Raw genomic sequence first — 60,134 nt, 5'->3', positions numbered from 1 at the left:
TTTTCTATTTACAACACTACTCATTAGTAATCATATTTTAACTGAATAATATATTTATTTATATTTTGATTAATTGTAAATCCCATTTTCGCATTTACAAGTTGAATAATTACAAGGTTTGCCACTCTGACGTCATACCGAAACATAGTTCCGTCATTGGATATAAATTTTCTTAATTTCAGACCAATGTAGATTTTGGCCAGGTACCTAAACCTTCCCTCACCCCCTCTCACTAGTTTATAGTCACTTTTGATCCGGTTATATCTGGATTTGACAAATTTCTATTTGTTTTGTAATTTCCGCGGCTAAAGGTTTCGCCCTGCTTGGAGGAACTCTCTAACCCCTATCGTTTTCGGCGCAATGTTTTCATTCTCAACACAGAATTCTACAAGCACAGCCGGGGACATCAACCACTCTATATCTGTTGGAAATACTGAGTTTTCGAGTGAAAAACAAGGTAAACGTTAGATTACATTTTATAATGAACGCCATATGATTATATAGGAGCCTGTAAACCCATACTTTAATTGAAAGAACTGTAAAACCAAGGGGAAATATCAAATTCAGGATTTCGGTTTGCAAGACGCCATGTTGCTGCAAGATAGAATAGACAGTTTATAAAAGTGATTTTGCTTTCCTTTTCTTTCAAACAGTAAAAATCAGTTAGGGATTAGGGAAATACGACCTGGTTTTGTGAAATTTGTTCGTGTATTCGGTGGATGTGATTTTTGTTTTTTAAGTGGATGTACGTAGTAGGTTTGATACTGTAATACTAATCAGCAGAATGGCAGCTTAAGCTAACAGAAAGAGGCTCCTATTTCTCTCTCCAAATTGAACCAGTTCTAGCGGGGGAATGGGTTAGTTATTGTTTGATTTAGGGCCTTTTCCCCTTTAGGGGGAAGGGTCCCTCAATAAACCATGGTTAAGGTGCCCCCAGGGCATCAGTCTCTAGTAATCATTTTGTAAACAATTGGTCAGGTCAATTGGACCTAGGGTTAACTCTTCTCATTTTGCCCTTAAAGTTCAATAGAGCCAACTCTATATACCAACAAGGAGTAATATGTTTAAAGGTGCTTGCCTTTAATATGCATGTAATTAAATGGTGCTTGTTTAGTTAGTAGTTTTTTGTGTAGTATTTATAGTGGTGTGTGTAGTTAGTAGTTCTGTGTGAGTGCGTGATTTCTACTGTTAGGACAGTGTAGTTCACATGCGTTAGTTTAATACCATTTGTCTAACTCAAAGCACACTAAACGAGAGTAAATATTACATTTCTGATTAGTAAGTACAAGTATATATTTCAGTACACGGTAAATTATGTCTCCACTACACCGCCTTCGTGTCCGTTTTCGCTAATCAATTGTTTGTTGACATTACGTTATCTCCCAAGTTAGTGATCTAGATTTTTTGATTTTGGCCCTTATTTCTAAATTACATCCCGTGGACATCGTTTTCGGTTCCACCCATGGATTTTGGCCCTTATTTCTAAATTACATCCCGTGGACATCGTTTTCGGTTCCACCCATGTGGAAGGTGTTCATGACCTTGATGAGGTTTAACACATTCTGTGAATATATGGTAGTGTACACGGATTCATTTCCTTTTATAGGACATGTATACTTTTAATGCTCTTTTTAAAATTTGTTGTGGTACTCCTTAAGTTTTGGAGTTAACAAATAACAAAATTCGGTAAACGTATCTACACCACAGCTGGTTCTGCTTATTTTTTTAACTTAAACAAGTGCAGAAAGTTATTGACCTAATTGAGACCTAACCAAATCATACGCGTATAATTACGTGGTTAAGTACATGGTTAATTCTAAGACTTAGGTTTATTGATGCACTTTGAGAGAGGTACGTAGCACCATTCTTTAAATTTTTTAAGTGGAAAGTTATCTTTACTGAAATCTGATTTGTTGATTTTTACCTCGAGCTTTCAATTATGGACTTGAAATATGATAGGTAACCTTTTTTGAACCATAGAGTTGTAGTTATGAATCATAGTCTGAATTAAATATTTCAACACATGATACCTGATATGCAACATCACTTTGAAACTTAGTCACAATACACTATCTAAGGTAGTGCAATCTTTTTAATCACTAACAAAGTTATTATTGATGCAATCTCATTGGCTGATCCCTATCTTTCATGCAATGTGATTGGTTGATGACTTTCAAATCTTTGGAATTGGCTAATCACTATCTTTAATGCAAACTGATTGGTTGATGACTTTCAAACCTCTGCTGCGGACAGTTTTAAGTGTTGCTTAACATTTATCGCTTACTGTTTAAATATTTTTTTAAATATTAGTTTGAAAACGTTTCGAAGTTTTTGTTTGAAATTTATGTTTGAAATTTTTTCTATTTTTTGAGTTTTCGTTTCAAAATTTGGTTTGAAAATTTTTGTTTGCAAATTTTGTTAGAGAAATAAATTTTCTTAAAATTTTGTTTGAAAAATTGTTTCAGAATTTTCTTTGAAAACTTTTTCAAAATTTTTATTTGAATTTTTTTCAAAATTTTTGTCCTTTTAAATTTTTCTTTGAAAATTTTTAGTTTCAAAATTTTGTTTGAAATATTTTTGTTTGAAAATTTTTGTTCGAAACGTTTGTTTGTAAATTCTTGGATTCATCGGTAAAGAACCATTTCGAGAAGAATCAGATTTGTTTAGAACAAAAATGTCTGGCAACACTGTTTTATCATAATGCAATAGTATACGTCAGAATATGTTAATGCAACGATATCAGTTTTTCATCATATTCTCTTACATATAAGTAGCGTTCGAGATAGTATTCGTAGTATCGTCATCATGGCTAATTGTCTGCAGTTCTAAACACAAGTGATGAAATCATTTACCAAGATTCCCGATTTCCAACAGAATATACCTTATAGAATCTTAGCTAGCCAAATGATCCCTACTTAGTTTGGATTAAGAATCATAGTGGAGCTTGAATACCATAGGGACACGTCAGCAAATTCCATTCCGATGACGTGTCAGCATGTAAGCAATAATCCTATGATCAGTAGTGAAATTATTCAAGCAAGTGCGTTCTAGGCTGATAGATGGGTACTTCTATCGATAATGAATTTCTGTTTGCAACCTATTATTCAATAAATATATTTGAAACAGAACATGTGATGATTGGTATCAGTGTTACAACGCTTGAACCTGTTATTCGATTGGGCAAAGCAGAACAATTTCATGCACAACTGAACTTTTAAGAATGGCAAATATTATGTACACGAATCGACCAAGTGAATGATTGTTTTCATGATGAGCTAAATGTGACCACAGTCAAATCATTAGACTCAAATCATGAAGTGGTAGTATGTACAGTCCTCGAAATGGCGCTGTTACGTAAGAAAAGTACATTGCATGTACCCCGCAATATATCTAACGCAAACGGAATGGAACAAATTCATCAATGTATTTCAGTGCGTAAAACGCTCAGTGGAAGCGTGTAACAAACAAGTGTATTCCTGAAAAGTACTATTTTGAAAATTGTGTTATGCATATTGTACAGCATGTATATAGATTGTGTAATGGTTGTCAACACCGTTCATGAGTGCATACCTGTATTGATAAAGAGTATACTTGTGATAATATGGACATTGAGTTTCCACCTATCAATATAACGATAGACTTTAGAAGACTTCAATTGCAATTAAAATTATACGCTAAAGACAAACTGATGGAAGAAGTACAAAATAAATTTAATAAACAATATCCAAATCCTTCATAGGGTAAGAATATATGTGATTAACGAGTGCAATGTAATAAAATTACCAATTTCAAGGAATTGTGTTTTCATTTCAAGTACAACCACAAGAAAACAAAGTGTTGTGGCGTGTACTATTGCACGATGATGAAACAGTATTGCCAGATGATCTTATTCTAAACAGATCCGTTTCTTTCCGAAACGGTTCTTTACCAATCAGTACAAGAATTTACGACGAAAATTTTGAAAAAACTTCAATCAAAATTTTGAAACTAAAAATTTCAAACAAAAATTTAAAAAGACAAAAATTAACAAAACAAAATTTTAAGACCATTAATTTTTCAAACAAAATTTTTAAAAAGTCAAATTTTTGAAACGAAAAAATTCAAAAAAAATTAGAATAAATTTCTTGAACTAAATCTTGAAACAAAATTTTCAAACAAAAATTTGAAACTAAATATCTCGAAATTGAAAAATCTAAAAAAAAAATTTAAAACAAAAGTTCAAATCAAATTTTCAACTAAAATGCACCAAAAATGACTTCGTGTTTCCCGGTTAACCATCAAACTTTATCCGGTTTTTAACTATTTGAATAAAGAATAAACGGTTTTGATCATATTTATCAGTGACTGCAAAGCGTTGAACGAAAATGTTCAAACTAAATTTTCGAACTAAAACTTCTGAAACCAAGATTTTTATAAAAAAATATTTAAACGGTAATCGAAAAATGTTAAGCAAAACTTATAGAAAAATTTATGTTAAGCAAACTATTCTGCCATTTGATAATTCCGAAAGTTAAGGAATACCACAACGAATTTCGAAAGAAGCATTAAAGATATACATGTCCTATAAAAGGAAATAAATCCCTGTACACTCTCATATATTCACAGAACGTGTTAAACCTCATCAAGGTCATTAACACCTTCCACATAGTACAACGTATTGCTTACGTTTATATTTTGGTCTTTGTTCTACTCATAGGCGGGAATAATAAAGACCAATAAAATGTACAGAATACGTAATTTCATTTTGACAATTCTGAAATTTAAGCAGAGTGATCCTAAGTACTCTTCCCAAAGTTTAAGAGGAACGCATCAATGTACCAATGTCGCGGACAAATAAGATAACAGAGTCCCATAATAGACCAATAACTGACCACGTGACCATAGTAATATTTGACATTATTTACCCAAAGAATGGAATATGCTAAACCACCAAAATTACGTATTCATATTCTAAGAATAATTACCATGATTTGACGATTCCCAAAACTTAATAGTGAAGGACTGTACCCTTCCCAAAATTTAAGATTGGAGCAAATATACCTGTGTCTTACGAAAAGTAATAACCCGTATTTATTCAGTTAATCGTATAAGATAATAAAGCCACATCAAAGAAGATAAAATAGGTCAATAACCTATGAAATTTCAATATTTGGCCATTTTTATACCCATAAGAGGGAACAAGATAGACACCAAAATTTACAATGGATCCTAGAGAACGTTTAGCGAATTCTGTTATTTGGTAATTCCCGAATTTAACAAATGGTCCTCTGTATCCCAACAAAATTAAAAACGAAGTATCAAAGTTTACATGTAGTATAAAGGAAATGGACAGTTGTACACACCTATATAACGTCTTAAATCCTTGTCAAAGGGAATAAACTGGGTCAATCCCTTTCGAAATTTACATTTTTGACAATTGTTTACCCATGAAAGGAAAATAGATAAACCACCAAAATTTATAACGGTATTTATTAGGGTGCTATACTATTATAGCATTTTGAATTGGGTAATTCCTAAAATTTAAGGGTTGAGTTAATGTACCCCTCCTAAATTTTCAATGTACCTACATCTTAAAAAAGAGAATAGACCTCTGTGTACGTCTATATAACCATGTAAGTTAATAAGACATCATCAAAGGAAATAAAATGGATCAATAACCGAGCACGTGGTCGTATTAAATTTGTCAATTTTAATCGTAAAGGGAAAGGAGATAGATCAGCAAAATTTATGGTGGCATACATTAAGATCATATACTATTATACTGAATTATCCAAATTTCCAAAGGGTACACCATTGTATTTACATCTTAAGAAATAGAATAGACCCCTGTATACGTCCATATAACCAGATAAGGTAATAAGACCGCATCAAAGGAATCAAATGTGTAAATAACCGAACACATGCTACGTGTTGCTTACGTTTATATTTTGGCATTTTTTTTACCCATGAAAGGGAAAGTGATGAACCAGCCAAATTTATAGAAATGCATATTGGGGTCGTATACTACTATATCAAGCTTTTAAATTTAGCAATTTCAAAAATTTAATTGTGAACCAATGTCCCTCCCAAATTTTAAGAAAGGTGCAGCAATGTTTCCACGTCTTGTAAAAGAGAATACACACCTGTACACACTTATAGAACCACATAAGCTAATAGGACCTAATAAAAAGGTATAAATTAGATCAAAAACCGAACACGTGTTATAGCGCATTGCTTATCGGTATGTTTATATTTTGGCAATTTTTACCCACGAAAAAAAGCGAGATGGACCAACCAAATTTATAGTGATACATACTAGGATCCTATACTATTATACCAAATTTTTAAATTTGGGATTTTCCAAAATTTAAGTGGTATGCCCCTCCCAAATTTTTAAAGGGATGCACGAATGTAAATAGAGAACAGAGAAATGAAAGAGAACAGACTCCAGTATATAACCATATAACCATATAAGATAACAAAATCTCATCAAAGGGGATTAATTAAGTCAAAACCTCCGAAATTTGAATTTTTGACATTTTTTTATCGGAAGTAACGAGAAGGACTCCCAAAACCTATGAAGGTACATACCCTGATCCTAGGCTACCAGAACAATTTTTTTAATTTGCCAATTTCGAAATTTTAAGGGTATGGTCCTATGTACCCCTTCAAAAATTATGGGGTGGAGCAAGGTAGCCCTGCCGAAATATTGATTGGTTTGCCTTAAGTAGCCCCAGGTCATTGACCTGGGTGCCCGGTCGCCACAATCCGGAGGTTGAAAAAGGAAGGACAGCTGCCCCCTTACTACTGGGGAAACAGCGGAACGTCACTGCGAGGCATCAAATTTTGGCTGAATGGTCGCTAGTTGCCCATCGCTTGTCCATCAACGCTTTCGGCAAGGGATAGCTTGAGTTTTAGGTTGTTTAAATTATAAATTTTCTTTTTCTACATTTCACAAAAACAAAACTTCTATATAAAATAAAGTAACAAACAAAAAATATGTATAAAAAGTGTGTTAGGGTGCGCGGGCTACACATTACGTCTTCGCGGGCAAAGAGTGAGAGATTTTTATTTCCCCAATATCGAGTAAACTGGATAAAATATTCATCTCAACACTCTGCAATACATATTAATGGCTCGTAAAAAAATATAATTATAAAGAAATACCGGAAGAGATATATTTAAACTGTAGTCTCACATAACATTAGCCTCGATGCTCAAGCAGGTTGTTAAACTTCCTCACATATAAATGTAGCAACAACATTCACTAATACTACCTTTATAAATCATTTTCAACAGTTTACTTCGACAATTTAGATTTGAATTCTCTTTACTGTTTCTATATAACACTTTATATTTTACTGTGAGCTAAACAAGTTTTATAACATTCATATCGTAGAAGTGTGCAATTTGGTGAAGACACTTCACACCAAGTTTTTCCATTAAATAACAACGATAATTTAAAGTAGTGGGATAAGCGTTATTTCACACCCTGGTGGTCTTGGGTTCGATTCTCGGTCCTGGGTTCGATTCAATTTTTATAATTTGTTTATGTTGATACTTCCAATGTAAGATATCATGGAAAATATTCGACTTCTCTCCGTCTTATTGTTGAGACAACTTTCTTTAGTGCACTCGCAACAGAAGAGTAACCTACGATACACGACTACAAGATGACGTCAGCCGTATCAACCTTGATACGTATTCTCTGAGAACGTAACTTGTTTAGCGAACAATTGATGAATACGTAAAGCATATCGTTAGTATGGGTCAAAAGTACGACTAGACAATAACAAGGGTTATTTTAATCAGCAATCGCTTATAAGTTTCTACTAGTTTTCTTACTACTGCTATTGCTAGAAATATTAATGTTTTAAGCAATTCACAATTTCAGACACGTTTCATATCAACATAAACTTGAAATTGAACCAAAAACTTTAAAAAATATAAATCACGTAGCGAAGTCTCGACTTTCCGATATTATTATTATTATTATTATTATTATTATTATTATTATTATTATTAATAATAATTCAAATAAAGGAATAACAGAATTAGAATAGCAATTACGTAAACAATACCTTCTAATCAACATAAATAATTGCCATGACGGGATTCGAACAGGGGTCTCGGAAATACGAATTTCATGCTTTGCCAATCGACCACAAATTCCTCAGAGATAAGAAAATAACCTAGTACTTTCGAAAGATACAAATAGAACTTTCTATTTTTACACGTGTGGATACACTTCACAATATGAAGCTCCCTCGTGGCTAAGCGGTTAGCGTACTCGGCTTTGGTGTGATAGAACTCTTTTCGGCAGAATTTCATGTTGTTCGGATCCCATGTTAAGCTGTAAGTTCACGTCTCATGTAGCCTCGCTGTTGAAAGAGACGGTAAACTAAAATCAATTCAATTCTATGAATGCGAAAATAATGTTTGCCGTCTTTTCTTCTTTGGAAATTAGAAGTTAAGGTGACGAAGAATAATAATATAAATCGGGACCGTCGTTAAAATCGATGAGGTATCCTCAACTTGAAGAACGTTTCCTGATATTTTCCTCATTGACGAAGGTCTATATAACTTGTTTTTGAGTTAAAGAAGGAAATCTCAGCTAAGTCATTGTGACACTCAAATAAGGAATGTCTCCTTATACGTTCCTCGTATCTTGTGTATATTCTTACATGCAACGATTTCACTAGCTCATAATTTGAGGGGCAGCTGAAGTGAGGCGGTAAGTAAATGGTTAGCTTACTGAACTTCTATACGGTGGACCCGGGTTCAAATCCCGACCAGGTTCAAACTTTTTCAAATATTTGAATTTCAATTTCAATACATACTAAGTGTGGCAAGCAAGAACTCCTGTCCAGAAGGAAAAATATGTTGGAATAAGGAGAATTGTAAAAGGTCTGTCAAGGAAGGCAATGATTTACAAACTTATTTCCAGCAGTTGTTCTAGATATATTCACTGCCGGATTTACGTATAAGATAAACAAGCTATAGTTTAGGGTCCCATTCTTCTGTGAGCCCCCAAAAATAAAGGAAAAACTGAAACTACATTTCCAAAATATAAGAGAAACCGTGAATAAGATAAAATCTCCAAATAGCAACAGTGCTTCGTGTTGCATAAGTCCTAAGATGTAAGTAATGGGCCCCCTTTTGCTAGCCTTATTTCTAAAATATCACTAGTTTCTTCCTTTCTAAATATATAGGATACCTACGTTCATCAAGATACATAAAGGACCCCATTCCCTTCAACAGCATAGTGCCCCACTAAACCTAAATCCAGCTCTGGATATATTTACCTACTTTCAAGCATTTTCTGATTCATGTATGATCAATATTTTTATTTTTCTAAACATCCAGATATAAACAAATAATACATTAGATACACAGCAATATTGAGAATAATACATGGTGTTCATTGGGCAACACGATCTGAACCATAGAGATTCATCTTAGAATGTAAAACACTTTCGTTAGTCACCTATTTACAAATTTATCTGCATAAACACCTTTCTCAAGGCTACTAACTGCTGTCAGTGCCGAGAAAAGTTTCGTATAACTTGGGTTGCATCTCTCCAGGCGTTCTCACACCTGCAAATTATCTGGACCTCTAGTAATGGAATTGGAACACTTAGGTGGGAGATACTTTTGCTGGTGGTTGTACATAAATTGATTAACTATAACTTTAATTTCACAATTGCTACATAAGGCTCTCTCTAATAGTCTATCAAGTTTAACGAGCTGGTAAAACAGAATTGAATAAATCTAGATTAGAAAATGTATGCACCAAGCTGTAAGAAACCCCTTGCTTTCCAGTGACATCTAAGGGTATGCCATAAAATACTCAGTTGCAAAATACCAGTGGCATCCGTGGCGATGTGAAGAAATCGTATCCTTTAAAAACTGTCGTATTAAACCTGGTGATGATTTATTTTTAGAGGATGCAACACACGAGTTGGTTCTACTGTCTCTTCTTAGGTGAGACCACCTTACTGACAGAAAATAACATGTTTTGTCTGAGTAATTGTTAATCTAAGGCAGCATTTAGTTACGTTGCTCACTATTTATTTTGACGATAAACAATTGGCAACTTCGAATTTGAAAGAAGAGAGTAGGGAGGGGTCACTTGGGCTAATTTTTTTCCTACTACGCATGCGCAAAAATTTGATGCTGATTGGCTGGCGCCGGACCCCGCCCCTTAACGCTGATTGGCTGGCCACTCCCCCCGGTCACGCCCACGGTCTTTTACGACCTCCATTTTAGGAGTATCTACTGCGCAGATTGGCTGGCGCCGGACCCCGCCCCTTAACGCTGATTGGCTACCGCCGGACCCTGGTCCTCGGGATATGCCGCGCTGATTGGCTGGCGCCGGACCCCCGCCCGCGCACCTCGGGATATGGGGGTTTCGAACAGGCCACATACCATAGCAGATAATACGTAAGATTCGTTTCCTTTTATGAGCACTTTGAACATAGCAGATCGATAACACATTCTCCATCCACCTATTTAACACAGCACATATAAGATAGCAGAGCTAATAAAAGAGTATGTCTTATTTTTCAACCCCTGTTTGCGCATAGCAAAAATATAAGGGCGTGTACTCGTTCCCTCTTATCAACCCCCTGTGTAACATAGCATTCGTCAATTACTGCATGTCCCAAAAGTACTGACCAACGTGATAAAAGGTCAAACATGTCAACTAAGCAACATATTGAGGTGCCGTTTCCACATTCAGTAATTGGTCATCAACAGCTACATAACCCAAAAGTACTGACCATTGTGGTCAAAAACCACGAGGTACTGTTTCCACCCTCGGAGCAGACGACGTGCAACGAGTAGGTCGTAAAAGACTATGACCTATTTTTCATTCCCTAAATAACACAGTATACACACTTGTTACCCCGACTTCCGGTTCTGATTAAACACACACACTTGGTGCCGTATCCCAAATCCAATTACTAGAAATAACACACATGAGCAGAAACTATTACATTTCCGATTTGGATGAAACTCGGCATATAGTTTTTTTCGGACATGCTGATCACGAATACCATTTCTATTTCTACCTGGGTCTTATAGTTTATGTGGGATACGCCCTTTCTATGACAATTTAAACCCATTTGGATGAAACTCGGCATATGGGGGTTTTCGGACATGCTGATCACGAATATCATTTTATTTCTACCTGGGTCTTATAGTTTATGTGGGGTACGCCCTTTGTATGACACTTAAAACCCAATCACTCGTAAACGGAGATGGTGTTTCCACATTTAGTAATTGTTCATCAACTACTACAAGTTCCAAAATAATGACCATCGAGGTCAAAGGTCAAAATACTTAAAACCTAATAACTCGAAAACAGATCCACATATTGAGGTGCTGTTTCCAAGTCTAGTAATAGGTCATCAACTAGTACATATTAAAAAAGTACTAACAATCGAGGTCAAAGGTCAAATAATTAAACGCGAATGACTCTTAAACAGAGCAACGTTTTGAGGTGCTTTTTCGAAATCTACTAATACGTCATCAACTACTACATGTTCCAAAAGTACTGACTATTGAGATCAAAAGTCAAATATTTAAGCTTTAATAATTTAAACAAAGTCTGTGTGACCTATTCAGTTTTGTACCAAGCAGATAGAAGTGAAAAATGAATAAATATGACTGGCTTACTTCGAGAAAGAAAGCAAAGATATGCAATTTTAACTAGCTGAGAATTTTAAATCATCTTGTACTATTTAAACAGACGAAAGGATAAATTTGAATGACTTATTCAATTTTGTACCAACGAGAAATGCCATTTTATCTAGCTCAGAATTTTATATTATTTTGTACTACTCAAATAAAAAAAACCGAAGAAGGATCATTTAACTAACTCAGACTTTTATACCATTTTGTACTACTCCAATAAACGAAGGAATAGAATATTTAGTTTTGTACAAACTAAGAAAGAAGTGAAGAATGAATAAAATTTAGGTTGATTATCTTCTTTTGTACCAACTGGAAAAGAGAAGAAGAGCTACTTTAACTAGCTCATTATGTACTGTTTAAAGAAACGAAAATCGACTATTTTAACTAGCTCAGAATTTATGTAACTTTTGAACTACTGAAATGTTCTATTTTTGTATCAATCAGAAAAAAACGAAGAAGAGCCATTTTAACAAGTTCAAAATTTCTGTAACGAAAGAATAATTTCGATGTTCTAAATTTTTAAACCAACGAGAAAAAAAGAACTAGCTGAATATTTTATATCATCTTGTACTATTTAAGTATACGAAAAATAAATTTAAGTGACCTATTCAATTTTATACCAATGAGAAATGCCATTTTAACTGGCTCAGAATTGTATATCTATGGTGATATTTAAACAAACGACCGGATAAATTTGAGTGGTCTAAAAAAGGCGAAGAAGAACTATTTTATATCATTTTACTACTCAAATAAACAATGGAATATTTAGTTTTGTACCACCGACAAAAACAGAAATTTCACCATTTTGGAGTATTCAAATAAACAAAGGATTTAAAATTTGTTTCAACTCAATATCAATTAAACGAAGTAATTCATTTGAGTGAGCTATTTAATTTTGTAACAACCAGAGAAAAAACGAAGCTGAGTATTTTAGACCATTTTGTATTTTTTCAACAAACAAAGGAACAAATTTATTTTAACCAGAAAAAAGCAAAAAAGACCATTTTAACTAGCTCCGAATTTTATATAATTTTAAACTAGTCTAATAAATGAAGGCATAAATATGAGTGAGTTATTTAATTTTGTAGCACCCAGAGAAAAAGCCGAAGAAGGCCCATTTTAACTAGTTCAACACTTCTGTACAATTTTGTACTACCCAAATTTTATTTTTGTACCAATCAGAAGAAAATCAAAGGGGAATTTTATACTATTTGTACCATTAAAAAACTGAGAATAACTTGAGTAGTCTAAGTTTTGTACTCATTCGAAGAAAAGCAAAGAAGAACCATTTCATACCTAATGTTGCCAACACTATAAGGAAAGGTATAAATAAATATGGGTGTCCTGTTCATTTATATCAGGCTTAGATTTTTATGCCTTTTTTGTAATATTTGTACCAAACAAAAACTGCACAAATAAAAAAGAATAAATTTGTAATAACCACAAAAAGCGAAGCTCAGCTTGATATACCATTTGAGTGGCCTATTGAATTTTGTACCAACGAGAAATCTAATTTCCAGGTCATGTTTTACTATTTAAACAAATGAAGGGCTAAATTTCAGAAAGCGAACATGGACTCAGAATTTTATATCATTTTGTAATACTCAAATAAACGAAGAAATATATTTGGATGGATTATTTAGTTTTGTACCAAGCAGAAAAAGGAAACAAAGGTATAAATTTGTACTGACCAGAAAAGCGAAGAAGGATCAGCATTCTATACTTATTGTGCCATTTAAAAAATAATAAATTTATTGGGGTGTCCTATTTCCTTTTGTACCAACGAGAAAAAAACCAAGAAGGACCATTTTAACTGGCTTAGAATTTTATATCTTTTTGTAAAATTTGTTCCAAGCAGAAAAAAGCAAAGAAATACCATTTAACTAACTAATAATTTTGTGCTAACCTAGAAAACAAAGAAAGACCATTTTAACTAGCTCAGCATGTTATAACCTTTTGTGCTACACATTTGAATGGTCTACCCAATTTCCTGACCATATTGTACTATTTAAACAAACAAAGGAATAAATTTGTAAAAAGCGGAGAACGTCTATTTTTAAATACTTCAGTGTTTATGTACATTTTGTACTACTCAAATAAACGAAAGAATAAATTTTGATGTTTTACTTTCTGTACCAACCAGAGAAAAACAAAGAAAGACCATATTCTGCTACTCAAAAAACGAAGGAATAAGCTCAGAATTTCTATACCTTTTTGTGCTATTCAAATAAACGAAGGAAAAAACCTATTCACTTTTATAGCAAGCAGAAAACCCCTTTTATTTTTGTACCAACCACAAAAAAGGGAAGAAGGCCCATTATAACAAGCTCGGTATTATTATGCCATTTTGTATTACTCTAATAAATTTGGGTGGTCTATTTCATTTTTGTAACAATCAGAAGAAAAGTAAAGGTGATACATTTTAACTAGCTCAGAATGTTATACTTTGTGAAGGATTAAAATAAACCAGTGGTTCATTTAGTTGTGGTGCTAAATTTTGTATATTTTTATGTCATCCAGATCAGTTTATTTATTTCTTTTAAAGAAAACAATACATAACTCTCACTGACAATTCAGGTGCCAGTAATTCAGTATTTTAGCTCTAACTATTATTTACATGTGTTAGTCCAATGTTTGTAATCTATTAAATTCTTAATATTACAATACTACAAATTGATCCATTTATAAAATAATATAGTTAACAGTTCAATTCTGTGTAACCCTTTGTAATTTCTCAACTTACATCAAAGTATTTAGCCCTAATATGTTCTTCTATTCATACACAATCAAATGCATATGCTACAGTGTCTCAGTGTTCATTTACAGAATTAAATAATTGTTTATCTTTCTCTAAAAACCTTTCTACTATTTCTTTGATATAACAATCACACTCTGTAATGTATTCATATATCAGATTAAATTTTTTCTCCAAAGTATAAGTGTTCGTAATATTACAACCTTTAAAATGCTTCTTTAAATAGACTTTATCGATTTTCTCTCTCATTTCACGTTTAATTAAGATCGTCCACCTTTTGTAATAATTCGTACTCATACTGCAGCAAACAGTTGTGATCTTTTTAATTTTCATTATGTTCAGAACATGCTTCACATAATAATACTGAATTTGGCGTGTACTCATTAAATAATTGTATAACACATGTATCACTATTACACTCGCACTCATTAGCTTCCACTTCAAAACAGTTAATATTTGAAACACTGTCATCATCACTTTCCGGGAGTATTTCATCATTATATCTATTATAGCGTCTAAAATAATACACTTCTTCTATTTCTTGTGACGGATATATGATTCTCACTTTATCACGTAATTCATCTGGCAAAACGGGGTCAGACGGGTGAATTAACAGTATAGGTTTTTCGTTTTCACGCCGAATTCATTTTTCTCTAGGAAAAAATAAACAATCTCCGTGGTAGTCATTTTTCTGCTCTTCAACAAAAACAAATCAAATAAATAATTTTTTCAAGTGTGATACATCTATTTATATATCTACAATAAAAGTATTCTATGCATTCTCCGTGTTTAATAATATGTTTCAAGGCAATACAAAATAATACGTTAATATAACATCATGATGTATGTTCTATTATTTTCCAAATATACTCCATAAACTTATATTCCATTATAATAAAATACATAAATGCAAAAATATATATTTGTCTCTTTGACTTAATACGTTACATATAATTTACCTTAGACGAGGAAATAAAGTTTAAAAAATAATTCCATTAATCAAATATAATTGATTCGTTGAGCAATAGGCAGTACCTTAGGACCCTTACTAAACTGGCAATACAAATGTTAGGTAACGCATTCGTAACGTTGCTTTAAATATCTGCAGCAACAGAATGAATTATTCCGCACTCTTTATAGATGGTATGGAACATGGAACTTTCAAAACTGTTCTTTTCCTTGATGAGCTGATTCTTACTTTGATATGATTTCTTCTTCTGGCTTTCCTTCTGCTGTGATCAAAAATGGCCAATCAGCTGTTTCTTCTTTTCTATTACTGTCATGATTTGTCGTCCTTCATCAGTTTTCTTTAGTACGCTAATTGCTATGGATTAGGTTATAATTGGATTATGAGGCAACTCTGGTTTGTTAAATCTCACGTTCAAATATTTAGTTACTGACCGGGAAACTTTGGACTTTAGAGTCGCCGTTAGTATTTTGTCAACCTAATTCGCTAAACACACGTCAATACCCATATAGTGACCGGAGAGGCAATTTAAAATATCTGGATGATAAAAAATATACAAAATGTAGCAACACAACTAAATGAACCACTGGTTTATTTTAATCCTTCACAAAGTATAACATTCTGAGCTAGTTAAAATGTATCATCTTTTCTTTTCTTCTGATTGTTACAATAGACCACCCAAATTTGTTAGACTAATACAAAATGGTATAAAAATACCGAGCTTGTTTTAATGGTCCTTCTGTCCTTTTTTTGTGGTTGGTACAAAAATAAAAGGGGTTTTCTCTGCTTGCTATAAAAGTGAATAGGTTTATTCCTTCGTTTATTTGAATAGCACAAAAAGGTATAGAAATTCTGAGCTTATTCCTTCGTTTGTTTTAGTAGCAGAATATTGTCTTTCTTTGTTTTTCTCTGGTTGGTACAGAAAGTAAAACATCAAAATTCATTCTTTCGTTTATTTGAGTAGTACAAAATGTAAACACTGAACTATTTAAAAATAGACGTTCTCCGCTTTTTAATTGCAAACAAAATTTATTCATTCTTTAATTTTTTCTACTTGGTACAAAATTGAATAGGTCACTCAAATTTAACCCTTCGTTTATTTTAATAGCACAAAAAGGTACAAATTGACCTTATTTGCTTAAGCCACTCAAATTTATTCTTTCGTTTGTTTGAGTTAATTAAAATGGTACTGAAATATTGAGCTAGTTAAAGAATGGACAAAACTAAATAGGTCACTAAAATTTATTCCTTCGCTTATTTGATTAGTACAAAATGTTAGTTCTTTCCTTTTTGTGCTTGCTACAAAAGTGAATAGGCCTCACAAATTTATTCCTTCGTCCATTTGAGTATTACAAAATGATATAAAATTTTGAGTCTGGTTAGTACAAATTTATTCCTTTGTTTGTTTAAATAGTACAACATGGTCAAGAAATTGGGTAAACCATTCAAATGTGTAGCACAAAAGGTTATAACATGCTGAGCTAGTTAAAATGGTCTTTCTTTGTTTTCTTGGTTAGCACAAAATTATTAGTTAATTAAATGGTATTTCTTTGCTCTTTTTCGGCTTGGTACAAATTTTACAAAAAGATATAAAATTCTAAGCCAGTTAAAATGGTCCTTCTTGGTTTTTTTCTCGTTGGTACAAAAGGAAATAGGACACCCCAATAAATTTATTATTTTTTTAAATGGCACAATAAGTATAGAATGCTGATCCTTCTTCGCTTTTCTGGTCAGTACAAATTTATACCTTTGTTTCCTTTTTCTGCTTGGTACAAAACTAAATAATCCATCCAAATATATTTCTTCGTTTATTTGACTATTACAAAATGATATAAAATTCTGAGTCCATGTTCGCTTTCTGAAATTTAGCCCTTCATTTGTTTAAATAGTAAAACATGACCTGGCAATTAGATTTCTCGTTGGTACAAAATTCAATAGGCCACTCAAATGGTATATCAAGCTGAGCTTCGCTTTTTGTGGTTATTACAAATTTATTCTTTTTTATTTGTGCAGTTTTTTGTTTGGTACAAATATTACAAAAAAGGCATAAAAATCTAAGCCTGATATAAATGAACAGGACACCCATATTTATTTATACCTTTCCTTATAGTGTTGGCAACATTAGGTATGAAATGGTTCTTCTTTGCTTTTCTTCGAATGAGTACAAAACTTAGACTACTCAAGTTATTCTCAGTTTTTTAATGGTACAAATAGTATAAAATTCCCCTTTGATTTTCTTCTGATTGGTACAAAAATAAAATTTGGGTAGTACAAAATTGTACAGAAGTGTTGAACTAGTTAAAATGGGCCTTCTTCGGCTTTTTCTCTGGGTGCTACAAAATTAAATAACTCACTCATATTTATGCCTTCATTTATTAGACTAGTTTAAAATTATATAAAATTCGGAGCTAGTTAAAATGGTCCTTTTCTGGTTAATATAAATTTATTCCTTTGTTGAAAAAATACAAAATGGTCTATAATACTCAGCCTCGGTTTTTCTCTGGTTGTTACAAAATTAAATAGGTCACTCAAATGCATTACTTCGATTTAATTGATCATTTAATCGATTTTGTTTATTTGAATACTCCAAAATGGTAAAATATTCTTAGTTTGTTAAAATAGTATTTCTTTGTTTTTCTCGGTGGTGCAAAACTAAATATTCCATTGTTTATTTGAGTAGTAAAATTATATAAAATAGTTCTTCTTCGTCTTTTTTATACCACTCAAATTCTGAGCCAGTTAAAACGGCATTTCTCATCGGTACAAAATTGAGTAGGTCACTTAAATTTATTCTTTCGTATATTTAAATATTCAGCTAGTTCATTTTTTCTCGTTGGTATAAAAAGTAGAACATCGAAATTATTCTTTCGTTACAGAAATTATGAACTTGTTAAAATGGCTCTTCTTCGTTTTTTCTGATTTGATACAAAAATAGAACATTCCAGTAGTTCAAAAGCTAAAATAGTCAATTTTCGTTTCTTTAAACAGTACATAATGAGCTAGTTAAAGTAGCTCTTCTTCTCTTTACCAGTTGGTACAAAAGAAAATAGTCCACCTAAATTTTATTCATACTTCACTTCTTTTTTCTAGATGGTACAAAACTAAATACTCTATTCCTTCGTTTATTTGAATAATGGCCCTTCACTTTTTCCAGTTGGTACATAAGGAAATAATCCAATCAAATTTTTCTGGTTCGTACAAAGCTAAACACTCCATCCAAATTTGAGTATTACAAAATGAAATGAAATTCTGAGTTAGTTTTAAAAAAAAATGGCCCTTCTTGCTACAAAATTGGAAAGTTCACTCAAGAGTACAAAATAGCATTGAACTTATGAGCCGGTTAAATTTATCCGATTGTTTATTTAAATAGTACAAAATGATTTAAAATACGCAATTATTTCTCGTTGGTGCAAAATTGAATAGGTCATTCAAATTCACCCCTTCGTTTGTTTAAATATTACATGGTTTAGAAAAATGGCATTTCTCATTGGTACAATATTCCTTCCTTTATTTAATTAGTACAAGAAGACATATAATTCTCAGCTAGTTAAAATGGCATATATTTGCTTTCTTTCGTTAGTCCATCCAAATTATTTTTTTTCGTTACAGAAATTCTGAGCTAGTTACAAATTAGATTTCTCGTTGGTACAAAATTCAATAGGCCACTCAAATTTATTCCTCCTTCACTTTTTCTGCTTTGTACAAAATTTATCCGTTGCTCCGTTTACAAGCTCTCGATGGTCATTATTTTGGAACTTGCAGTGATTGATGAACTATTACTAAATGTGGAAACACCACCTCAATATTTGGCTCCGTTTTCGAGTTTGACCTCGATGGTTGACACTTTTGAGACATGTGGTCTTTGGTGACCGATTACTAAACGTGGAAACACCACCTCAATATTTGGCTCAGTTTTCGAGTTATTAGGTTTTAAGTATGTTGACCTTTGACCTCGATGATCATTATTTTGGAACTTGTAGTAGTTGGTGACCGATTACTAAATGTGGAAACACCAACTCAATATTTGGCTCAGTTTTCGAGTTAATAGGTTTTAAGTATGTTGACCTTTGACCTCGATGATCATTATTTTTGGAACTTGTATTAGTTGATGACCAATTACTAAATGTGGAAACACCACCTCAATGTGTGGCTCCATTTTCAAGTGAACAAGCACTGAATGATTGTATACCAGTAACAGCAGTCGGTTGTATTTTAACGTTGTTACGCCTTAGACGATTTTCGTAGTAATAAATTTAATAATGCTTAATTCGCTTGATAGAACTTTAAATGCTACTCTTCCAAGTATTGATCCTCTTGTAATGATGCTCTAATAATGATACCATTGAATAAAATAAAAAGGTTTTTATACAACTTAAACTGCTGGAGATCCAGTAATACGGTTTCAGCACTCGGGCCGATTTTCATCCACGTGCGTCCCAGATCTAAAAAAGATCTTATTTAACTAAATTTTTATAACCTCAATTTAATTATGATGACACGAAACAATGTTACTTTCTTGATGTTCTTATTGTTCGAAGAAAAGTGTGGATGTTAATAAATTTATTACATAACATTACAAGCTTTTGTTGATAGACTAGAATTCATACAATTTGAAGTATACACATATTGTATTTTTGCACATATCTCTTTAGAGATAAACAAGAGTAAATTAGGTCTCCTAAAATTCAAGACCATACTACAATTAAACTAAACAAATTAAACCAATAATTGATAATTATTTATGGTCTTGACAGTATTATTTGCTATGGTATGTGGCCTGTTCGAAAACCCCCATATCCCGAGGTGCGCGGGCGGGGGTCCGGCGCCAGACAATCAGCGCGGCACTCCTAAAAGACCGTGGTTGGACGGTGCAAGGTGGGCGTGATCAGTGGGCGGAGTCACGGGTCCGGCGCCAGCCAATCAGCGTGAAGGGGGTAGGGTCCGGCGCCAGCCAATCAGCGTGAAGGTGCTTGGCGGGATCCGGCGCCAGCCAATCAGCGTCAAGGGGCGGGGTCCGGTGCCAGCCAATCAGCGTGAAGGGGCGTGGCCGGGGTTCGGCTCCAACCAATCAGCGTCAAGGGGGCGGGGTCACGTGACCTGCACCAGCCAATCAGCGTTAAGGGTTTGCGCATGCGCAGTAGCTAAAAAACCACCAAGTGTCCCCACCCTACTGAAGAGGAACGGAAAAAATTGCCTTTATCTCCGGTGTTACCAAACTGAAGCAGCACAAACTCTCCTCAGAACATCAAAACTTACCCTTTTCAACCCAAATATTCCGCAATGCAAATAATATTTTGTGTGGATGTGTGTCTGTGTGTGCAATTTTACAGCAAATTATATTCATTGAATTTTATAAATTAACTACGCCCTATATAAGGTCTACACAGTCTTTTAACAGTAAATGAAAGCCTGGTATTATAGTACGCACATAGGAAAATGGCACCTGGAACGGAAGGGGTTGATAAAACACATACTGGGTAAAACACTAAATATATTAAAAACATATGTGTAAATGTTTCAACAATGTATCATCGCCTTTATGAGACGCGTTATCATCGATGTGATATAATTAATTACATAACGTGTCTGACGAAGACGATAATAGTTTGCCGAAACTATTATACACGTATTTTAATAAAATTAGTGCTTTGTTCGTGTGTAATTTATTAATACATAACTAACTAACTAACTCTATGGCCTATGGAACCTGAAGATTCAATGTGACGTTCACAAATGTTCTCCGTTAACCTCTGTCCGTAGCCAACTGTATCCAGTTTCTACATTCCTATTTCTGCGAGATCCATTTTAGTATTATCTGTCATCCCATCTGCGCCTAGGTCTTCCTAATTGTCGTTTTCCGATTGGACTTCCAGTTAAAACGTTGAAAGCGTTCCGTCTTTATTCCATTCTGGTTATATGACCTACTCACCTGAGCCTCCTAGACTTAATGATCCTAACAATGTTTTGTAACTGGTATAAATTATTCAGTTATTAATACGTGTATTTTTTAAATAGACATGGAATACATTCGAGGCTATAATTTACAATATCCATATTGTAACAAAAGAGACACTGACCAAAGCTTAAAACCCACTTTATATTAAATTATAATTTGTAACTGTTACTGATATCTAGCATATCCTTCTTCAGACACTATCGAGAATAAATTAAAATGAAGGTTAAAGAATTTAAACTTTGTAATAACAATATTTTTATATATGTCTGTATTTTCATTTATTTTCGATAGTGTCTGAAGAAGGATATGTTAGATATCCGAAACAGTTACAAATTATAATTTAAAATAAAGTGGGTTTTAAGCTGTGGTCAGTGACTCTTTTATTAAAATAATCAATCCAAAGCCATGAATAGTCTTAATATCCATATATCAGATTATTCATTTCCTATATATTTCTCCCTCTTCTTTATTTCTGTAATAAACTCGCGCATGCGGAAATGATCATATTGAATCAATACTATTGCAAATCTATCAATCATCTCACGAAAGCATTAGTAGAGAGGACCTGAGTGTCTTGACAAAGTGCTTCCTCTTTTAAATCAAGCAATCTCAATTTCCCCTGGATAATGAGGGAATTAATCTAGCTTAACATTAATCAGCAGGTTTCATATGTACCTGTTCGAAGACATTTAGGCCTTTCAATGTTTCTAGAATTAAAAACTTTGAATTTGGCCGAAATGAAAGAAAGGTAGTAATGACGGTGAAATTCAATAGCTTGCAAAAACTGAAAATAAGAAAACTAAAATTAACCTAAAAACCATAAGAAGGATAGGCAATTCAATGTAACATGTATGTAACGAAAAGCTGTTCTAAACAGAAATAGCGTATGGAGCCTGAACAATGAGATTCCGTACCAAAGATTTCAGTGTATATAGTATATATTACTGGAAGAAAGGTTCCGCGTAGTTGACGCAAAACTATACACAAAACTAGCTGACGTGTGTGCTAGAAAATAAAGAGAGAGATGTGATGTAATGTGCCATGCAATGGACCGCAAAGAGCAGAAATTAGAGAAAGGGGGGGGGGTGCGCACGTAGAAACTTTGCAAAGAGCATGAGATTTAAAGATGCGAGATGGAAACAGTGCTTATTTTTGTGGTAGTAGAAGCAAGTGCGAGCAAATACTAGCGTTTCTGTCTGAGCATTCAATCATTCAGGTAAGGTCAATGCTAACAAGTGCGGGGGTACTTTGGCGGCTGATATGTAAACATCTTCTGTACAGAATGTGAGACGCTGTAATTTCGAAGTTGTTAGCGGGTGTGTTCGGTATCTCGTAGGAAACCCTAACGCGGGAGAAACGTGTTGTTACTGAGCAGATTAGAACGCATTTGTGTGAGGATGAGTTATTGTGAATGAGTTTAATACACAAATGACAGACAACGATTACATAGATGACGAAGAAATTGAAACTGATTTCGGCGATGATCCAGCGTACCATAATGAACGACGCTGCTGTCAAAACAATGTCCACTAGTTGTTGAGCAACGCGATAGCAGTAAATCGAGGCGCCTAGTATCAAAACCCACCACATCCATTTCCCTTAGTTTCGAATAATCTCGGTAAGCGTGCAGTGAAGCTCCATATACACTCATACAAAGTCCTATATTTAAACTAGATTTTTAGTATGAAATATTAAGCGTTTAAACAAAATTTTGTTTCCATGGAATTCCTTTAGATCAAACATATAACAAGTGATATATAGCTCAATTTCGGTTCTTAAAAAATTGGATTTGGCGGCTTTGGGTACTAGGCGCCTCCTATCCTCCATCACCACCAAAGAAAATGTCCACAAAATTCCAGAAAACGTGCGAGATATCGTCAAATACTAACACCAAACAAATAGTTCCAAAGTAATGGCTGTGCTACCTTGTTATAAAAGAATTCCTTGATCCATATACTTAAAGAATGATAGTTTCCGAATAAAGTAATTATGAAGAGGACTTTCCTAACTTCAAGTACAAATATATATAGGTTGACAATGCAGTGTTCTCAGAATGTACAGCAATATTTCAATAACTTTGAAAAAGATACCAATCCAATTCAGTAGGATTAATAATGGAGTATAGAGCAATGTTTCTCTTCCAATTACACGTTTGCACTTATGCTACATAAAATACACTCACGTTCTTGTTCATCGTTATTAATGTCAGTGGGCCTTCTTGTATATTTGGACACATAGTAAGAAAGAAAATTAAGCATTTAGAGAATCAATTTCAGAGCTTATTCATATCGCGTCTGGATTAAAAGGTACGGGTTTCCGCACTAAACTTTCTACATTCAATTTTATATAAATTCTGCCAGCTGTAGTTATTAATTAAACATTTATTTATAAAGTACGAGTATAATTATGTCTTCAAAAAACTTTCTTCAAACACTTGTTACCGTTACCGTTTGTTTACCTTTTCGGAGAAATGGTTTATTGGACATTTATTAATGAGTTATTAGTGAAATATTTGCTTATGAGATATCAAAATCACGTGAGTCGTATTTCATGAAATTGTTTAAAAGAATTAAATTTCCCTGTGGATATTTTCTTGGCAAGTAATGTCTACAACATTATAGAGTTATTAATGAAATATGAAAAAATCACCTAAAAAATCACCCGAATCTCGATCAAAGTTTCAATATAGATGAGGTTCGGGCCTGGAATAGTTGTTATCATTTCATCTTGGTACGACTTAGGGGAGACAGACAAGGGAGACATTTAAAAATGATCGAAAATGACCGATATTAGTGTCGAATCCATAGTTTTCGGGGTTGCTGAGACGAACAGTGACAGTAACATTATACTATGGAATTTCTTACATTAAATTTTGTAATTATTTTTTGTTAAAACACTTATTTTCTGTGGTAAATTCTGTTTGAAATATCACCTGCCATAGTGTTTCAATGTAAGAAGCCATAGTTTTTCGCCATTTCTGAAGAATTCTATCAAATGGATTTAGCATGTTTTGGAAACACACTCCTCATATATATATATATATATATATATATATATATATATAATGAAATTACCGATATTAGTGTCGAATCTATAGTTTTCGATGTAGCTGAAATGTACAGTTACATTTCCTGTGCCGTTTAATCAAAATTCAGCATTTTATGTCCAAAATAAATCTATTTTTCCCGTGCGAAGAACGGGTATTCTCCTACTACATATATACAGCGTGAACGATAAGGAAACGTTCTATAAGTGATAATGCTCTATCAACAATGAAATTTTTATGGAAATACTTTCAATATTATCCTCAAGTTTTGTTTGGAACGAGCGTAGAAGTTTAAAATTTATCCGCTAGGTGGCAGAGTGATTAGTTCCAAGGTGACTGCCTGTGGTGCAGAGAAAGCATTTTGCGTTTTTTAGTGTTCAACGCAAGTTCTGCACAAAATTTCATAAAGATCCACCATCAAAGAAATCCATACGTAAGTGGTACGACAAATTCAACAGAACGGGATGCATTTGTAAAGAAAAATCGCCCGGTAGGCCGTCCACTTCTGAGGCAGATGTCGAAAGGATTCGAACCAGTTTTCAACGCAACCCACAAAAGTCAACAAGAAGAGTTAGCATGCCTCAAACAACTGTTTGGCGTGTAGTGCGTAAACATTTAAAGATGTATCTGTGTCGAGTGAAGTTGTTACAACTTTTAACACCTAATGATCACACATGTCGCAAGACTTTTTGTGAGTGATTTCAAAAGTTGTGCAGTACTGATCATGATTTTTTGGGCAAACTTTTTTCAGTGATGAGGCTACGTTCCATGTGACAGTAAGAGTGATTCGCATTTGGGGAATTGACAAGCCTTACCAAGTCTGTGAAATTGTGCGTGACTCACTGAAGACGAATGTGTTTTGTGCAATTTCATCTTCAAAAGTTTATCGTCCGTACTTCTTTGACGAAGGAACTGTGACTGGACAAACATTTCTACAAATGCTTACTACGTGACTTATGCCACAGCTCGAACATGGGAGTGCAAACTTCATCTATCAATTAGATGGAGCTCCATGTCACTTTCATCACAATGTCAGAAATTTCCTCAAGAACAGATTGCCACACCGCTGGATTGGGCGGTCAGGTAAAAATGATCATCAGCTTCTACGTTGGCCACCCAGATCACCGGACTTAATCCCCTGCGATTTTTTTCTGTGGGGACATTCAAAAGGCATTGTCTACAAACTAACTCTACCCCAAGATGTGAATGAACTGAAAGAGCGCATCACTGTTGCAATGCAAACTGTTGATGCAAATATGTTGAAACAGGTCTGGATGGAATTGGAATACCGAATAGATGTATGCAGGGTAACAAAGGGGGCTCACATAGAACATTTGTGATGTACTATTTTCATTTTTTTTTATCACATAAACTTGGAGAGTTTTAGCATTTAACTGTAAGATTTGAAGCTATTTGGAAGATTAATAAAAAAGTTACAAGGAGTTGTAATCGTTCACATCATGTTGAATCACGCTCTCTCTCTCTCTCTCTCTCTCTCTCTCTCTCTCTATATATATATATATATATATATATATATATATATATATATAGATAGATAGATAGATAGATAGATAGATAGATATAGATATATATATATATATAGATAGATAGATAGATAGATATAGATATAGATATGTATGTATAGGTGTGTGTGAGTGTGTGTTTTGTCATCCATTACTTATGCGATTAAGTTCAGTGGGAATTTTAATTTGCTTCAGGTGACTCAAATAAATTGACTCTAGCATATACTGCAACCTTTGTTAATGTTTTGAAAGATGAGTTAGAAAGGACTAAGAAAGACAAACTATCTTTCCCTACGCACACTATAATAAAAGTATTATTACTCAATTTCATAAAGAACGAGAGGCCAAATTCTATGGTAATAATGTAATTGGAATAAAGCGCAGCAAATTTGTTCCGAAGTTAATTAAGCATGTCTACTTGAATTTGTTATGGCCAAAATCAGAAGATTAGTAATGAAAACAGCAGATATCTTTGCTTAAATGAGGTATCATCCTAAAATGTAGATATTTGTTATGTGTCCTATCCTTTCAAACTTCACGACCCGCCACTGGTTCATATTTTTATCGGCATTAATTATTTATATATTTTAATCTTTAAATAAATTCCATGAGGGTAACTCGTCCTTACAATCTTCTAATGCTATAAATGTAATACGCAGGTATTTTCGTTGTAATTACAGTATTTCATACATATAAAAATACTACTTAACTATAATACTTCTCTGTAATTCTTACTAGCAGTGTTAAATTCAGCATCACATTGCAACCAGTCAACCCAGTAACTGAATGCAGGTATCATAAAATCTATTGCCCACGTCGCTATCATGTTATAGTACGAACTTATAAAGAACATGACCAAGACCATGGAATAGCCAAGACCTGAAAGTTAATAAAATTATGAAATACAGTATTTTATTTTTGAAACTAAGTAGCAAACATAATTGCGAAATGAATTAATGTCAGTATTTCTTATAGTGATTCACTTTCTAATTTTAAAGCTAGTGATTGTTCTTATATCTCTATAATAACAGAAATCAAACATCATTATTTTTGGCTGTCTTGCAGATCAGTTTTAAATGTCAACTAACTCTCCGAAAGAGTACCGAATATACAGGCAAGCTATAATTTGTCTAGCATGTAATAATTATTTATACTGTAAGTCATGGGCGCCAGCAGAAGGGGACAAGAAGAGACAATTGAAGACTTTGGGGCAAAAACCCGTTAAGTCCAAAAAGTGAAAGTGAAAAGGATCCACAAGAGTTTCTCCTCATCCGATTTTCTTCAAACTTGACACCTAATATTATATTAGAAAGAAAATAAATCGACACGTATGTTTTGTTTCTTTCGAAAAATAGGTTTAGGGGGGGAAGGGCCTCTTTTCAAAAATGGGTCCCCTTGATTAAGAGGGCCACATTAAATAAACGAAACTCTGCCGATACAAAGATGACTTCAAAGTAGGAAATACGGGTCTTGTCGTTTTTTTCGAAAAAAGGATTGTAGGGGACAATGTTCTCCTTCGAAATGAAAGAGGACTTTGCTCAATTCTTACGGAAATTGGATTTCGGTGGAATTGCTTCAAACCGTGATATGTTATAGATATGGTGTTCTGAGAAAAAGTCTCAAGGGGAAGAACCACAAATCACTTACAGTTTGGATACTACAGGGCCACTTTTTTGAAAACAGCCAAAGTTAACAAAATTCTTGATTTCAGTATAAATGGCTAAAACCGAGATATGTTGTAGATATTGTGGTCCTGAGAAAAAGTCTTAATGAGCATAACCGCCAATCACTAATTGTTTGGCCACTACAGTTCCACTCTTTTGAAAACAGCCGAAGATAGTGATATTCTGGATTTAAATGAAAAAAAACTCAAACTGTGATATGTTGTAGATGTGATCCTGAGAAAAAATCTGAATAAGCACAACCGCCAATCACTGACCATTTGACCACTACAGAGCCACAGTTTTTAAAACAGCAGAAGGTAACCTTATTCTGTATTTTGGTAGAATTGCTTGAAACCATGATATGTTGTAGATATTTTGATCCAGAGGAAAAGTTTTAATGAGCAAACTACTACTCACTAACTGTTTGGCCACTATGAGGCCACTTTGATTTTTTTTTTAAGCAACTGAAGATAGTGATGTTCTGGATTTCAGTGAAAATAACTGAAACTCTGATGTTATAGATATTGTGACCCTGAGAAAAGATCTTAATTGGCACAACCACTAATTACTGACCGTTTGGCCACTACGAGGTTACTTTTTTGAAAGCAGCCGAATCGAAGATACTGATATTCTGGATATCGGTCAAAATGTCAGAAACCGTAATACGTATGTTGTAGATATCGTCATCCTGAGATAAAGTGTTAAAGGTCACTAGTGATGAGCAAATGCAAGACCAAGACCAAGACCGGGGCGGTCTTGGTCTTGGTCTTGCACATCAAGTCTTGGTCTTGGTATTGCACTGGAATCCTTGGTCTTGGTCTTGGTCTTGCACATCCAGTCTTGGTCTTGGCCTTGCATGCAAGAGTCTTGCAAGTCTTGCATTTAAGAAATCTCAAGCTTTTCATAAGTAAATTTTACTCTGGATATAAGGGATAATAAATTCTACATTGTGCCAATAGTAACGGAAATACAATGTATGTTTCTAAATGTATTATAGTTAACTTGGTGTAAGTATGATAATAGTGTACAACATAGGTGATTACCTTTATTTTTTTAATGGGTGCCCACGCTTCACTACTTACATGCCTAAATCACAACGTTTCGCAATCTGTTTATATTTTTTAACAGATCCAACACTCCATTGGTTCCCAAACTGAGGAAGATACCCTTGAGACGCATGAAAGAAAATCAAGACGGTACAGACTATTGAAATACCATGAATTGCAAAATTAGTTTTACACTCTAAAGACGTCAGATTTTTTTTTTTCAACCACGATTAGCTAATCCTTGTATTAAACAAACTTCCAATTAAATATTGAGATTTTCTTTTACTGATTCCAATATGTACTCTATGGGACATAAACATGGACATTACGCAAAAGCGACTTAAAAAAAACTACAGACTTTCGAAATGTGGGCATGGAGAAAAAGGAGAGAATTAGCTGTGTTGAACGTAAAAGGAATGAGAAGGTGTTAGAAATATTAGCAGTAGCGGAAACAAAGAAGAATTTTAGATATTGTTAAGAGGAGGAAGAGGAACTGGTTAGAATATTGGCTGAGGAGGAACTGTATTATGAGGGATGTGCTACAGGGTATTGTGGAAGGAAAGAGAGTTAGGGAGCGAAGGAGACTGTAGTTGAAGGAAAGTATTAAAACAGAAAATTGCTACGTCACGCGTCAAGACGAAGAGACTAGCTGAGGAGCACCGCACGTCGAACCTTCTCAGTTGCAGCAAGTAACCTGCCAATAATGACAGAATAGCTATGATGATGATAATGACATGTTTAGAAACGTTGACGAAAAAAGAGAAAAAATTAAAATAATAATTATTATAATCAAACCTCTAATATTTTAGAATAATTTGAGTGAAAACTAAAAATAACTCAACTGTCTATGTCTTGTATAAACTCAATTTCTATAAATATTTTCGACCTGTATTAGAATACAAAATAATAGCATCAAACTCCCAGTTATTTGAAGGCTCACTTGTGAATATGGATTACTAGCATCAATTACCTACTTCGTTGGGTTAAACTAAACAAAATAGTAATATATTTCGTTAGTCAGTTACTTTTCACTATTAGTAAAGCGCTGTCTGATATCAATCATTTTCGATTATTTTTATATTTCTCTCCCCTCCTTCACCCCAAGTTGCGGGGCTGAATTTGGATTTAAATGGCATCAGAAGTGTCACTGTTTGTCTCAGAGACACCAAAAACTATAGATTCGGCACTAATATCGGTAATTATCAATAAACTTATATATATCCTCCCCCCATGTTGCGAGGTACGGCATCGGAAGTGTCATTGTTCATCCCAATGACCTCGATAACCATGAGTTCGACATTAATAATAGTCATTTTCGATAATTTTTATAAATCTCCTTCCTCCCCAGGTTGCGGTGCTGAATTTGCATTTAAACAGGACAGGAAGTATCAGTGTTCACGTTAGCGACGCCGAAAACTATGGATTTGACACTAATATTTGATCATTTTTACCATTATTATGCATCTCCCTATTCCCAAGTTACGAGGCTGAATTTGGTTGTAAACGGTATCGGAAAGTCAGTATTCAACTGAGTGACCTCGAAAACTATGGATTCGACACGAATATTCGTCATTTTCGATCATTTTTATATCTCTCTCCTTCCCTCCGCTAAGTTACGGGGCTCAATTTGATTTTAAATAGCATCGAAAGTGTCACTGTTTAACTCAGCGACCCCCAAAACTATAGATTCCAATTTCGGCCATTTTCGATCATTTTAAAATATCTTTCCTCTCTCCCTCCCCTAAACTGCACCGTTAAAGTGATATGACAGAAACCATCTCAGGTCCCATCCTCATCTATGTTGAAAACGAGATCGAGTTCGGTCGGGTGGTTCAAACGTTTTATTTTATATATATGATGTGAGGGGGTATATATATATATATATATATATATATATATATATATATACCCCTCACATCATCTTCCCCTACGTTCTACCATGAAAATGCAACCAACTGTAAAAAAAAATCTTTGCAGGACCGAACCTCATACATGTTAAAAATTTGATTGAGATCGGTTCAAGAGTTATTAAGTTACAAACTTAGTCATTTTTAATTTTGTTCATATTGATTTTATACATCTCCCCCTCCTCCTCCTCCCCTTCGTTGCTCCGTCAAAGTAAACTGACAGATAACACTCCAGGCTTGAACCTCACCTATGTTAAAAATTGATCGAGATTGGTCGTTTGGTTCAAGAGTTATTTATTATAACTCCCCCTTCTCCCGTACCCTAAGTTTTACCGTGAAAGTGAAATGGTGAAAAGACTCCCAGGCCCAAACCGTATCTATGTTGAAAATTTCATCGAGATCATTCGGGTGGTTCAAGCGATTAGTAGTCACAAAAATACTTTCAATTTTATAATATAGATTTACTGTAGTATATAATATTATATCACTTAATCTTCGATGTGCCGCATACCTGAGGAGGCTAAATTATTCAACGTACAAGCATCCGTCCATGAAATCAAACTTGCGATTACATGTACTAAGTTCTTGTCAATGTCATGAAAATGTTATTTCGATATTAATTTTATGAGAACACATTAAAAATTTCCAACGGATGCTCGAGTCTCGGAGCCAAGGCCATACCCATGTAGTCGACACCTATGGTGTATGGTATTATCGATGTTTAATACTACATTTCTCTTTAGTTTTGGAAGAAGAACACCACTAATATGCTTTGAAATGAAATGAAGTATCTAGTTTAACGTCCCACGATTATGCATCAAGGGTAAGGGAGACGGTAATGAAGAGAAATAACTTAAATGTGGAATGAAGAAAGTAGGAGGAAACAGAAAAACACTCAGAAAATCCACGTACACAGTGTTTGTCCATCAAAAAAGCTCACATGGCGCAAGATGACACCTGTGTGGCTCGAAAACGAGCAATATCTGCAGAATACGCAAATACCTAATTCAGAAAACGACATACTGTAGTTATATGTTACAGGGACAGATCGACTCACACGGATTGCATAAACTACTGGGAACACATTCACTCCAGCAACATTTTTACTGAAGCCAAGAAATCCATCTCCTTCTTTTTTACATTCTATATTAAATATTCAAGTAGTGTCGGTATTTGTGCAAGACTCTTGCGCAAAATCTTGGTCTTGCTCTTGCAGGTACGGTCTTGGTCTTAGTCTTGGTCTTGCACTCCCTGGTCTTGGTCTTGGTCTTGCATGCAAGACTCTTGCAAAAACTGCAAGACCAAGACTTTTGCGCTCATCACTAAAGGTCACAACCACAAATCACTAATCATTTGGTCACTACAGGGCTACTTTCTTGAAAACAGCTGAGTATAACGATGTTCTGGATTTCGGTAAGGTTCAAGTAAAACTAAGATATGTTGAAGATCTCATCATGAGAAAAAGTCTTAATGGAGACAACCTTCGAAATATGGCAGTCCAGATTTTGTAAAACAGTCGGGTGTAACGATATTTTCGATTTCGGTGTAAATGAATGAAACTGTGATATGTTGTAGATGTCATGATCCTGAGAAAAATTATCTAGGGCTTTCCAGGGTTTTCCTTTGTCCCTTTAGATGAACATCTTAATGTTGTCTATGTTTAAATGATACCGGCCGTTACTCTCCCCATCCCTTTACCGGGTTGTGGGATACGACTTTTCAGGGTTTCATGCAATTGTGTCAAAATTCCAGTGTCCTTACTTTCTGCTGTTTAAATAAAATGTGGCCCCGTAGTTGCCAAATGGTCACTGATTGGTGATTGCGTCCATTTAGACTTTTTCTAAAGGTCCTAAAATCTACAACATATGACGGTTTCAGTCATTTTTACCGAAATCTGGAATGTCGTGATCTTCGGCTGTTTTCAAAAAGTGGCCCTGGTGCTTATTGAGACTTTTTCTCAGGATCACAACATCTACAACATATCACAGTTTGTTATTTTCATCGAAATCCAAAATATCACTATCTTCTGCTGTTTTCAGAAAAGTGGCCTCATAGTGGCCAAACGATCAGTGGTTAGTGATTATGCTCATTAAAACTTTTTGTCAAGATCACAATATATACAATATATCACGATTTCAGTCATTTTTACCGAAATCCGGAATGTCGTTATCTGTGTCTGTTTTTAAAAAAGTGGTCCTGTATTGGCCTAACGGTCAGTGATTTGTGGTTGTGCCCCTTGAGAATTTTTCTCAGAACACCATATCTACAACATATCATGGCTTCAAGCAATTCTACAAAAATCCAACTTCCGTAAGGATTGTGCAGGGTCCTTTGTCATTTCGAAGGGGCCATTGCCCTTGTATCCCTTTTCTCGGTAAAATTATAAAACTCGTATTTCCTACTTTGAAGTCATCTTTCCATCGGCAAAGTTTCGTTTCTTTAATGTGGCCCTTTTAATCAAGGGGACCCTTTTTGAAAATGGGCCCTTTGCCTCCCTTAACCTATTTTCAGAAAGAAACAAAAAATATGTGTCGATTTATTTGCTTTCTAGTAGACCTATAATATTAGGTGCCATATTAGATTAGATATATATTAGATTTGCGTACTCACCCACTGCAGCGTTAAATGTATTTATTGTAGTTAATACAGTGATGCAGTGTGAGTCAATACTAACTGTTTTACAAGAATTATGGAACTACGTGCAATAGTGGTCTAAGCAACAATTTAAACTTTAAAAACACATGTTTCTCAAATTTTTCTATTCTATTCTGAAATTTATTTTACAGAGCTTGTATTTGGTAGCTAATACAACGAAACGCTCAAGTTCTACGCTGCACTGTAGATTTGTACCTACTAATTGTTGAGATTATTTTAAATTTTTAAAAATTTTTATTTATGTAGTGGATCTAGAGAAATAGATGTTGATTAAACCACTATTGCCATCAGATCCATAATTATTGTGTGCATCTAGCTGTGCATATTCGTGACTTCGCTCGTGTGGCGGTCTTTTGGCCTTCATTGGAAAACTCCTGTGGGTGTTTAAACAGTAGAAGACAGTATCCGTCAGTTTCCTTTTTATACCTTAGTTTCAATGGCTACATACAAAGTATACTTGTAGTGAATTGGGGTTGAAGTTCTGCAAGTAGTCTCTACAAACTTACAAAATTTATTGAGAAATTGATAGAATTATATGAAATTTAAGCATCTTATAAATGAGAAAGGTAATAAAAGTCATCATTGTACAGTGACTACTTACGAAGGAAAACTAAGTTTAATCTTGAACTATATCAAGATACGTAGTGATGCAATGGGGGGCAGAGAGATGCTGATTCATAAAACATGTGAATTTATTTTACAATATTATTACATACCGGGATCTCACCTCTTATAATAACATAAAAATACGAAATGCAAAATATGCTCCTTACCGTGTGGTACTCCATAAGAAACACATGATAAAGTGAAGTGCTATGTGAAGGCAGTCTACAAAATGGTTATGGAAGTGTCGCAAAATTGTGTCACAAGCAGACATGTGTTTTTATGAAATATTAAGTGTTTTTCCACTACCTTCTCTTATGCGTATACCAATCATCGCTGACGCGCCTATTCTCTACAGACACACCCCGCACTAAGGGACGTCAAGGTGCGCTTTTCCCCCGACTCCGTTACATAGAGCATTCGTGCTTTCATTGGCCACCTAGCACAAGTAGTGTTTCCAAGTCGTGTCGTATTTTATACACACCAGTTGTTATGTCAAGTTATATTCTCTCTCACAGTGAAAGATAAGTAAACAAGTTTATAATTTCTTCGAACATCCTTTTCGGTATTTCTGAATATGTCAGAGTTTGCAACACTTAACACTACCTATGCGCAGTAATACAATATGGGTGAATTCGTAGTTAGTGAAGAATAAAGAAAGCAAGAAATTAAGAAATAGTTTCAAAAGTAAATTATAATTCAGGCATGGAAATCAGTTCAAGTTCAGCTCCTATTAGCACGCTGAGGGGGGAGTATTAAATTGTGAAACGTTAAAAAAAAAATGAAAATGACAAATATTAGTCTCAAATACATAGCTTGCAGGGTCCCTAAGTCGATTGATAGCAGTTTTTATGATCTTTAGATTTACGTCCAGCCTCCAGTAGCAAGAAGACCCCCTAGCACACCCAGGGAGAGTGGAAGCGATTAACATAATATGCTGAGGTGAATAGGGTGAGGTGAAAACCTCCAATGCTGTTTGAATTCAAATTCAGCCCATTAGTACCCCTGGTGGAGGAGGGTGAATGTTGGCACGAAGAAAATAATCAAAAAAATACATATTAGTATCGATTGGTAGTTTTCAGTGTCCCTGGGTTGATTGCCGACAATCCAAATATCATTTAAGTCTACGTTTAACGTCCATTATCACCCATGGAGCAGTAGGAAAGGGTTTACATAAAAATAATTAAAAACGACTAATATTTGTGTTGAATCTATTGTTATTAATGCCACTGAAATTTTACAATCCCGTTAGCGTCAAAGATCAAGATAAGCCAACATTGGCATGTTAAGAGAGAAGGAGTGAAAAATACAATATCCCAAATGACCGAGATTAGTGTCGAATGCTTAGTTTTGGTTCGTTAAGCTATTAGATTACAATAGTCATGATATTCAAATTCAAGTTTAGGCATGAAGGAGCATATCAGATGGATTGGGGCAGTGCCAAAGGTATTACTTGCACATCTATAAATATTTGGATTTATACCCAGGATGACCCCGGAACGTCTAATACACCTTTAACCAAACTTGGTAGACATATGACTTTCAATCTCAAAAGAAATATTCTGGCTGTAACACGTACCAAGGAATGGAAGTTGAGAGAGGTGAAATGTAAAAATAATGCAAAATGTCTGACATTAGTATGCAACCCATAGTTTTCGGGCTCGCTAAAATAAATAGTGACGCTTTCATGATGTTTAAGTAAATGTTCATTCCCATCGGTAGAGAATGAGGGATTGAAGTGAAAAATAAAAATGTCAATAATTACAGAAAGTTTTGTCGAAGCCACAGTTTTGTGGTTTGGGAATTCCAATGTTTTTTGAAAGATTCATTGCAAAAGCAAGTTGGGCTTTTTGATCATATCAATTTTATTGAATGTATACTTTATGGGAGGGTGTATCGCAGAGTATCTTCTGTATTTTTTCATAAAACTTTCATTGGAATAAATATTCTAAGAGAAAAGGAATTCAAATCTTTCTAACATACCTATTTTCCCCGTGGTAGAACAGGCATTTGAGGTACTAAAGATTAGTGTGTATGTCCATGTGTTAGTAAAATCTGTTTAGTATATAAAACTATCCGTCTTTCTCGGTAAACACTAAAGAAAATTAATTGAACAATTGAAAAAGAACTCAGAAAACCGACATGCATAAAATAAAATTTTCTAATTGAAAAGTAACTATTAATATTGTAGAAGCAACACGAAGTGGAATTCTTAATCTTTTTTATTATAAAAGGAAATTACCAATCAACTAAGGTGATAAATTTATTTAAATACATATGTCTTCTGCCGTCTTAGACATTAAAGTTTCTTGGCACAGTCAACGTTAACTCCGTATTAAGCTCTGCTCGAGTATACAGGGTATATTATGAAAGTAATGCGTGTGATTTTATTGTGACGCAACTATCAATTGCAGCGCGGTAAAACTGGTCGGACAATGTGGCGGGGGGTCTGCCCTTCGAACGCAGCCGGTCGCCAGTTTGCTCCAAGCAGTGTGAGCAGAAAGACATGACTCCACGTGAAGTGTTTTTTTCGACTTTGTAACACGGCGCGATGAAGAGTTCGCTTGAACAGCGATACGCAATCAAGTTTTGCGTGAAACTTGGGGAGAATGCAACCGAAACATTCCTAGATGCTTCAAGAGGCCTTCATGGACGTCTGCATTTCAAGGTCACAGTCCGGGAGGTGGCACAAGGCGTTCAAGGAGGGCCGGAAGAAGGTCACCGACGAACGCTGTTCTGGACGCCCAACAACGACCCGAACCGACGGAAACGTGGATCGTGTGCTCGAAGTTTTGCGTTCCGATCGTCAATTGAGCATCCAGCAAATTGCTGACATCCTACACATGTCCACGTTTGCGGTACATGGGATAGTGATCAAGAATCTGCAACCATGCCAATGCTCCCAGCAACACCCCGGTGTACCCCATCCATTTTACAGTCCCGACTTCGCTCCGTGCGACTTTTTTTTGTTTCCCGGAATGAAGAAAGCTGAAGGGAAAGCATTGGAAGACAGTGGAAAACATCCAAAAGCATGTTACAATGTTCCTTAGAGACATTTCCGTCGAGGACTTTCAAGGTGTCTTCTAGGCGTGCCAGACACGTCTCCGTTAGTGTTGATGCAGGGAGAGAGTATTGTGAAGAATTTTAAGCATTTGTACAGGTCTGATCAATAAATGTATTTTTCCCAGAAAATGCGCATTACTTTTATAATGCACTTTGCATAAGTGAATTGTACGAGGAGCAAGCCAAACATTTTTAGATACTTAAATTCAAATAGCGATCACGTACTGAAAAGCATCATGTTTAAAAGTGTATGTCCTCTAGTGGTATTATTAGGTAGTTTCTATTAACAAAAAGAAAACAAATTATTAGTGCAATATATTGACAGAAATGACACTTAACCCGGCTCGTCTCATTGAAATCACTCAAAAAGAATTACATTTTGCATTGAAAGAAGCGTGTTTCTACGCCCACTTCTTGATCCCCACTCCCCTGGGCTGACAGGTATGTTACTTTTACTGCATTTTGGACTAAAAGGTGTAGATAATTACATCTAGTTGCATTTAATGAAAATTTTACTCGATTTCAGATTTCGCTGTTGCAGAATTACTTTCTATATTCACATTAATATAACTTCTTGCTGTAGCATCTACAGGACACTAGCAGAAACTTATTTTACAGTTTATAAATTGCAAGAAGATAAAACAGAATAAGTTAACAGATCTGTAATTTTAAAAGAAATAATATTAACTAAAAACCATAATTTCCGTGTAACGTGGGTTCCTTTCACCACGGCGAATTTTCAAGTTCAACTTCAGCTATCTTCAAAAATAGTAAACCAAAGATGTAAGGTTCGAGCCCCCAAGCCAATTTTCGAAAACAAAAAAATTGTGCAGATGTGATTTTTCTTCTTTTAAGTGTAATAAGATACGTTGAAATGTTATTAAGTGTAGAGAAAATAACATTGATTGAAATACTTAATGATACCATATTTTGGAACTATATATACATATCAGTACACGTATTTGTCATTTACGTTTCAATACGTAAAAAACGTCGCCAATAAAAGTAAAGATAACGATCATAGTTCTCGTATCCTTAGAGGAATAAAATGACAAGACAAAATAACAGCATTTGCAACGGATATGAATGTCATTCTCTTGAAAATTCAGTTATATTTCTTCAGAAGAGTGTTCAAGTTAGCACAGTGATGAACCATGGAACAGCTCGTAAGGACATGAGTTCGATTCCCTTTGGGTTAAACCTTGTACTATGTAACGCTATTTTCCTCAATGTATGACTATTTATGTAAAATAATTACATTAAAATAAATCAGTTAACGAATAATTATACATTCATATAATCATTTTAGGACATAAGAAATTATGTTTAAAATATAACCTCTGAGACGTGGTAGATATGACAGAATGTCGGTATATTATATGTGAACGTTAAATACAAATTAAGAAAATCGTGTAATAGTAAGAAATAAATTTTGTAGAGTATTGTAGTCTAGCTATTTGCCATACGGAGATTCTTTTTCAATATTATCATTACAGCATGTGATTTACGTTCTTAAAATATAGTCAGAGGCGTAAAAAGAATATGCGGACATAAACAGAGAATATCCAAAATCGAATCGTGGTTCCAAACAAAAACTCACGATACCCAAAACCATTTGGATAGAAATTCACGATCACCACAAGTCACTTCTAAGAAATTAAATTATACTTTAGTAAGGAAATCAGAACAGGACTTTTTTCTAAAGGTTTCATTTCAATACTCTGAAACGTTTTTGTATATGGAAGCGGTGAGGGTTTAGTCTCTCTTTCTCTGTCTCTTATCTATCTATCTATCTATCTATCTATCTATATATATATATATATATATATATATATATATATATATATATATATATATATATATATATATATATATATATATATATACTATGTGATCAAAAGTGTCCGGACATTACCCAAAACATACATTTCTCATATTAGATGTATTATGCTGCACCTACTGCTAGGTACTCATTATCAGCGACCTCAGTAGTCATTAGACATCGTGAGAAAACAGAATGGGGAGCTCCGTGGAACTGACGGACTTCGAACGTGGTCAGGTGATTGGATGTCATTTGTGTCAGAAGTCTGTACGCAAGATTTCAACACTCCTAAACATCCCTAGGTCCACTGTGTCTGATGTGATAGTGAAGTCTAAACGTGACGGGACACGTACAACACAAAAGCGTACAGGCCGACCTCGTCTGTTGACTGACAGAGACCGCTGACAGTTGAAGAGGGTCGTAAAGTGTAATAGGCAGACATCTATCCAGACCATCACACAGGAATTCCAAACTGCATCAGGATCCACTCCAAGTACTATGACAGTTAGGCATAAGGTGAGAAAACTTGGATTTCATGGTCGAGCGGCTGCTCATAAGCCACACATCACGCAGGTAAAAGGCCAAACGACGCCTCGCTTGGTGTAAGGAGCGTAAACATTATACGATTGAACAGTGGGAAAACGTTGTGTGAAGTGACGAATCACGGGCCACAATGTGGCGATCCGATGGCAGGGTGTGGGTATGACGAATGCCCGGTGAACGTCATCTGTCAGCGTGTGTAGTGCCAACAGTAAAATTCGGAGGTGGTGGTGTTATGGTGTGGTCGTGTTTTTCTTGGAGGGGGTTTGCACCCCTGTTGTTTTTCGTATTACTCTCACAGCGAAGGCCTACATTGATGTTTTAAGCACCTTCTTGCTTCCCACTGTTGAAGAGTAATTCGGGGATGGCGATTGCATCTTTCAACTCGATCGAGCACCTGTTCATACTACATGGCCTGTGGCGGAGTGGTTACACGACCATAACATCCCTGTAATGGACTGGCCTGCACAGAGTCCTGACTTGACTCCTATTGAACACCTTTGGGATGTTTTGGAACGCCAACTTCGTGCCAGGCCTCACTGACCTACATCGATACCTCTCTTCAGTTCAGCACTCCGTGAAGAATGGGCTGCCATTCCCCAAGAAACCTTCCAGCACCTGATTGAAAGTATGCCTGCGAGAGTGGAAGCTGTCATCAAGGCTAAGGGTGGGCCAACACCATATTGAATTCTAGCAATACCGATGGAGGGCGCCACGAACTTGTAAGTCATTTTCAGCCAGGTGTCCGGATACTTTTGATCACATAGTATATATATATATATATATATATATATATATATATATATATATATATATAGATAGATAGATAGATAGATAGATAGATAGATAGATAGATAGATAGATAGATAGATAGATAGATAGATAGATAGATGTTTGATGGGTACTGTAGATATGCCATAAATTAACGATATACAATAAGGAGTTAATATGAATAAACTGTGACTGATGAACAGGCCTATTTATTGTTGATGGTATGTGATATTTGACTTCTTTCAGATCAGTTTGCATATCCTAGAGTTACGTTAATTATATTGTTTAGAACAACTAGCTTTAAAAAACATGTATCAATTTTAGAGTTACCGCTGAATTTTAATTCATCTCCAGTTCATGTGTTCCTATTTTATTAGTTGTAATTTAGTGTAATTTTTGTATTTTTAATTTTTGCATAACAATATTATTATTATTATTATTATTATTATTATTATTATTATTATTATTATTATATAATTAGTTTAACAAAATAATAATAAGCAGGCTTTTTTCTAATGCAGTATGGCATATTTTAGTCAGTGTTATTATAAAAAGATGTTCATATAGCTGTCAAGTAAGAATATGTTCTTGCATCTACATAAAGCGATTCACAATAAAGTTAGCGAAGCATATCAATTTTCCAATAAAGTTACAATGCGCATGAAAGGATATAGCAGCACTACTATTATCAACCTATAGTTCTAAACATTTACGATGACTGGGGAAAATCAGAATGTGCAATAATAATAATAATAGGCTAATAATAATAATAATAATAATAATAATAATAATAATAATAATAATAATAATAATAATAATAATAATAATAATAATAATGGTAGTAGTAGTAGTAGTAGTAGTAGTAGTAGTAGGCAAAATTTAAATAATAATATTTTTTACATATTCAAAGTTTCGGTCCTAAACGTAACGCGTTACTTGCGTTACTTTCGAAGTAAGGTATCAGTTACTTTCCTGAGGCAAGTACGCTTTACTTTTTAAGGGAAATTGAAGTACGCTGTAACGCGTTACATTTGTAGAAATAACTTACCCAACACAGGGCCGGATTTCCCAATAGGCCCAGTATTCCCGGGCCTATGGGCGCAAGCTCCCAGGGGGCGCACGGCCGAGAGAAAAAAATAAAATCAGGCTAATAAAGCATTCTGATTTTGAAGTTCATTGGAACAAATAATTGTTGGTAAAGTTAAACTATTTTTCAACATTATGCATAAACTTCGTTACAACATTGATTTCAAACACAGGAGAACTGGATGTATTTTTTTAATAAAGGTTTTTTGGAAAGTAACTTTAACCAGAGTAGGGGGCGGAAAAAATTATTGGGCCTAGGGGCGCCAAAAGGCTAAATCCGGCCCTGAAGTGGAGTATAATAACGCTCTAACGCTCTAATAAATACTATATAATCCAGGTTAAGTATACGAATAAGACCTGGATAACCGTAATTGTAATGCACATCACACGTGCAAAGAAATCTTACAATAAATGTTACTAACTCTCAAATAATGAAAATTTTCTACCCACCGTGAAATATAGGTGATATTTTCTTGAATACCTCAGGTGCACCAAGACTCACATATTGTCCAAGCGCCATTTCCATAAAGAAAAGTGGTAATCCAACACAGAAGAACATGATAAAGTATGGAATAACAAATATACCTTTAAAGAAAGTGCCAAAATTTATTACATTTCATAAACAATCGAGGAGGTGAAATATGACTCCATATTACAAGCTAAATAAATTTTAATCTTAAGGGATGGAAGTTTTCTATATTGAATTTCAAAATTCGTTATATTTTCTTTTCCTGAAACTCAACTATTTTTTACAACTAATCTACTCTATTTCAACAAGTCTTAGAATTGAAATATTGACTTTCAATTATCTCCGTGTATAAAAGAAAAAGTCTACTCACTGATCAATGCCAAGGCTATACCTCTTAAGCTACAAACTTGAAATTTCAATAGGACATAAGATGTGTGACGTAAGATACCACAAAGGAAGGATGTTTGGAAATTCGACAGAGAAGGGAGGGAGAAGGAGGTGGTAATTATTATATTAAAATGTCCAACATAAAGGACATGAAATTCGATAAGTAGACTCATCATTTTAGATAACAAGATAAGCTTTCCAGCGTTTTTTAAAATATTTGATCTAGAAAGAAATGGGGGTAGTGTTACAATTATTATTATTATTATTATTATTATTATTATTATTATTATTATTATTATTATTATTATTATTATTATTATTATTATTATGAAAATGTCCATAACTCAGAATCTCTTAAGATTAGAGACATCAAATTTCGTATTTGGACTCTATATTTAAAATAATTAAACATAGGTTTCAGCCTTTCTTGATAGAGTAATTGCCGTAGGAATGAGAGGCAGAAGTTACAATTAATAAATAAGGTATCCATATCTCAGAATCCCTTAGATTTACAGACATTTAATTTCATGTTTAAACCTTTCATTTAAAATACTGTAACTACACACATGTTCCAGCATTTGTTTTTTAAAATGTTTAACCTAACATGGAAGAAAACGTGGTTAGGGCTGTTTACTAAGATGCTTCACAAGATGTCTTCGAATTTTGTGCGAGAGACTTCAAGTTCAGACGAATTCTGCATGAAAGGTGCAGAAGAGAGAATGCAACACATTCCCCACAGTAACACGTGCTGCCACTTGCTAGTAATTTTATGTTAGACTTGAATGTATTGCTGTAATAGACAGGGCTTGGAAAATCCACTCGCAGGGACGGCACTAAGGGTGGGCGGGGGTGGGCGACCGCCCACCCAATGAATGGCCTTGCCCACCCATCCGCCCACCCCAACAGAAGTAGAATAATGAAGGTGACACCCTGTATCAAAAACAATCGGTATTACTATTGATTGTAATGTAATAGGTTCTAGGACCCTGTTTAACTCTGCAATGAACAATGATTTTATTTACAAACATAATTCCAGATACAGCTGAACTCCAATTTGCACTGCAATAAGCAGTCTTCACCATAAAAGTGAACATTTCCTCTCATTTGAGAAAATTGAACCGCTTGCACGTCATTATGGATGTGATGTCGATAGTGTAGAGTAGTGATGAGCGCAAGAGTCTTGGTCTTGCAGTTTTTGCAAGAGTCTTGCCTGCAAGACCAAGACCAAGACCAGGAATCCCGATGCAAGACCAAGGCCAAGACCAAGGGGTGCAAGACCAAGACCAAGACCAAGACCAAGACTATACCTGCAATACCAAGACCAAGATCAAAACTCTTGCGCAAGAATCGTGCACAAGTACCGGTACTACTTTATTTTTTTATATAGAATGTAAAAAAGATGGGGGGAAATCATTACATCTTCTACTTGAATTTCTTGGTTTCAGTAAAAATGCCGCTGGAGTGAATATGTTCCCAGTAGTTTATGCAATCCGTGTGAGTTGATCTCCCCTGTACCATATAGCTACAGTATGTCGTTTTCTGCATTGGTTTTTCGCATTTTCTGTAGACATTGGTCGTTTTCAAACCACACATGTGTCATATTGAGCCATGTGAGCTTTTTTGTTAGACAACACCGTGTGCATGGGTTTTCTTGGGGTTTTTCCGTTTCCTCCTGCTTGTTTCATTCCACCATTTTAGTTATTTCTCATCACCAACTATTCTACCATTATTAGCAGGTTAGGCCTACTTGCTGCAACTGAGAAGCTTCGATGTACTGTAGTCTCTTCGTCTTGACGTAGCAATTTTCTGTTTTAATACCTTCCTTCAACTACAGTCTCCTTCGCTCTCTCCCTCTCTTTCCTTCCACCATACCATCTAGCACGTCCTCATAATATAGTTCCTTCTCATCCAATATCCCAACCAGATCCTCTTCCTCCTCTAAACAATATCTAAAATTCTTCTTTTCTTCCCCTACTGCTAATATTTCTAACACCTCATTCGCTTTCCGTTCAACCCAGCTAATTCTCTCCTTTTTTCTACACGCTCACGTTTCGAAAGCCTGCAATTTTTTAATCGCTTTTGCGTAATGCCAATGTTTCTGCCCCATAGAGTACATATTGGAATCAGTAAAACAAAATCTCGATATTTAAATGGAAGTTTGTTTAATACAAAGAGTAGCTAATCGTGGTTGAAAAGAAAAAATCTGACGCCTTTAGAGTATAAAAATAATTTTGCAATTCATGGTATTTCAATAATCTGTGCCGTCTTGATTTTCTTCCATGCGTCTCAGGGCTAGCCTCTCCAGTTTGGGAACCAGTGGAGTATTAGATCTGTTAAAAAAAATAATAAAAAGATTACGAAACGTTGTAATTTATCTTATAAGTAGTGAAGCGTGGGGACCCATTGAAAAAAAATAAACGTTATCGCCTATCATCATGCTTATACGAAGGTAAACTACGAGGGCCATCCGGAAAGTGGTACCCGTTTGTGCAATGAAGACACAGTAGTAAATATTAATAAATATACACATTTTTATTGGAAAGAGCATACTTTACACTACTTTTCCACATAATCACCAAGCAAATTGAGGCATTTGTCATACCGTGTGACGAGTTTTTGTATTTGAGCGCCATAATCCTCCGCCGCCAGCGTATTGAGATACGAACTCACGTCTCGTTTAAGTTCTTCATCGCTGTCAAATCTTTTTTCCACCAGAAAGTCTTTAAGCTTCGTAAAGAGATGAAAATCCGAAGGGGTCAAGTTCGGGCTATGCGGTGGATGGTCGAAGGTTTCCCACTTGAATTGCTGCAGAAGTTGTTGTGTTTTCGCAGCTGCATGGGGCCTGGCATGGTCATGAAGGAGAATGACGCCTGTAGACAACAGACCTTGCCGTCGATTGTGTATTGCCCGCCGTAATTTCTTTAATGTTTCACAATACGCATTAGCATTAATTGTGTATCCACGGGCCATAAAATCAATGAGCAGTACACCTCGTCGATCCTACAATATGGTTGCCATGAGTTTCCTGGTGGACGGAACTGTCTTGAATTTTTTTGGTTTGGTTGGTGAATGAGCGTGATGCCACTCCATGGACTGTCGTTTACTCTCAGGTGATGCATAAACCCATGTTTCGTCCCCTGTAATGATGCGATTCAGGAAAGAGTCTCCTTCATAGAAATAACTTCCCACAAACGTCAGTGCTGCAGCCATACGCTTGGTTTTGTGCTCATCTGTGAGCATGCGAGGAACCCACCCTGCACAGATTTTTGAATAATGCAGATGGTCTTTGACAATTTCATGAACAATTGTTCGAGACACATTAGGAAAATGTTCACAGAGTTCATCAATTGTGACGCGCCGATCGTTCCTCACGCATTCGTCTACTGACCTCAGCAGTTCGTCTGTAATGACAGATGGTCTCCCTGAACGCTCCTCGTCGTGTGTACTCCCCCTCCCCAGGTTGAAGTTGCGACACCAGCGCAGAACAGACGACTCGTCCATCACATTGTCTCCATACACCTCCTTTAATTGGCGATGAATTTCACAAAGGCGAACGTTCCGTGCATTAAGAAATTTAATCACGGCCCTCACTTCACAACTGGTGGGGTTCTCAAATCGTTTAATCATTATAAACGAGCAGACACAACACAGGCACTGCTAGCGTCATGCAACCTCACACAGAGCAGGCAGACAAGCCACTGACGCGGTCTGACCTTGCCCAGCGGCTCCCCGAGTCGTCAGTGCTTCATGCGGCGCAAACGGGTACCACTTTCCGGATGGCCCTCATATATTACATTTAGAAACATACATTGTATTTTTGTTACTATTGGCGTATTGTAGAATTTATCCAGAGTAAAATTTACCTATGAAAAGCATAAGATTTCTTAAAAGCAAGACTTGCAAGACTCTTGCAGCAAGACCAAGACCAAGACCAAGACTGGGTGTGCAAGTCCAAGACCAAGACCAAGGGTTCCAGCGCAAGACCAAGACTAAGACTGGATGTGCAAGACCAAGACCAAGACCAAGACCACCCCGGTCTTGGTCTTGCATTTGCTCATCACTAGTGTAGAGGGGGAAATGAAACTTCTTCCGAAAGTTTTGAAACGTTATGAGGAGGAAAAGCAATGCAAAATTACCTCCGTTTCTCAGTTTACTGAAGTGATGGATCGTTTCAAAATTGCTTTTCATGAAATTCACAAATTAGCCGTAATTGCTGTCACCATTCCTGTATCTAGTTCACCATGTGAACGTTCTTTTTCGTGTCTTAGACGGGTTAAAACATATCTAAGAAATCGAATGGCAAACTGACGCCTATGCGATCTTTGTTTCCTTTCAGCAGAAAGAAAACTTGTAATGAATATTGCTGTAGAGAATGTGGTAAAATTATTCGATGTTGGACATAACAATCAACGCAATGTACTCCATTAAAGTGCAGGTATAAAAGTTTATTGTAACCTTGTTCGTACCATGTGATCAGCCCTTCATAGTTTAAAATACATTGTTGTTTCTGTGGATCATGATGAAGTTTTGTTAATTGCTATTTACTTCTTTATCCAATTTATAATTGTTTTATTTTTTTTTTTCAACTTGAGTTTCAATTTCAAAGATTTCTGTGTAAGGTATGATCAAACAATTGTGCTGTCGAATTTCCCTATTCTTTTAGTAACATAGATCTTTGCTGTTGCATATAGAGATCACATCAAAAAATCTAATGTACACAAACTAAGGATATACGAGAGAAAATATAAATGATTTATATTTTTTGTCTCTTGCTTTTTTGTAATCAATGCTTTAAAGATAAAAATGTTTGTAATAGCCTATTTTATTCTTGTTTTACTTTACTTACTTATTGTGTATTTTATGATATTAACGAAAGGTAGAATATTATTTGTTGGTCTGTGTTGTTTGAACCTTCTTTTATTTCTATGCATTCATGTGCATTCTTGGAGGGAGAGAAAGTAAAGCTATTTTGAACTTCATCGACTACACAGTACACACCGTTATTATTGTTTTAAAAAACTGGAAGTGGAGGTATTGTGTCTGCCATGCGGAATTTGGTAGGTCGAGAGTATAGCCACGAACTCCCGCAGTCCATCCTAAGTCCTGCATTTCTTTAGATCCACCAGGCGAATGCCGGAATTGTACCTTCTATAAGGCCAAGACAACTGTTTTCCACATCCTTGTCCCTCCCCTATTTTGGTCTGAGCCTTAGTTAATTAAAGAGTTTAAAAATTGAAAATTATTGTCCAAAAAAATGCTTACATTGCCCAGTTCTTATTTTCATTGTCCGCCCACCCAACAACTAGGTCCGCCTCTTTCCGCCCACCCCATCAAACGTTTCTGGCGCCGTCCCTGTCCACTCGCCTCCTCATCAGTGGGGAGTACTTCTTTACATTTGCCGATTAAAGTCCAATCAATCAGAAACATGAATTCAAGAACAAGTAGCAACGTCACTCTTTTTTATTATTATTATTATTTGTGAGAGACATGCCAATAAACAAAATAAAAAAAAAATGTATTGATATGTTTCCTGTGTCGCAAAGTGATTTTTGTTTATTTGTATAAACACTTGACTGCAAAATGGTTTGGCTACTAGATCTTTTAGCTGGCGAGTACTTTCAAGCAAGATTTTTCAAGCAATGCTTATAGACAAGGAAGAGACCTTATCAAAGTACAAAACAGATCTCCCAAGGGAGAGAAAAGTTTTCAAATTTCCATGTTGCCCACCAACCTATGGTTGAGGCGAACAAGAAAACTTCTCGAAACAATTTCCACCAAAACGCCTGGATAGGGCTTTAAATGGGAACATCTGTTCGTTCGGTGTGCGTGCAGCTGAGAAAATTATATTATAGATATGTTCAAGGATACATAGGAATGCGCTGTGCCAGGCACGTAGCCAAAGGCGTCTGGGGGGTCCGGACCCCCCTTCGAGACCAGAAATGAAAAAAATTAAGGAAGGATGAAACAAAATGAAATGAGAAAAAGAAGGATCAGCGTTAAAAATAAATTACACGAAGCTTTTGGTTACTCTTTCTTGTAAGGAAATGTGTATTACTTGCAATACATGGTTGCGAGGTGAGTGATATATCCTCGAAGAGTCAGGGAATTTGAAATTTCCGAAAGCATAGTGCCGTTGTGTAACAGTGTGGACATTTTTTATCACAATTTTTCGTCATCGCATCCTTGCAATATCAAACATGTTATTTCAAAAACAATTTTCTACTGCTCCTTTAACCTGTCATTTGAAATAGACAGTAGTTGACGGAATAATAAAAACAAAAATATATGTGGAAAGAAATTTCTGTTAACATTTGTTTCAACAGAAAAACAAACGCAGATATTGCAAAATATTTTACAAGATAATATTGAGTATGTACTTTTTATAATAGTCAATATGTACTTTTTATAATAGTTGAGGTCATAGTGAAAGGAAAATTGTTATATTTGAATAAACAGAGGAAGGATGTAAATATTGTAAAATCTTTTTCAATACTTTTTTTTATTTTACTCCAGATTTCTTCATAGTTTATTAAAATACTTACCAACATATCCTCACAAACCAATATATGTTGATAGTAAAGTAGTTCAGATTGATCGAGCTCCTGGGCCCTCAGAATTTCATGTCACGCCCCCCCCTCATGTCACGCCTACGAAATCGTGGCTACACGAACCAATATAAATTGTTCCAGTAAAATTGTGTAGAATGATCGAGCCCCTGATGTGATGACCATAGTATTTCATGTCACGGACCCCCCCTCCTTCACGCAATCCTGGCTATGTGCCTGGTTGTACATTTTGTTCTCTAGTGTGTTTCGATTAAACAAGTTTATACATTTTACTTTTTAATTACATACTTAAAATATCAACGAAGAAAATGTTAATAAACAAAACAGTTTCTGTTGATATTATTATTATTATTATTATTATTATTATTATTATTATTATTATTATTATTATTATTATTATTATTATTATTATTATTATTATTAAATCTCAAGACAGTAACCTTTATCGATTTCTTTGTCTTTGGGCTTCTATGATTACAATTGAAAGCGACGTTTGAGCAATCGAAATGCTCCCTAGTTGAAGAACTAATGGTCATGTCATTAGTAAAATCGCTTACATTTGGATAAATTTCTAATTGCATTTTTTATTTCTTATTTCATTTAGGTTTATTTATTTATTTTTACTACTTGAGGGTGCTGACTTCAATGGAATTATTTTTAAGTATATCTGATCATGTACTTACGAGAAAAATGTCCTCAAATGTGAAGTATCGTTTAAGCCCATGATAAAAGTGCTCAAGTTTGAATGCATTCGCGTCTTATACTAATTTCAGGATGTATTTTAAAATATATTCATCGGGCTTTGCGTCCTCAAATTAGTAAGAAAAGGCAAATGAAAAATTTATTAACTCTGGGTACTTTTTATTAGTGGCACAAGCGTTAGTTCTTTGTTTAAATTTTAATGTTTACCTTTCTTTCCTTTCTCTTTAACACAACGAGCACGTACACTCCTGCAGATCCATAATAGATGACTGAAGCACCTTCGTAGTTAAGAAGACATCATTTAAGATAAAATATGTACTAAACATTATTGCTGGTATTCCATAATTTGATAATTAGTCATTTCAAAGGCAATAATGTATTAATTTCCATTGAATGCGTGTGAACAAAATATCACTTTTTGAATTTTAAAGTACTAATGATGATAAAGTTTAATACAAGGAAATACTGACTTTAAGTTTCATCATACATATGTAAAATATTTTATTCACTTTTACTTGACATGTTTATTTTACACTTTTCGCAATAACCCAAACTTGTTTTGAAACTAAAATACTGTATGTATTGAAATTTGTAACTGTAAATTTAAGAACTTAGACAAGTACGTAAACAGGATTTTCTTGAAGTGTGTCATTTACTGTCAACCAGAGTAAACAACTACTTCCAAAAATAGATACATGTTCATACGTGGTCATGAAGGATCCAACATATAATTCAATGATTATGTGAAGAGTATAAATTATTAGTTGTAAGGAGAAAGGTTTCTCGGATACCTTACATTTTACTGTACTCACGAAATAAAATTTAGGGGCCGCGGTGGCTCAGTGGTATAGCGTTCACCTCTGGTGCGTGGGGTCCTGGGTTCAAGCCCTGCTCCGCCAAGTGAACTTTGTGGTGGACAAACACCGTGTGCGTGGGTTTCCTCGGGGTTCTCCCGTTTCTTCCCACTTTCTTCATTACACCATTTCATTCATTGCTCATCATAGCCGTCTCCGGCATAACCGTGGGACGTAAAACTCAAAAATTTCATTTCATTTACAAAAGAAAATTTTACCCTCCTTCTGTTCTATTATTATTATTATCAGAGGCGTATTTACTATTTTGTTTCGTTGTGGCTTTGCTAACTTTATTCCTGGAAATGTGAAAATTCTGCAGCATATTTCATTTACTATTAATGCAGTTTATTGAACTTCGGGGGGCTTAAACCCGAAAGCCCCTATTCAATACGCCACTTATTATTATTATTATTATTATTATTATTATTATTATTATTATTATTATTATTATTATTATTATTATTATTATTATTATTATTATTATTATTTAATAACGTGGCAAAGCTGCATTATATAATTGGTAGAACAATCGAAACACTACAAACTTAAATTTTCTGTTGCATCCAGTTGAAAATCGAATCTGAATCGCATGTGCAAGCACTTTCTGTTTAAAATTCCTAAGCACTTGTAAATTACCATATTATTACTTACATAAAATACATACATAAAAAGCATAATAGTAAGCACTGTTATTTAAGGCATTGATTTATAAACACATACTTGCTTTCCATTGCCAGAAATTGAAGAAAGTTGTTCAATGGTTCAAGACTTTACACAAAATTAAAAGAAAATCATATTGAAAATATTTGAAATATTCTGCTAAATATACTGTGAAAAATTTCTCCAGTTCTGCGTCCGAAATATATTTTGGATATAAAATTATATCATTGCATATTTTAAATATTGTAATGTCTATTAGGAGAGACAATAACATTCCGGGATATATCCCTTACCGAATTTATTTTATAAAATATTACAAAACAGTCTTGTATTTAAAAAGAGACTATATCAGAATTATCCTTATAACAAGTGAAGTGAAGGAAGGAAATGTTCTGCACGGGAACCTTTTAGCTTATGACAGCCTTCAGGGCGTCTGTAGTGACTTCAGGATGTGGTACTTTGGTAACCCCCTTAGCTCATGGCAGCCCCAGAGGTTTAGGTTGTGGCTAGGAACTCCCTCAGCTCATGGCAACCTCAGGAGCACGTGTAGGTTAAGCGATCAGTGGTTAACTGAAACTTCTTTCCTCTCCGGGTCCATTTTTTAGGTGATTTCTGGGTGGCTCGTTCCTCCTCGAGTTCCGTCTCGCTGGCTTCGTATCTTCCTGGTTACTTTATGTGTATTGTCTGCTGTGCTGATGATTGTAAACAATAGCATGTGTTGTATGGATAAAATGTGCTCTCACTGAAAGGTGGGGATCCTTACAATATTAATAACTATTGACATCTGCAATATAGGGGGGCAAGATAGGGTCGTGACAGTATTTGCTACACTATGTACATTTAATTGTATAGGGGCCTATACAATATACGATGATACTAGGTGGTCACCAATGTGAAAGCATTTATTCTTTTGCTGAAGCTATGCCCATGTAATCAGTTTCTGGGTAACTCATTTCCATGTTCTTTCCCTTAACATTTCCTGAGGTAAGTCTTTTTTTTTTTTTTTTTTTTTTTTTTACCAAAAGACAATAATACACGTACTGTAACTTTAAAAATTAAAAAGAAAAAATAATGGACTTCAAACTTTGCCACTTCCTGCGAAAAATCCTCCAGATGTCTATGATAATTACTACAATAATTCATCCTAGACCACCAGATTCAATTTCCACTTATTTTCCTGAATGAAAGTTTATTCTTCGTTGTAGAAAGCATTATTCTCTTTCCAACTACTTTATTATATTCTAATTCAAACATCAAATGATTCCTTAAGCCAATGTTTGCAGATCAAGATTCTTCAGAAGATTATCTTCTGATTTGAATTTTTATTATTTACCTAGAAGCGTATTTCCTTTACCGATTTTCTTTATTTTGCTTTATTTTGTATTTTGTGATGTATGTACTTTGTATGTATTAAATTGTCACGATTTATCTTTTCACTTTATTTGCAGATCAGTAAGATTTGATATTTTTAAAACAGTTTTACATTAAGTATATATATGAGGCATCCAGAGCGCAAGCAAGTAATGGAAAAGTTAACATTGTACTCTACATTATATGAGGGCTTTTTTTATGATATCTGACACTAATATTATAAGCTCTTCAAGGAACTTCATATGGAGATCTTACAGATAAAATATATCCAAAAATATCAAAAAAAAAAAAAAAAAACAGTAGACTTGATTGCCTTATACACTGAATTCGTCATAAGGTAATAGGGATGGACTGGTCTAAAAGGATAACCGACGAAATGCCCGGTGCACTCTCCCTTTTATTGTCCCCTTTACAAAAATGTATTTAATAAAAAAAAAACTAAGAGGAATATGTTTTCCTGACATAACTTTCCTGGAGTAAAAGATAAAACGAGTGAGTTTCATTTCACTTTGTGAGACTGCGGTAGACTTCCACAATATGCAAACTCAACTCTGAAAACAGACGTAATATGTGTATAACTTGAAGTTGTAATAAGGGGATAAAATCACAGATAGGGATAGAACTTATTCTTGGGACACTAAAGTCATATCAAAAACTCAGATCTTTCTATATCTTACCGTTTTTTACTACATAAAGACTAATATTCAAACTGGAAAAGTTGCTATCAGACGGAACCTGTGATTTCGGAGTTGAATACATATCAAGAAACTGCTTGTCGCTGTCTCTTACCGTTTTCGCTTGCTAAACCGGAAATAGTAGTAAATTCCTAACATTTTTGGTTTTAGTTGAAGATTAATGTAGAGATGGAACATATCATTGGGACGCTGAATCGATTCCAGAATACCGCTTGTCACTGTCACTTGCCATTCTTGCTCTGTGGTGATCAATGTGGAAGCCAGAAGTGGTTAATTCTACCACTTCCGGTTTGAAGATAGGGTTAATGGAGTATATGAAACCTATTATTAGGACTCTGACTCAATGAGAGAAAACGGCTTTTCGGTATCTATTACCAGCTTCCTATCTGGAGGACTATATTCAACCCGAAAGTGACAATAAATTTCTAACACCTTACGGTATTAGTAAAAACATGCGGATGAAGATCATGTATTTGGTTTAGACGTCTAATCGATACCAGAAAAATCACTTGTCTCTATCTACTACCGTTTTCGTTTTATGGTGATTAACTTTAAAACTTGAAATGGTTAATTTCAACTACTTTCGGTTTGAATGCAGAGTTGATCCATCAGATAAAATATTTTTTATTTGGGACGCTGGATCGATTCCAGAAAACCCTTCTCGATATCTGTTACTGCTTTTGCTCTGATAGCTGTCGACAGACAGATGGACATAGTCGTATCTATAAGACTTCCGATACTTATAAATAGCATAATTTAGAAGTCTAATATTTCACTTATTTATGCGAATCTTCGTTGCTGTAACTTTTCAAGACGCGTGCAAAGTTGACTGACCTGAAATTATAGCTACCGGTGCGGCTATCTTCTGTAGTCAAACATTAAACTAAACAGCAGTTTTGTTTGGATTATATTTATTTCAAAATTGTTTTACGTCATAGCTATGTATAAATGAGGGTGATTATAAACATTATGTACTTATCTATAGCAACAGACTCTGTAATTACCTATAAATGACATAATTTCTTTTTACCCACGTAATTGGTACGGAAACCTTTAAATATCTGTATCAACGAATTTTTCATAGTGCCCTAAGTGTATATGTACTACTGTCTTTTGCATGTGTCAGTTCACCCCTGTATAAGAAATTGGTTATATAACTAACTAAATAACTAACTTTATAGCCTATGGAATCCAAAGGTTCAACGCTCTCCAATGTTCGCAGAAGCTTTTCACCAACTTCTACCCTTAGCCAATTTGATCCAGTTTCTACTTTGAATTCCTATTTCTGCGAGATCCATCTTAATATTGTCCTCCCATCTACGCCTAGGTCTTCCTAATGGCAGTTTTCCGATTAGTCTTCCAGTTAAGACTTTGAAAGCGTTCCTACTTTCTTCCATCATGACTACATGTTGTACCACCTGAGTCTCCTGGATTTGATGATCCCAACAATGTTTGGTAAACCGTATAAATTATGTAGTTCTTCATTATGAAGTTTTCGCCATTCTCCATTCTCGTTCCTCTTGGGTTCGAATATTCGTCTCAGGATCTTGTTGTCAAATACTTTCAGTCTACGTTCTTCCCTCAGAATAAGCGACCATGTTTTGCAACCATACAATACGTTTCGCCTGTTAATGTTGATCCTAGATATGTGAAAGTATACATTATATCAAAAGTTTTATTTAATATTTTAACGCATCCATAATTTGCCGTATTACGATCCCGAAGAACTTCCATGTATTTAGTTTTCTCTGCATTTACTTCTAAGCCTACGTCCCTGCAAGCGTTTAATAATATCTCTGTATTTCTTTCTATTGTTCTCCTATCATCCTCTATTAAATTTACATCATCAGCATAAGCCATAAAAATTGACTATATAACTGCTTTTAAAAAAAAAAAACACACTTATTCTAAATTATTGAGTGTAACATTTTACTGCAAGAAATTAGTAAATACTAAATGAATAAAATAAAAATGTAATATATTCTTCAAGGTAGTTAAAAGAGGAAGATGATCGAGAAACGTATATTAAACATTAACAGCCATAAACCTAAGAAGCAGAAGAAAATCATTAGTTTCCGAATGTAACTACAGGCAGAATACTTAATAATAATTTTCTAATAATAAAACTGATTATTTCACTTACCTCCCTGATTTCTATAGCACAAATAAGGATATCTCCAAATATTAGTGATTCCAATGGAATAACTCAAGCCCGATAGAAGATAGAAGAGGGGATTGTATATCGCGAGATGTGATTCTCCTTCTCCTGTAGGACGATGTATACGAACATTTTGACCATTAACCACTTGTGTGTAATCCATCTTGTTTCTGGCTCTGCAATTATTAGAATAATGTTTCTCTTAATTTAAATATTGTTTCAAAAAGTTATATATTTATATATGTACACCATCACTCAGTATTGTAGAATATAAGAAATGAAGAAATAAAAGGATATTTTCCAACATTATATGTAATACACTTACGAATCAAATTAAATTCAATGAGTTAATAACCGTGATTGAGTCCGACGTGCCAGTATGCTCATCAGTACGCCACGTAATTCGTTTTAGAATAGCCACAATTATCGCTTTTGAATTCTTGTTTATCCACATCGGGCACACCACGACTACTGACTGTAGTACTTGGACATCCAATTTCTATATTAACACACAATATGGTAGAATCAGACATTGTATGAGAAAAAAAGAGAACAGCTGATTTTTTAAACAACACTTCCTCTACAGGTATAAATATATTTACTTTTTTAATTGAAAGAGGAGAAAAAGAGCTTCGAAGTCCGAATTCAAAATTGAGTTTCCAAATAACCATGAAGATGGGCTGTCCTGATCCTCTCATCAGTAGCAGTTTAACACTTTTTAAATTTCCTTTAATTGCAGTGAATGTAGTAATTTTCATGAAATTATTTTAGTAATAGATTATTTTAAGACATTATTGATTATTTCATAAACTGTTCTTTTTTCTATTTCTAAAGCTCAAATACCAAAATCTCCAAATATTAGTAAGTTCGATTCAAAATAGAAAAGGGAATTGTATACCTTACAATATACTGATGGTTCTCTGCAGCAAGGGCGCCGATTAGGGATGCTAACGAGTCGAGACAAACGTATTTCTCGACTCGAATTTTCGAGTGGAGACACGAGTCGAGTCGAGACAGCTCGTAAAAATATCGACTCGACTCGAATTTCTCGAAAATCTTTCTACAATTTATAATATTATTTTGAAGAAAGTACTCACTCAGAGAACACTTGGCACGAGAATTTCGGAACTGCAGGACTTATCAGGTGTTCGAGGAGTGCTGTGGTGAGTGTCTTCAACAAGTGTCGAAACCAATTGGAAACGACGTCCAAACGTCGAGGTGTTGGGTGCCCACTACCTCATTACATATGTCGGACGTCATAGGCTGGGTAGACTGGTAAAGCAGGACAGCAGCGAACTGCGTCGGAACCAAAATCAAAGTTTAATGCTGGGCAAAGTTCAAGTGTGTCTAAACCAGTGTTGTAAAATTTCCGGAAATTTTGAACCTGTTGGTAAAAAACCGCTTTTTTTTTGGAAAAATGGATTAAAATTTTAAAAAATAAAAATGTTTGTATTAGGTTAATTTTACTAGTAATGATATATTTTTTTTTAAACGCGTGAAAAATATAAGTTCAAAAATTTCAATATTGCGAATATTAAAAAAATAGCACTCAAAAATAAAACTATTCCAGTTAATATCTATATATTAAAATACTAAATTTATGCGTATATGGTTGTCCCCATAGAAAAGTTTATATGTTTGTCTCCAGTTCTTTCGGCAATGAGATCTTGAACCCACAAGTGCTAGAAACGTGCCGTTTTCATTGGTCGATTTAAAATTTTCTGTAAATTGTCCAGTTCTAATTAATATTTTTTTAAAAAAGCATGGCTATTAGTTCTTTATTACATATTTAGTGGTACACTGGAAGTACTGAAATTTTTGAAAAAGAAAAGCATCATACCCTACGAGTTTTATATTCCATCACATAGTTGTATACAGGGGTTGTATATCTCTCAGGTGTTTGTTTCATAGCCAAATGATAAGAAAACGAACGATAACCATTTCTCCAGTCTAAGATGGATCTTCGTTGTTTGGAGAGTTTTATTTTTTATTTTTTTATTTTATTTTTTTGCCCAATGAACTCCGTATATCACTGACATAATTAATTGTGTATGTAACTTATTTACTTATTACATAATGGATGCAAAAAGAAAGAAAACACTAGTCATATATGAATTAGAAATTCCAACCACAAGTGGACTCAAATCTTGCAAACGGTGCGAGATATTGAAAAAAATATAAAAAATCCCCTTTATGATACCTCTTGCCGATTTTTATGAAGGCGTCTTACACTTGTATCTATAAAGGGACATGTACAGATATGAGGAATGACAAGGAGATTCATGCTCATATATGAATGATGAGCTGTGTAGAGAGCGCAGGTTCAGCTAGTTGAAAATTAATAGTCTTATGTCGTTTATTCGTGGATGTGCATTAATTACAGAAATTTTACAGTTACATACAAGCGTATCAACATGAAGTGTTTCTATTGCATCAAATAGGTCTCTTGAATGAAATTGAGTTCTTAATATGCTCTTTGATCTGGTGAAGTTTTGTTAATTTTAACCAAATTACTTCTTAGGAGAAAGAGCAGTAGGCAAATTTCACTAATACTCATGCACTAAAATATATAATACTACTATTTAATATTTTAATATAGACACTTACATAAACTTTATGTACAAAATCCTGTATGTAAACAAATACATATTTTCTAGTGCGACCAGTGGCATAGGGAACGTACTTTGTTACTTTGATGTTTGTAATTTTTTTATATATTTTTATGTTTATATATTTTTTGTTCGTAATTTTTCTATGTGCACCTATAACAGCACTTCCCCCCCCCCTCAAACACATCCTGGCTACGCTACTGAGTGCGACAGATTATCAATTAAACTATAATGAAAGTGACTATGTTTCTATCTTAATAACTCTTTAATCATCAGACCGACCTCGATAAAATTTTCAACATAGATGAGGTTCGGGATGGTTGGTTTTTATCATTTCACTTTGAAGATGCAACTTGAGGGAAGGGGAGAGGGGCAAATGACAGATATTAGTGTCGAATCCATAATTTTCGGGGTAGCTGATGAACAATGACACTTCCGGCCGTTTAAATCCAAATTCAGCCCCGCAACTTGGGGAAGGGGAGGATATATATATATATATATATATATATATATACCGTAGATGCGGGCTACTTGGACCCAATTTTGCAATAAATTCGTTCTTTCGGCCTGTTTTCATCCACGAAATCTCGAAAGTTATTGTCATAACCCATATTAAGTGGAACTACAGGGTTTATTGTACATATCAAGGACAGTTTAAGTTACATATATTGAAAACAAAGCACAGGCGATTATTGTAAAAAATGGGCCCAAGTAAGACTCGCGTTCGAGCTACTTGAACCCACGCCCATATTTTCCTACAGAAAACCATTGAAATCTGTTCTGAGACTAAGTAGGACGTAGGTGTTCCAAGAACAACACTTTTTATTTACTGCAAACCACAAAGAGAACATGTTAAGAGGTACTATCAAATATAATGATTGTAATAGCTGATTACGTTTTCCTCTATAGCTGCACGAGCCCTATCTATTAGCAGCGAATCTAGTCGTTGACTGGAGGTGCAGTTTCTAAAATAACTTCACCCAATCTCGACTGGGAAGATTGTCTTAGAAAGCAATGACAGTTCTCCTATGCATGGCTAAATAGGACTTCAGAATAAATCTGAAATCAAGTTAATTAACGAGGAATCCGAAATCACGAACTTTATCAAGATGACTAGCGAAGGCTAATTCCTCTTCTTCAGTGAACACATTCAGATGGCCCGGATTCTGCCTTGACCTGTTCTTCAATCTTCTTTCTATGGTGGAACGACTTATCTTGAAGTGAGCTTCTGTTTCTTTTTGCGACATTTTCCTCGACTGAACTGCTGGTAAACATTCTTCAAGCTGTTATGAAAAATCAGCATATTTTCAACCTGCAGGCAATCTTTTATATTGATGTACCATTTTATACCTGTATCCTTAAGGAAACAATGAAAAGTTTTTACTTGTGTGACAAGTGACAACAAACCTTTATTTTTCATATATAAAGATAACAAAGGATGGGGTGGGATAAAGATAACAAAAGATGTTGTGGGACAAAATATCCATGTTTTCCAGGTCATATGTACACACTTCATAAATAATGCAATTACGCACACATCTTATTGTATACGAGAAACTTTACCATGTCAGTTTCATTAACCTATATGTAACTATTTTTGTGTTTACTTAGCATTGGTTCCACTTCCTTGCAAATAGTATCCACACATAAAAGTTTGGCGGTCAATAAATAAACTGTTTTCGTCAACGACCTTTCTCACCAATGCTGCTCAATCGTAGCCTACCACAGAATTAGTTTCAATGTGTGTACGCCTGCATTTTGATCCTATCTAACGGCTCTAACTCTAAACTCACTCATTATTGCATTGCATATGGGACTTTAAACGAGTTTTTGGTATGGGTCCAAGTAGCCCCTTAAGGGTCCAAGTAGCCCGCAATTACGGTATATATATATATATATATACAGGGTTTGTATGATAAGTAATGAGACCAGGTCTGGAAACATTGTTTTATTGATCTGATCTGTACAGGGACTTAAAAGCTTTCGAAGTACTCTCCTCTTGCGTCGATGCACTTCTGCAATCGATGTTTCCACGCTGCAAACGCCCCCTGGAAGTCAGCAGCCGGCATGTCCTTTAGAAATGTGGTCACGGCTGCTTGGATGGCTGTGACGTCTGCAAAACGGGTTCCTTTCAAGCGTGGCTTCAGCTTCGGGAAGAGGAAGAAGTCGGCCGGGCTCACATCTGGGCTGTAGGGTGGTTGTGGAAGGACTTCCACCCCAATCCGGGTCAAAAAGGAGGTCACTAAGAAGGCGGTGTGGGCAGGGGCATTGTCGTGATGCAACTTCCACCGGCTAGCGATCGCCGGTCTTTTCCGCTTGACGCTCCTGTGCAGTCTCTCAAGGACTTGTTTGTAGAAGGCGGCGTTGACGGCTTGTCCTTGGGGTACAAACTCCTTGTGGACCACCCCCACATTGTCAAAAAAAACAATCAACATTGTTTTCACCTTTGACTTCGACATTCTGGCCTTCTTGGGGCGCGGGGACGCAGGAGTGTGCCACTCCGCGCTTTGACGTTTCGTTTCAGGGTCGTACTGGAACACCCACGACTCGTCACCTGTTATGACGTCATCTTCAAAGTTAGGG

The 60,134-nt window shown here is 34.9% G+C and overlaps 1 protein-coding gene across 1 annotated transcript; it reads right to left on the bottom strand.

The window, feature by feature from the left end:
- Positions 1–26,658: 26,658 nt before the first annotated feature.
- On the bottom strand, positions 26,659–55,119 carry LOC145677608 (sodium-dependent serotonin transporter-like; the record flags this gene model as incomplete). Its single annotated transcript, XM_081748059.1, has 3 exons — positions 54,928–55,119; positions 41,531–41,665; positions 26,659–26,802 (listed from the first exon to the last, which is right to left on the bottom strand). Coding segments are annotated over exons 1-3 (457 nt in total), but the record flags the coding sequence as incomplete, so codon positions are not given.
- Between the last annotated feature and the right edge of the window lie 5,015 nt (positions 55,120–60,134).

The sequence above is a fragment of the Thermobia domestica genome, unplaced genomic scaffold (genome assembly GCF_964235325.1).
Source record: "Thermobia domestica unplaced genomic scaffold, izTheDome1.hap1.1 HAP1_SCAFFOLD_1093, whole genome shotgun sequence".
NCBI lineage: Eukaryota > Metazoa > Arthropoda > Insecta > Zygentoma > Lepismatidae > Thermobia > Thermobia domestica.
The sequence above is the reverse complement of the archived record's forward strand: the minus strand, read 5'-3'. Positions and strand labels throughout refer to the sequence as shown.